We start from the raw sequence: 63,516 nt of genomic DNA, 5'->3' as shown, positions 1-63,516 counted from the left end.
ACCCGTGGATCACTCCCCTTACCACAACCATTTCACTTCCATTTTCATTTCTCCATAACTCCATCATTTCCCCACCAAATCCTTTGATTTTTGTGTTGAAATTCAATGGAAACCACCTTCTAAATTCATTGGTAGGGATTTGATGTTGTTGGCAAGGCTTAGATGATGAATCATGTATTAAATGGTATTTAGATGGGTTGTGTGGTGGTTGGAAGGTTGGAGAATCAATGAAAAATAATAAATGGTGTTGAGAGTCATAAAGGGTCCTAGAGTGAAATATTAAGCAAAACGACGTTTAAAAGACGTAAAATGAAAAACGGCACTTGATTTGCCTTTTGGCAACCTAAGGATGCTTAGGAAAATGGGAAAGAAAATTTAGAAAAATAAATCTCAAAATTACACTACTTTGGCCGAACCTACAAGGGTGTAGGGGAGGTTTTTGACGTTTTTCGCGTTTTGATAGAATTGTCGTGTACTGACGATCCGTACATGGTTATTATAGGTTGTCGTACGTCGATTTGAACCCCGAACCGTGAGTCGGTGGATTGCCCTTGGTCTTGGACCAAGTGGGATTGAGGTAAGTGATTGAATCATGCTTGTATAATTGTTAATTGGCATGTGTATGTATGAGTTTTGAGTATTTGGGAATGTCCTATGTATAGGCATTCTGTTGAGTAACGAGCTCGAAGAATATACTGCTGCGGAGCTAAGTGAAGAGGCTTATTGAGGTAACCTCTTGGTACTGGGGCTTGTTCCCCTTGTGTGTTCCACCATACCCGTTGAGGGTGATGGTAGGAAATGTATATGAGTAGTGTAGAATAACATGATCATGCATTTATTATGTATGTTAGTGGTACACTAGATGTACCGAGTCTCTGGCCAGTAGACAGTTTTTGCCTTCGGGCGTTTCAGACTTCCACTGGATAGGTCTCCGAGAGGGAGTTCCAGTTGACCCAAGGTCGTGGTGTGTGATCCGAATAGGAGCACACTAGGAAGTCTCGGGTGTATGCGGATAGGAGGGGTACCTTGGTTAGTTGTTCTTGGAACACGCCTTGAATGAGACCCGTAGGCTTATATGCCGAGCCATTAGGCAGGGCGTTGCGTGGTATTGGTAGCTACCATTCCAGCTTCGTCGTATTTTGTATCCTTATATTCCCTAGTTTCTCTAAATCCCTTGGTATATCCCGTTTTTAAAAGATGTTATTGTATATTATTTATATGTATCGAAGTGAGCCATTGGGCGGAGTTTTCTCCAGAACCTATGGGTTATTGAGATATATTCGTATATCTCACCCCGTCTTGGGGGCTGTATTTCAGGAGGTAACAGTGGCACAGGAGGGGCGGGCAAGAGGCCCGTAGGATGAGTGTTGGAGAGCATTTCTACTTTTTGCATTTTGATGGCCATGGGGCCTAGGATAGACTTAGGGCATGAACATCCCATATGTATGTAGGATGAGTTTCATGTCATATTTGTTCATGCTATTTTTGCCTAAGTCTACGTACATGTTGTATATGTCATTTTAAGCTTTATGTTTGAAGTTGTAATTTAAAGTTATGAATTTGTAAGTTGTAATATGTAATTGAGATGTTGTAATTGCACAATGAATACTTGATGCAATATGATGGAAGGGCTTTAGGCCTATTTTAGGATTATGATTTTGTGTATGTTTAGAAAATGCATGTAAATGGACATTGGTGATTGAAATAAGTCAAGGATTAATAAAGTGAGCAATATGGTATGAATTGTGTAATAACTATAAACTGAGTTGGGTTGTAAGTGCTCCAAGGCATTTTTGGTCCTTGTGTGTGCCACCCATTGGTTATTAGGTACATTTGAGGTATTAGAAAGCATTTGCAAACTTTGGGATTTTTGTAAAAACAAAGGAAACTCTGGCGAATTGGCAGCATTTAGCCGAATTTCGGGAGAACATATCTCCCTCCACAGAGGTCCGATAGGGACGTGTCATACGCCATTTTGAAAATTGAGATGTCATCTATCTTGTGGTAAAAATTGAGTGAATTCTGGGTTGAAAGCCGGCCTGGGGAAGGCAGAGAGTGCAGACTGCCCAATTGCTCACTGCACTTGTGGCAGTTCTGGTCCGATTTTGAGAAATTTATTCCCGCTTCGTTTCTTGGTCAAATTAGGTGTATGAGATATCAAATTGAAGATTGAGGTATCTAGTTTTTTGTATAAAAATTTGAGACAATTGGTTGAGTGGATTTCCTGCAGTAATTCGGGGAGTGAGGGATGTTTGGAGCTGTTTTGGGGTTGGCTGGCAGCTTTGCTTGTCCAACTTCAAACGGCGATATCCAGAGCAAACGAGATCAAAATAACTCGTGTGATAGCTTCCAAGAAAGTTAATTGAGTGGAGAATAACATATCAAAAGATGGGAGGCTTGTGGAATGAGATTTGTCAGCAGAAAAATAAAGACCGAACCATGTTCGGATAGGTAGAAAACGTAGAATTGAGAAAATAGCTAAGTGGATTTATGGGAACCCCTTAGTTGACTTGTAGTAACTAAAATAAGTATTCTGCAAAGAGTTTACAGTTACAGTCACAACTTTTAATTATTACGCTTTTTATTGTTTTAAATGCTCGCGTAATAAACAGAAAAAGTTTACTCACATTTTTATAAATGAATTGCTGTGATTGTAACTGCGCTTAATATCGTAATTAATGTTAACAATACCGGTGTACAATGGGCTTTTACATTTTATGGTATCAGAGCAGTTTTGTAAGCGAACTCTGATAATGCATAACTATATTTTTTGTTGCATAACTATCTGTGAACTGTTTATGATTACTGCATATGTGATTCCTCAGTGTGGGTCTGATTAACTCATTCCTTTGTGGTACATGTACAGATATCATCAGTAGGGCACGAGGTCGCCGTGGAACTCGAGGTGCAGGTCGTCTAGTAGCACAAGATCCTATTACTGCAGTTCTTAATGCTCTGCAGGAAGAGACTGCTGCAAATAGAAACATGACCGAGACCCTGATGAAAAATAGTCAGGATATGATGCATGCCTTCATGAATGAGATGAGGGCGGATAGGGCTCGGAACAGGAGGGATGATTCTCCTCCACATACGGCTACAGAGACTCGTACCCGTACGCCATCTGTTACACCTCACTAGGAGGGGAATGGTGCTAGTCGTTAGTCTGGTGAGGCTAGTCACCACACTACTGATCCTACTTATATCCCAAAGCCTTTTGTCGATCCTTCTGTAGTTGCTTAGTCGTTTGGGGTTGCTGGGCAATTATTTGTTGGTACTGATGAGCAGAGGCTCATTTCTTTCAGAAAGCATAAACCACCAGCATTTCAGGGGTCAAGGGACCCGAAGGTTGTGACTACCTGGTTGATGGATATGGAGAAAATATTACAGGCTATGGGGTGTCAGGATCCCCAGAGATTATTGTATTCTGTCTATATGCTTGAGGGGGATGCCCACGAGTGGTGGTACAATGCATCTTGTCCTTTTAAATCCAATGGAAACCGCCTTCTAAATTCATTGGTAGCACTTTTGAGCCTTTAAAACGATTGGATTTTGAGAAAAACCCTCCCCTAGGCCGTGGCTCGAGTTTGTAGATTTGTGATCATGGTGTTTCTAGGTGCTCCAATGGTGGAGTATGTTTAGGAGGAGCCTTGTGCCTAGCTTTTGAGTATGTTTCTTCACCATTTTAAAGGTTTAATCTTTTGATTTAATTCATGAACCCTAAGGGGAAATTTGATGATTTGTGTTGTTAGAGAGCTCAATTGAAAAATGTGTATTAGATGATAATGTCTTAGAATGAGGTGTTAGAGCTATAAATGTAATGAAAATTATTGGTGAAAAGTATGCTTTTTTAACTTAGAAAAATTTGAGAAGTGTCATGACTTGAGTTTTGAAAATGTGTTAGGATTGGATTGGTGAGTTGTTGTATGATTATATGTTGATATAATGGGATTGTATGAGGTGTAGAGTGGTTAAAATTGAGTAAAGATCCTTTAGAATTGCTTACGCTACAATTCGGCCATTTAGGGAATTGTCAGGATTTGATGTTGTTGGCATGGCTTGGATGATGAATCATGTATTAAATGGTATTTAGATGGGTTGTGTGGTGGTTGGAAGGTTGGAGAATCAATGAAAAATAATAAATGGTGTTGAGAGTCATAAAGGGTCCTAGAGTGAAATATTAAGCAAAACGACGTTTAAAAGACGATAAAATGAAAAACGGCACTTGATATGGCCTTTTGGCAACCTAAGGATGCTTAGAAAAATGGGAAAGAGAATTTAGAAAAATAAATCTCAAAATTACACTACTTTGGCCGAACCTACAAGGGTGTAGAGGAGGTTTTTGACGTTTTTCGCATTTTGATAGAATTGCCGTGTACTGACGATTCGTACATGGTTATTGTAGGTTGTCGTACGTCCATTTGAACCCCGAGCCGTGAGTCGGTGGATTGCCCTTGGTCTTGGACCAAGTGGGATTGAGGTAAGTGATTGAATCATGCTTGTATAATTGTTAATTGGCATGTGTACGTATGAGTTTTGAGTATTTGGGAATGTCCTCTGTGTAGGCATTCTGTTGAGTAACGAGCTCGGAGAATATACTGCTGTGGAGCTAAGTGAAGAGGCTTATTGAGGTAACCTCTTGGTACTGGGGCTTGATCCCCTTGTGTGTTCCACCATACCCGTTGAGGGTGATGGTAGGAAATGTATATGAGTAGTGTAGAATAATATGATCATGCATTTATTATGTATGTTAGTGGTACACTAGATGTACCGAGTCTCTGGCCAGTAGACAGTTTTTGCCTTCGGGCATTTCAGACTTCCACTGGATAGGTCTCCGAGAGGGCGTTCCAGTTGACCCAGGGTCGTGGCGTGTGATCCGGATAGGAGCACACTAGGAAGTCTCGGGTGTATGCGGATGGGAGGGGTACCTTGGTTTGTTGTTCTTGGAACACGCCTTGAATGAGACCCGTAGGCTTATATGTCGAGCCATTAGGCAGGGCGTTGCGTGGTATTGGTAGCTACCATTCCAGCTTCGTCGTATTTTGTATCCTTATATTCCCCAGTTTCTCTAAATCCCTTGGTATATCCCGTTTTTAAAAGATGTTATTGTATATTATTTATATGCATCGAAGTAAGCTATTGAGCGGAGTTTTCTCCAGAACCTCTGGGTTACTGAGATATATTCGTATATCTCACCTCGTCTTGGGGGCTTTATTTCAGGAGGTAGCAGTGGTACAGGAGCGGTGGGCAAGAGGCCCGTAGGATGAGTGTTGGAGAACATTTCTACTTTTTTCATTTTGATGGCCATAGGGCCTAGGATAGACTTAGGGCATGAACATCCCATATGTATGTAGGATGAGTTTCATGTCATATTTGTTCATGCTATTTTTGCCTAAGTCTACGTACATGTTGTATATGTCATTTTAAGCTTTATGTTTCAAGTTGAAATTTAAAGTTATGAATTTGTAAGTTGTAATATGTAATTGAGATGTTCTATTTACACAATGAATACTTGATGTAATATGATGGAAGAGCTTTAGGCCTATTTTAGGATTATGATGATGTGTATGTTTAGAAAATGCATATAAATGGACCTTGGTGATTGAAATAAGTCAAGGATTAATAAAGTGAGCAATATGGTATGAATTGTGTAATAACTATAAACTGAGTTGGGTTGTAAGTGCCCCAAGGCGTTGTTGGTCCTTGTGTGTGCCACCCATTGGTTATTAGGTACATTTGAGGTATTAGAAAGCATTTGCGAACTTTGGGATTTTTGTAAAAACAAAGGAAGCTCTGGCAAATTTTCTGTAGAATTGGCAGAATTTAGGCGAACTTCGGGAGAGCATATCTCCCTCCATAGAGGTCTGATAGGGACTTTTCATACTCCATTTTGAAGATTGAGATGTTATCTATCTTGTGGTAAAATTTGAGAGAATTATGGGTTGAAAGCCGGCCTGGGGAGGGAAGAGAGTGCAGACTCCCCAATTGCTCACTGCACTTGTGTTCTGGACCGGTTTTGGGAAATTTATTCCCGCTTCGTTTCTTGGTCAAATCAGGTGTATGAGATATCAAATTGAATATTGAGGTATCTAGTTTGTTGTATAAAAATTTGAGAGCAATTGGTTGAGTGGATTTCCTGCAGTAATTCGGGGAGTGAGGGATGTTTGGAGCTGTTTTGGGTTTGGCTGGCAGCTTTGCTTGTCCAACTTCAAACGGCGATATCCGGAGAAAACGTGATCGAAATAACTCGTGTGATAGCTTCCTAGAAAGGTAATTGAGTGAAGAATAACATATCAAATGATGGGAGGCTTGTGGAATGCGGTTTGTCCGCAGAAAAATAAAGACCGAACCATGTTCGGATAGGTAGGAAACGTATAATTGAGAAATTAACTAAGTGGATTTATGGGAACCCCTTAGTGACTTGTAGTAACTAAAATAAGTATTGCGCAAAGAGTTTACAGTTACGGTCACAACTTTTAATTATTACGCTTTTTATTGTTTTAAATGCTCGCGTAATAAACGGAAAAAGCTTACTCACATTTTTATAAGTGAATTGCTGTGATTGTAACTGCGCTTAATATCATAATTAATGTTAACAATACCGGTGTACAATGGGCTGTTACATTTTATGGTATCAGAGCAGTTTTGTAAGCGAACTCTGATAATGCATAACTATATTTTATGTTGCATAACTATCTGTGTACTGTTTATGATTATTGCATATGTGATTCCTCAGTGTGGGTCTGATCAACTCATTCCTTTGTGTTACTTGTACAGATATCATGAGTAGGGCACATGGTCGCCGTGGAACTCGAGGTGCAGGTCGTCTAGTAGCACCAGATCCTATTACTGCAGTTCTTAATGCTCTGCAGGAAGAGACTGCTGCAAATAGAAACATGACTGAGACCCTGATGAAAAATAGTCAGGATATGATGCATGCCTTCATGAATGAGATGAGGGCGGATAGGGCTCAGAACAGGAGGGATGATTCTCCTCCAGATACGGTTACAAAGACTCATACCGTACGCCATCTGTTACACCTCACCAGGAGAGGAGTGGTGCTAGTCGTCAGTCTGGTGAGGCTAGTCACCACACTACTGATCCTACTTGTAGATTTGTGATCATGGTGTTTCTAGGTGCTCCAATGGTGGAGTATGTTTAGGAGGAGCCTTATGCCTAGCTTTTGAGTAAGTTTCTTCACCATTTTAAAGGTTTAATCTTTTGATTTAATTCATGAACCCTAAGGGGAAATTTGATGATTTGTGTTGTTAGAGAGCTCAATTGAAAAATGTGTATTAGATGATAATGTCTTAGAATGAGGTGTTAGAGCTATAAATGTAATGAAAATTATTGGTGAAAAGTATGATTTTTTAACTTTAGAAAAATTTGAGAAGTGTCATGACTTGAGTTTTGAAAATGTGTTAGGATTGGATTGGTGATTTGTTGTATGATTATATGTTGATATTATGGGATTGTATGAGGTGTAGAGTGGTCAAAATTGAGTAAAGATCCTTTGGAATTGCATACGCTACAATTCGGCCATTTAGGGAATTGTCGGGATTTGATGTTGTTGGCATGGCTTGGATGATGAATCATGTATTAAATGGTATTTAGATGGGTTGTGTGGTGGTTGGAAGGTTGGAGAATCAATGAAAAATAATAAATGGTGTTGAGAGTCATAAAGGGTCCTAGAGTGAAATATTAAGCAAAACGACGTTTAAAAGACGATAAAATGAAAAACGGCACTTGATATGGCCCTTTGGCAACCTAAGGATGCTTAGGAAAATGGGAAAGAGAATTTAGAAATATAAATCTCAAAATTACACTACTTTGGCCGAACCTACAAAGGTGTAGAGGAGGTTTTTGACGTTTTTTGTGTTTTGATAGAATTGCCGTGTACTGACGATTCGTATATGGTTATTGTAGGTTGTCGTACGTCAATTTGAACCCCAAGCCGTGTGTCGGTGGATTTCCCTTGGTCCTGGACCAAGTGGGATTGAGGTAAGTGATTGAATCATGCTTGTATAATTGTTAATTGGCATGTGTACGTATGAGTTTTGAGTATTTGGGAATGTCCTCTGTGTAGGCATTCTGTTGAGTAACGAGCTCGGAGAATATACTGCTGTGGAGCTAAGTGAAGAGGCTTATTGAGGTAACCTCTTGGTACTGGGGCTTGATCCCCTTGTGTGTTCCACCATACCCGTTGAGGGTGTTGGTAGGAAATGTATATGAGTAGTGTAGAATAATATGATCATGCCTTTATTATGTATGTTAGTGGTACACTAGATGTACCGAGTCTCTGGCCAGTAGACAGTTTCTGCCTTCGGGCATTTCGGACTTCCACTGGATAGGTCTCCAAGAGGGAGTTCCAGTTGACCCAGGGTCGTGGCGTGTGATTCGGATAGGAGCACACTAGGAAGTCTCGGGTGTATGCGGATGGGAGGGGTACCTTGGTTAGTTGTTCTTGGAACACGCCTTGGATGAGACCCGTAGCCTTATTTGCCGAGCCATTAGGCAGGGCGTTGCGTGGTATTGGTAGCTACCATTCCAGCTTCGTCGTATTTTGTATCCTTATATTCCCAAGTTTCTCTAAATCCCTTGGTATATCCCGTTTTTAAAAGATGTTATTGTATATTATTTATATGCATCGAAGTGAGCCATTGGGCGGAGTTTTCTCCAGAACCTCTGGGTTACTGAGATATATTCGTATATCTTACCTCGTCTTGGGGGCTTTATTTCAGGAGGTAGCAGTGGCACAGGAGCGGTGGGCAAGAGGCCCGTAGGATGAGTGTTGGAGAACATTTCTACTTTTTGCATTTTGATGGCCATGGGGCCTAGGATAGACTTAGGGCATGAACATCCCATATGTATGTAGGATGAGTTTCATGTCATATTTGTTCATGCTATTTTTGCCTAAGTCTACGTACATGTTGTATATGTCATTTTAAGCTTTATGTTTCAAGTTGTAATTTAAAGTTATGAATTTGTAAGTTGTAATATGTAATTGAGATGTTGTAATTGCACAATGAATACTTGATGCAATATGATGGAAGGGCTTTAGGCCTATTTTAGGATTATGATTTTGTGTATGTTTAGAAAATGCATGTAAATGGACATTGGTGATTGAAATAAGTCAAGGATTAATAAAGTGAGCAATATGGTATGAATTGTGTAATAACTATAAACTGAGTTGGGTTGTAAGTGCCCCAATGCATTGTTGGTCCTTGTGTGTGCCACCCATTGGTTATTAGGTACATTTGAGGTATTAGAAAGCATTTGCAAACTTTGGGATTTTTGTAAAAACAAAGGAAACTCTGGCAAATTTTCTGTAGAATTGGCAGAATTTAGGCGAACTTCGGGAGAATATATCTCCCTCCACGGAGGTCTGATAGGGACGTTTCATGTGCCATTTTGAAGATTGAGATGTTATCTATCTTGTGGTAAAATTTGAGAGAATTCTGGGTTGAAAGCCGGCCTGGGGAGGGAAGAGGGTGCAGACTTCCCAATTGCCCACTGCACTTGTGGTAGTTCTGGATCGGTTTTGGGAAATTTATTCTCGCTTCGTTTCTTGTTCAAATTAGGTGTATGAGATATCAAATTGAATATTGAGGTATCTAGTTTGTTGTATAAAAATTTGAGAGCAATTGGTTGAGTGTATTTCCTGCAGTAATTCGGGGAGTGAGGGATGTTTGGAGTTGTTTTGGGGTTGGCTGGCAGCTTTGCTTGTCCAACTTCAAACGGCGATATTCGGAGCAAACAAGATCGAAATAACTCGTGTGATAAGGTAATTGAGTTGAGAATAACATATCAAACGATGGGAGGGTTGTGGAATGCGGTTTGTCCTCAGAAAAATAAAGACCGAACCATGTTCGGATAGGTAGGAAACGTAGAATTGAGAAATTAGCTAAGTGAATTTATGGGAACCCCTTAGTGACTTGTAGTAACTAAAATAAGTATTCCGCAAAGAGTTTACAGTTACGGTCACAGCTTTTAATTATTACGCTTTTTATTGTTTTAAATGCTCGTGTAATAAACGGAAAAAGTTTACTCATATTTTTATAAATGAATTGCTGTGATTGTAACTGCGCTTAATATCATAATTAATGTTAACAATACCGGTGTACAATGGGCTATTACAATTACACCACCCCCGCCACTACCATCATAACGCCATCGCCACCGCCACTGCCACCACCACCACCCTAATGTCTCCACAAACACCACCACCACCATGCCACTGCTACCATTGTTTCCGCCACCAACCACCATACCCACAACCATTGTTGCAGTCACTGCCGCCATCTCCACCACCACCATCCCCACCACTACTACTACTGCCGCCACCATTACCACCGCCATCGTCGCAGCCACTGCCAAAAAATGCCTCCCAAAAAATGATATCCGTAGAACTACCATTATCAATAAGAATTCTTTTTACCTAGAGGTTTGCCATGCAAGCAGAAATCACCAAAGGATCATCGTGACTTGGAATGATGCCTCCATAGTCATCGTCGTCAAAACTAATTGACTCATGACCTTTGAGATGTGTTAAGTCTTGCACATGGTTGCTTACAGTCATGACGACTTTTAAGTGTCGTTTCCTCTACGAGCTTGTTTTACTACCTCCTGCTGCCTCTTGACAATAGTGGCCAAAACTCCTGCATTATTTTTGGGCAATTGTAGCTGATTATGGTCCCTTGCTTGTTAATCTTGCTGTCTTTCGCGAGGAAATCCCCTTTTCTGCCTATCATCATGTTGTAAGGCGTGTTCGCATCCCTGCAGGATCTGGTCCAACTGTAATCTCTCCTTTCCTGTAACCTTCTTCTCTCAGGATTTCTATCAGTATCAGGGCTTCTATCGCGCCTCTTCTGCGCCTTATAATCCCTGCATGTAGCTATAAATTCCATGAGTTTACCTGCTCCGATTAGTGCCTCTATAGTATTTTTAAGGTCTTCAGTTGTATGGCCAACATCATCGTGGAATTTGCAAAATTTAGTTTCATCTTCCATTTTTCTTTAGTGGTGGAGGTTTTGCGACATTAACAAAACTAGCTTGAAAGACTTCCTTCAAGACGCGCCTACGAGAAGCATTCAAAGGAGTAGTATAATTATCAAACTTCTCCCATTTTCTCTTCTCCTTAAAGCGCCTTTGAAAATCTCTCTGGAAATCCTTTTCAAAGTTGTTAAGATCTACCTTCACCCCGGAATCATCACGAGAGTGCTTATAATCCTCCAGATTAATGAACTTTTCAGGTCGCGCTCTAAGGTCTTCTTCTTTTACCAATAAAATGGGGTGAAATGGATTGAGGAGAAAGAGAGAGTTATTACAAGTAGTATAAAAAATAAAAAAAATATACTAGGCCAGTCTGAGAGGCTCTAAGGCCGAGCTTTTGAATTAGAGCCTGTGGCCTTTTTATTAAACGAGCTTATATGTCTAAAATTGGTTGTAGGTGCTACATGCAGATTTGTGATCATGGTGTTTCTAGGTGCTCCAATGGTGGAGTATGTTTAGGAGGAGCCTTATGCCTAGCTTTTGAGTAAGTTTCTTCACCATTTTAAAGGTTTAATCTTTTGATTTAATTCATGAACCCTAAGGGGAAATTTGATGATTTGTGTTGTTAGAGAGCTCAATTGAAAAATGTGTATTAGATGATAATGTCTTAGAATGAGGTGTTAGAGCTATAAATGTAATGAAAATTATTGGTGAAAAGTATGATTTTTTAACTTTAGAAAAATTTGAGAAGTGTCATGACTTGAGTTTTGAAAATGTGTTAGGATTGGATTGGTGATTTGTTGTATGATTATATGTTGATATAATGGGATTGTATGAGGTGTAGAGTGGTCAAAATTGAGTAAAGATCCTTTGGAATTGCATACGCTACAATTCGGCCATTTAGGGAATTGTCGGGATTTGATGTTGTTGGCATGGCTTGGATGATGAATCATGTATTAAATGGTATTTAGATGGGTTGTGTGGTGGTTGGAAGGTTGGAGAATCAATGAAAAATAATAAATGGTGTTGAGAGTCATAAAGGGTCCTAGAGTGAAATATTAAGCAAAACGACGTTTAAAAGACGATAAAATGAAAAACGGCACTTGATATGGCCCTTTGGCAACCTAAGGATGCTTAGGAAAATGGGAAAGAGAATTTAGAAATATAAATCTCAAAATTACACTACTTTGGCCGAACCTACAAAGGTGTAGAGGAGGTTTTTGACGTTTTTTGTGTTTTGATAGAATTGCCGTGTACTGACGATTCGTATATGGTTATTGTAGGTTGTCGTACGTCAATTTGAACCCCAAGCCGTGTGTCGGTGGATTTCCCTTGGTCCTGGACCAAGTGGGATTGAGGTAAGTGATTGAATCATGCTTGTATAATTGTTAATTAGCATGTGTACGTATGAGTTTTGAGTATTTGGGAATGTCCTCTGTGTAGGCATTCTGTTGAGTAACGAGCTCGGAGAATATACTGCTGTGGAGCTAAGTGAAGAGGCTTATTGAGGTAACCTCTTGGTACTGGGGCTTGATCCCCTTGTGTGTTCCACCATACCCGTTGAGGGTGTTGGTAGGAAATGTATATGAGTAGTGTAGAATAATATGATCATGCATTTATTATGTATGTTAGTGGTACACTAGATGTACCGAGTCTCTGGCCAGTAGACAGTTTCTGCCTTCGGGCATTTCGGACTTCCACTGGATAGGTCTCCAAGAGGGAGTTCCAGTTGACCCAGGGTCGTGGCGTGTGATTCGGATAGGAGCACACTAGGAAGTCTCGGGTGTATGCGGATGGGAGGGGTACCTTGGTTAGTTGTTCTTGGAACACGCCTTGGATGAGACCCGTAGCCTTATTTGCCGAGCCATTAGGCAGGGCGTTGCGTGGTATTGGTAGCTACCATTCCAGCTTCGTCGTATTTTGTATCCTTATATTCCCAAGTTTCTCTAAATCCCTTGGTATATCCCGTTTTTAAAAGATGTTATTGTATATTATTTATATGCATCGAAGTGAGCCATTGGGCGGAGTTTTCTCCAGAACCTCTGGGTTACTGAGATATATTCGTATATCTTACCTCGTCTTGGGGGCTTTATTTCAGGAGGTAGCAGTGGCACAGGAGCGGTGGGCAAGAGGCCCGTAGGATGAGTGTTGGAGAACATTTCTACTTTTTGCATTTTGATGGCCATGGGGCCTAGGATAGACTTAGGGCATGAACATCCCATATGTATGTAGGATGAGTTTCATGTCATATTTGTTCATGCTATTTTTGCCTAAGTCTACGTACATGTTGTATATGTCATTTTAAGCTTTATGTTTCAAGTTGTAATTTAAAGTTATGAATTTGTAAGTTGTAATATGTAATTGAGATGTTGTAATTGCACAATGAATACTTGATGCAATATGATGGAAGGGCTTTAGGCCTATTTTAGGATTATGATTTTGTGTATGTTTAGAAAATGCATGTAAATGGACATTGGTGATTGAAATAAGTCAAGGATTAATAAAGTGAGCAATATGGTATGAATTGTGTAATAACTATAAACTGAGTTGGGTTGTAAGTGCCCCAATGCATTGTTGGTCCTTGTGTGTGCCACCCATTGGTTATTAGGTACATTTGAGGTATTAGAAAGCATTTGCAAACTTTGGGATTTTTGTAAAAACAAAGGAAACTCTGGCAAATTTTCTGTAGAATTGGCAGAATTTAGGCGAACTTCGGGAGAATATATCTCCCTCCACGGACGTCTGATAGGGACGTTTCATGTGCCATTTTGAAGATTGAGTTGTTATCTATCTTGTGGTAAAATTTGAGAGAATTCTGGGTTGAAAGCCGGCCTGGGGAGGGAAGAGGGTGCAGACTTCCCAATTGCTCACTGCACTTGTGGTAGTTCTGGATCGGTTTTGGGAAATTTATTCTCGCTTCGTTTCTTGTTCAAATTAGGTGTATGAGATATCAAATTGAATATTGAGGTATCTAGTTTGTTGTATAAAAATTTGAGAGCAATTGGTTGAGTGTATTTCCTGCAGTAATTCGGGGAGTGAGGGATGTTTGGAGTTGTTTTGGGGTTGGCTGGCAGCTTTGCTTGTCCAACTTCAAACGGCGATATTCGGAGCAAACAAGATCGAAATAACTCGTGTGATAAGGTAATTGAGTGGAGAATAACATATCAAACGATGGGAGGGTTGTGGAATGCGGTTTGTCCTCAGAAAAATAAAGACCGAACCATGTTCGGATAGGTAGGAAACGTAGAATTGAGAAATTAGCTAAGTGAATTTATGGGAACCCCTTAGTGACTTGTAGTAACTAAAATAAGTATTCCGCAAAGAGTTTACAGTTACGGTCACAGCTTTTAATTATTACGCTTTTTATTGTTTTAAATGCTCGTGTAATAAACGGAAAAAGTTTACTCATATTTTTATAAATGAATTGCTGTGATTGTAACTGCGCTTAATATCATAATTAATGTTAACAATACCGGTGTACAATGGGCTGTTACAATTACACCACCCCCGCCACTACCATCATAACGCCATCGCCACCGCCACTGCCACCACCACCACCCTAATGTCTCCACAAACACCACCACCACCATGCCACTGCTACCATTGTTTCCGCCACCAACCACCATACCCACAACCATTGTTGCAGTCACTGCCGCCATCTCCACCACCACCATCCCCACCACTACTACTACTGCCGCCACCATTACCACCGCCATCGTCGCAGCCACTGCCAAAAAATGCCTCCCAAAAAATGATATCCGTAGAACTACCATTATCAATAAGAATTCTTTTTACCTAGAGGTTTGCCATGCAAGCAGAAATCACCAAAGGATCATCGTGACTTGGAATGATGCCTCCATAGTCATCGTCGTCAAAACTAATTGACTCATGACCTTTGAGATGTGTTAAGTCTTGCACATGGTTGCTTACAGTCATGACGACTTTTAAGTGTCGTTTCCTCTACGAGCTTGTTTTACTACCTCCTGCTGCCTCTTGACAATAGTGGCCAAAACTCCTGCATTATTTTTGGGCAATTGTAGCTGATTATGGTCCCTTGCTTGTTAATCTTGCTGTCTTTCGCGAGGAAATCCCCTTTTCTGCCTATCATCATGTTGTAAGGCGTGTTCGCATCCCTGCAGGATCTGGTCCAACTGTAATCTCTCCTTTCCTGTAACCTTCTTCTCTCAGGATTTCTATCAGTATCAGGGCTTCTATCGCGCCTCTTCTGCCTTATAATCCCTGCATGTAGCTATAAATTCCATGAGTTTACCTGCTCCGATTAGTGCCTCTATAGTATTTTTAAGGTCTTCAGTTGTATGGCCAACATCATCGTGGAATTTGCAAAATTTAGTTTCATCTTCCATTTTTCTTTAGTGGTGGAGGTTTTGCGACATTAACAAAACTAGCTTGAAAGACTTCCTTCAAGACGCGCCTACGAGAAGCATTCAAAGGAGTAGTATAATTATCAAACTTCTCCCATTTTCTCTTCTCCTTAAAGCGCCTTTGAAAATCTCTCTGGAAATCCTTTTCAAAGTTGTTAAGATCTACCTTCACCCCGGAATCATCACGAGAGTGCTTATAATCCTCCAGATTAATGAACTTTTCAGGTCGCGCTCTAAGGTCTTCTTCTTTTACCAATAAAATGGGGTGAAATGGATTGAGGAGAAAGAGAGAGTTATTACAAGTAGTATAAAAAATAAAAAAAATATACTAGGCCAGTCTGAGAGGCTCTAAGGCCGAGCTTTTGAATTAGAGCCTGTGGCCTTTTTATTAAACGAGCTTTTATACAAGTTCAAGCTTGGTGACAACAACCAATTTTAGACATATAAGCTTGGGCCTTCACGAGTCGAGTCAAAGGCCCTGGTTTGCTTAGCACCCCTACTTACGAGATCTTCCTAATTATGAATTGAATTTGATGGTAAAGCAGAATACCATCCTAAGGGCTATTTCCTTCAACGTTGTTAGAAACAATCAACAAGCAACTGGATCTAACACATCTTGAGCCATCATATTGGTTTGAAATTGCTCCAGATGTTCCTGAGGGTCTCCTTTCCAGTTATATTTTTCTGTAGTGCTCTTAACGTCTCTCGGAATTGGTAAATTCATGATATGAGAAGTGAAAGGATGCGCAACTTGAGAAACTGTTTCTGAATTTTCCTAAGAGTTTTCGTGTACTTCTCGCTCCTCGACTTTCTTTTTATCTTTATTTGAAGGACCAGGATCCCTTTTTAAATACTCAGGTCCTGGTTCACTTTCATCAGATTTTTCAATTTCCAATTCATTGCATTTCTCTTTCTCTTTTTCTTTTTCTTTCTTTTTTCTTTCTCACTCTTTAATTTTTTTAACTGAGCCAATTCCCGATTTTGTTGAACAATTTTCTTATTTTGCTAGGTGATGAGCTCTAATAGTTGTTGTGTAGTGGGTGGATTTTCATTACGTACTAAAATTGGAGCAACATATGACACAGATTTCTCGCGTGAAATCTGTGCTCCCTTTTTCTTCGCCCTGGAGCCGTTTTGAGATTTGCTTCTGGTATCAACCATGTTTTTGATTTGTAAAGGAGTGGGATTCAAAATTTATCGTTCCCTACAGGCGGTGCCAATGATTTGACTAGTTCAAGATTGGATGAGCCAAATCACACACGGTTGGAGGTTGAAGACTATGGGCCTTTGAACTGTAGCAAATCAGCTCGAATCTATGGTGAAGTGGGCTTCTCTTTGGATTGGCAATATTGTGACTCTGGCACAATGGAAGTGACTGGGGGGTACCTATAAAGAAACTCCGACGCTTAAGTCAATATCAATGCGAGGTATTAGTTGTAGTTAATTGGAATAATGATATCGTACATGGGTTTGTTCCCCCTATATTTATAGTAAGCTTTGAGCCGCCCTTTGTAGGCGGCATACCTTCTTATTGGTTGTTGTGAGTTGGTGCCTTTCTATTTATTTCCTTGGTGATCAAGTCTAGACAATAGCCTGTCTTCTTAGAGTAGTGGCAAGCTGGAGATGTCTTTCCTGTGTTGGCCCTTATACGCGGTGGACCTCAGCTAGTTACTACGACTTTCCTTAGTCTTTAAGTTATATAAGGCGATTTAACATGGTAGCCTGCACAATGCTTGGTGTGTGCATTTTGCGTAATGAGATCATTGCGCCTTCGTGGATCCTTTTTGGGCTTTTAACTTTATGGGCCTATATATTATCCATATCAAGGCTCAAATTTTAGGTACCTTTTTTTTTCTTTTCAAGCCACTTACGTGAGTAGCTTATCAATATGAATTTGTATAATTAGAGATGTTTGAACAATTTAACGTACCTGGAGTTGTTTTCACAGGTTTCAGGTTGAACTTTCCAACTCATCTTGCATGAGTAGATCTTGCATAAGTGAGTTGGAGAGCTAGTGAGTCAACTAATCTTAAATTGAAAAAATAAAAAACTTAAAAAACGACAGATATTTACCACAAGTTTGAAAAAGTAGGGTAAAATTCATTTAAAATGACCTTTATTTCTAAAGTGAAGATGTGTTATTATTCATTAATTAAGGGATTGACAATTGTCCCCATAGAATATTGCGATGCAAAAACAACTGAAATTTATTAAAAAAATAAATGAAGAAAATAGAGTCGCTATCAATTTTGCTTAATTTTTAAACAAATCGAGATGTTATTTTTATTTTATAAAATGATCTTTGAAAATTGGGATCAAACTTAGTAATGAAAAAATCATGTTAAGCAATGACTTCTGTAACTGAAAAAGGGAAAGTGAATTGAGTTTTCATAATCCTATAAAAAAATGGTTTTTTTTTGACGAGAATGATTTCTAACAATCTTTGCGATCGAGAAATGAATTAACAAGATAAAGAACCCATTCATAATAATGAAAACAACCAAAAGCAATAGATAAATGATCCAATATAAAACTTGAAATGATAAAATAAATTGTTGTATTGTAAAGAGAAAGGGTTAAAAGAGTGCAAACACTATTTAATTGGTTCAGCCACCAACAAATTGTGACCTACATCTAGTCATTGAGCAAGCCATCTAAGATTTGTTCCACTATGTATCAAGCTTCAATTGGTACTTGAAAAACTATTACAAATCATCAAGGTTTCAGGACTTTGGCAACCTTGCATCAACACCATCAAATATATAGGTATATATCCACCTGTTTCGGATGGCCCAACAACATAGCAGCCCAAAAATCCAAGCCCAAATCTCTTATCCATGTCAGCCCTACCAACTCTCAGCCCCCAACCCCGAACGCAGTGACACTCCCTAGGAGAGACACTAAAATGTCTCATCTTGGGATTCTAGCCCCTAAGGAGACCGCCCCAGGTACCATAAGAGGAAACCGCCCTTTGTCATATGCTGACATCACCAGGCAAAGGGATGCATCACTGATATCATAGCAGTGACTGCCACCCCCAGCAGCATCTGCCACCCCTAGCAGATCCCAAGGAGGGTTGACCTCCTCCTCACCAACCCATACGAGATCACCATCACCTTTTCCTATAAATAGCCCGCCAAGGGCACACAAAGAGGTATCTCATGTATCGTTATTATGCCCATTTGTATTAAGTCACACTCATACACACACTAAACCCTCCATTGTTATCTGCTTGCATCATACTTGGAATAGTGCTTGCTAGCTTGGTCTTTACCTTCGCTAGAAGTATCATCCATATAGTGACATCATCCCCAAAGGGAACATAGTGGGCTTATAGATCCCAACGGTACATTGGCACCGTCTGTGGGAAACTATAAACTTCTATTCTCATTCTCCTACCTAAGATCTACAGGAGGCATTTCACATTCTGACAGCTAAACATGGCTGTCACGACAAGAAGAGCAGAATAGACTAGAGTCATTACCCCTGAAGGTCATGCGTAAATAGTTCATTCCAACTCCCCACCATCCATGCATTAAGCCCAGCTGAACAAGCAGCCGACGAGGCTCTCCCCCCGGTGCTACAATCTGTTTTCCTACAGTTACCAGCAGCTAATGCTAGAGTAGCACAGTTGAATCGTCACGTAGTCCAAGGAGAGAACTTAATCCCAACTCAACCCCCACCGCCAGGAGTTCATTTCAGAATGTCACTCCCTGCCGCTGGCCCACAAACTATCCCACCAGCCAATCATCAACAATCGGCCCGAAGTCAACTGATGGCTATGTATAATGATCATCGAGTCCCTGTGGTCACCTCATATCCCCCTGGACCTTACACTCACAACGTCGCTGCCCCTTACCCCCCACCATTCCCTACTGGTTTTCCATTCCACGGTTACGCAATACCGCCTCATAATGCAGTCGTTCCACAACCTCAAGGATCATGTATGTTTCCAGGCCCACCACAATATGGCGCCCAACAAGCCCCAGCCTTCTCTTACTCTGCAGAAGCCTTTCAAGCACCTCACCCACCGCCAGACTTACACGGTCGTAACCCGAACTTACGAGTAACACCCGCTAATACCTCGAGACGCAACAAACCCTTGACTGATAGCCTGCGCCTAACGCTCACACCTCTCGGTTTCAAAGGACCGTCTAATATAACGATGTATGTGGGCGACACTAATCCCTTTGAATGGATCCAAAAGTTCGAAGCAGCAATGACCCTTCATGGCGAGATAGATCTCTTTACGTGCTGGACCTTCCCTACACTCCTCGGCGGGAGAGCATTGACGTGGTACACCACTCTGCCAACCGAGAGTATTGCGTCCTGGGATGATTTGGCGAGTAAGTTTCATACCCATTTCGCAACAAGCCACCCAATGCCCAAATCTGTCCATTCCCTTGAAAAAATTTGCCAGCAGTCAGGGGAACCCCTCAGATCCTTTTTGGACCGCTTCGACAAAGAGGCTCTTCAGGTACAAGGCTTAGACCCTAAAGTATAGGTGCATATACTCTTGTCAGGCTTGCAATAGAGGGCGTTCGCATATGAGCTCGCCCGCCACGAAATTACCGACCTTGAAGAGGACAAGAAAAAAGGTCAAGAATTCATGCGAATTGAAGAGTATAAGGGGAGTAGAGCAGATGACTCCCATAACCGAGAGAAGAAAGCTAATAAAAAAGATCACGTTGATGAAGAGAGGAAAAGCCACGAAACATCCAAATATTCCAGCCGCCCTTTAGGGCGTGATACCCCAAGACGCCAATCACACAACATCCTGCAAATTGAATACAAAGAGCGCAAGAGTAACCCACAACACCAACAGCCAGCCAGAGAAATCATTGTATACTGCAAATTCCACCGTAGCAACGACCATAACACCGAAGAATGTAGATCTCTCAAGGATGAGATTGATGCGCTTATCAAAAGAGGAGCCCAAAGGCAGACAAATAATTCTGGGCGTGAAATTAGTTCTGATAGGTGTCGCCGCGAACGCAGAAGGTCACCAGAAAGGAGAAGAACCAGCCAATTTGACTACAGGCCTCGCCGTGAACGTAACCGAAGAGAAAGCTCCCCAAGAGACCGCAGGGTCTAAACCGGCCCTAACAATAATGAAGGACGTGAAGAAGGTGACGAAGACTCGGCTGTCATCAAGCACGGAGTAATAAACATGATCGTAGGTGGATTGAGTGACGGTGGAGAAACAACGAACGCCAGAAAGAAACATTTGAAATAGTGTTTGGCGGTGTCTGGTAAAATCATCAACAAAGCAAAAGTCAGTGGGGACCCCACCAAGCCTAAAATCGTTTGGGACAGCAATGATTTGGGCGACGTCCTACCCGGACATGATGACCCACTAGTCATCCAAGCAATAATAGCTAATTTTGGCGTAAATCGAGTGTTTGTTGACCATGGCAGCTCTGCTCACATCTTATTTTTACCTTGTTTTAGGGCATTAGAGTTTACGATCAATGACTTAACCCCTGTTGTTGGTGAACTGTCAAGTTTCAAAGCAACAGTCACCAAGCCCCTCGGCATGATAAATCTGCGCTTATCAATGGGAACACCACCCACTTCAAGGTCAGCTGACATCCAGTTCTTAGTGCTTGACACTCAATCAGCATACAACGCTATTCTGGGCAGGAGGATGTTTGCCGCTTTTGAGGCGAGCGTATCTCACCCACATTTAGCGATGAAATTCGTAGCCAGGGACAATAAAGTCGCAACGGTAAAAGGAGACCAAACAGTAGCCAGGAGCTGCTACAACATATCTTTGAAACCAACGACTAGGGTTACCTTCAAAGACTTACCAGCGCCCCAACTGATAACAACCCAGGTAATTGAAGAAAGCCCTAGCAGGAATAGAAAGGAACTTGACCAGTGTTTTCTTGTAGAATTTGACGCAAGGGACGACCCTCGGGTGGAACATTCCAGGCCCACGCCAGACAGAGTGTTAGAATATGTCGTTTTGGGCGATGCAGACCACCAGACAACCACCATTGGGGCGATAATTAACTTATAACTCAAGAACACACCTTTAACAAAGACTCAAAGTTAGAACTCAAGAACACAACTCAAAGATGGGATTTTTCAAGAAAAAGCTTCAAGAAACTTACACTAAAACTTAAGGAAACAAGCACCAAAGGAGTGTTCTTCTAAGAGAACTCAAAACATCATCTCCAAGGCATGAACATGCTCCAAAATCGCTGTTGTTTGGGGAGGGATTCACCACAAAAATTTGGCTTCAAAGAACAAAAATATTATGTTCTTGAAGAGGAGGATGAGAGGAACAAGTTTTGTGAAGGAAGTTTGGTGATTTGATGAAGTTTTGGTGGTGGAATCTTAGAGAGAAGGTGGAGAAATTTTGAAAACTCAAACTTAGAGAGAGAGGGGGCTGCTAGGGTGCTGATCAGAAATGAGGGGAAGGGTCCCTTATGTTTTTAGGGTTTATGCCATGTCATTAAGTTACTTTCTGTCATTTAGTGACACCCAGTATAATTTTTCTTTGAACTGTTATCAAATTTTTACCCAAAAATCTCCAAGATCTCAACTTTAAGTAATTAATATTAAGTTTGTTTAATTAATATATTTCTAACTCAAAAATCTAATTAATAACTCACAGATACACTTACTGTTGTTTAACTACACTGTAGTCTTTACGAGTATCCTTAACTGTACTCGGACTTCATAACTTTCTTAATTTTTATATCATTGGTCTAATTATGACTTGTTTGGCATATATTGAACTTCCTTTGCATTTTCTCATCTTTTTCCCATTCCGGAATTCTACCGGCTGGTTCTGCAGCAGTACAAAATATCGGCAGAAGTGACTTTTTCAAAATACCCCAATATGGGTATCAAACTTCATCAAATCATATACTAACCTCATCTATGATAATCATAACATCAAAATAGCTCTCTAACTCAAATTTTCTCAAGTGGAGCTATTCTACTGATTGTTACTGCGTCAATAGTAAAAAATAACAGATGAAAATCCATCTGTGTAAAATACCCTCAATATGGATATCAAACTTCTGAGAATTTCATCCTCATTCCATTTATAATAATTATATCCTTAGAATAATCCTCTATCTCAGATTCCCTAATTAGTAGGGTTAGTCAAATACCTATTACTGCCACAACAGTATCAACTATTAGGTCAAAACTCACTTTCTCAGAATACCACCAATATGGGTGTCAATCTTTACAGGATTGAATTCTAAACTCATCTATGATATTGATATCATTATAATAACTCTCTAACTCAGACTCGCATAATTAGGGTGATTCTACTATCTATTGCTGCATCAGCAGTCAAAATTAACAGGCAGAAATCCACCTGTTTAAAATGAGGCCAACAAAATAGTATACTCCCCTTTGGACATAATGCACATACCAAGGTTTAAACTAAGGTTAAAGCCTCAGATGAATCAATCAATGAGCACAAACTAGCTTAAGAGATCACCGTAATAATTTTATTACAAACAAGCTTATAATTAAAACACACAATAACCCTCTTTGGGCATGCATGAAATAACAAGAAATAGTCCTCAAATTTACAAAAAATTTACATGACAAATAAATCTATCTCACTTTAGTGATAATACCTATAGTAATTCGTAGAAACTCTTCAAAATCTTACCCAAAATCATGATACATTCCACAAGAAGGTGAAACACCCTCACTGATCATGAATTTAAATACTTTAGCCAATAAAAATAAAAATAAAAAATTTGCACTTAAATAGTTCAAGCACAAGCATACAACTCAATGAATAAAAAAATATTCTATAAATTATACATTTTCATTTCTTATAATTTGACATAGTCAATAACTCAATAATGGCATGATTGTTTTTTATGGTAAAAATAATTGATTGATATACACAATGCAACAAAATTAAATTTGGGCAACAACAAAATAATTTATATATCATAAACCCCCCTTTGGGCAGGGAATATCATATACAAATATTTTACATCACATAAAGATTTAAATGACAAGGAGAATTACATACAATTATAAAAATTCATCCCCTTTGGGCGGAAATTTTTTTAAATTATATATATTTCTCCATAATACCATATGCAATTTAAAATAATTTATCCCCTTTGGGTAGATAAATACTTTTAAATTACGTAATCTTATCAATAATTTCTTCATGCAATTTCCCAAATTATTATATGTAACAACCCCCTTTGGCCAGATAATTAACTTATAATAATTCAATATAATAGATCGACGACAATGCCCAAAAACATGAAACACTTAACAACATAAAACACTTCACAACATGTGTTTCCAAAAATCATATTGCATTTGTCAATCCAGCAAATTTTGCCAAAAAAAAAAAGTTCAACATTTAATATTAAAGTAGTATAAGACAAAAAATACTAATTATGCTTAAGTAGGAGAAAATTATACATAATTGTCTAAAATTTATCCCCTTTGGGCAGATAAATTTTATAAATTATATATCTCTATAATTCCAACATAAAGGTATCACAAATAAGAATTATAACTAATGTCACACCCTTTATGTGATCCAAAATTTTCATTAGTTCAATATGCAAAATGTAACCTAACCATTTAGGTGATTATGGGTTCAATTACCATTTCATGCAATTTTTTTTGATTTCTTTAATTGCCAACAACATATTCCAAATGACACAAGGGTCCAATAATATGGAAGTCCAATTTATAGTCTAATAACAACATCAAATGTGAATCAAAATTCAATTTACACAATCCCAAATGAGAGATATTAAAGCACGAACTAGTAACATTCCACAAAAGTGAAATAATCCAAAAATCAAAAGTTGCATAGTTCCCATAAAAACCAAAATGATCAATTCACGTTAACTAATTAAATATTGGAACAACAACATACCAGTTTCAAAAATTTTAAAACTTAAACACTACATGAATAGTACTAAGATCCAAAAAAATTTAAAATGTAGAGGCTCAATCAAAAGTTTCATCTTACGTTGAAAAGAGAGATCCAATCGAATGGAAAATTATAATTCATTGATTTCACAACACCAAGTGTTTCACTAAAACCCAAATATGAAACTGCAACAGAAAGACTTAATAGATTTCAAGAATCACTAAATAGTAATACGCAAATCTGAATACTATAATTCATGCTAACGATTCAAAATATTTTGGAAATCGAAATCAGTCAAAACAAACTAATAAATACTGCCGGTAATGCCACTGATTTTCCGAAAACAATAACAACTAACTTCGTGCTAGTTGAAATAGTACACATAGAAGACATTAACTAAGAAAATAATTTACGTTAGCATTGAGTAAAATAATTCATCAGAATTCAAAAAATGCACCATTCTGAAAGTGTATTCCACAAAAGACGCACAGTCAAAAAATGTCCTCAAAAGTACAAAGTTTATGAATTGTGGGACCTACCCATGTAAAAATATTTCGTATAAGTGACGTAAATAATTCCAGACACATGTGCGATGAATATAAAATTCAAAAAATTATACTTAATGCCCCTTTACTAATAACTAATAAATGTTAAAACTAACTCATCTGTGGGGTTCAAAAATAAATATAAGTATTCATGCTAAGGTGAATAAAGCTATGAAACATTATTATTCACAATATCAGAAAAATTTCAAAACAGTAAATGAAACCAAAAGTGGGTCCAATTCACACTAAAAAAATACCAATATTAGAAAATGAGGACCAAAATATCGGAACACTAAGCCCATGTAAGTGTGAAAACAATGAAACTAACTCATTAATACAACAATGCAATACCGCAATAAGGCTTTCACATACAGTACCGTATAAACAATGCCAATTACAAAATCTAAATTAGTCAGCCAATTAATACCACAAAAATAACATTTAAGTTTATTCAAATACAAAATAACAAGGAAACCAAGGGTAAGACTTTAGTACTACAAACAAAGTATTTGCACATAGAAATTAATTGGTGAGCAGCATAACTGTGCAAAGACAATAATAGTATAATAGTAATACACTCATTAAAGTGAAATCATAAATTAATTCACTAATAAAGCCACAATTAGGCACAATTTTTGGCTCTCCAAATTCATGCAAACAAAACTTGAATAATTGTTTCATGAAAATCAAAACTTTCAAAATTGGAAATTTTCACAAAAAACAAAAGCAACCCACATCATAGTGTTAGCAAGTTCATTGAAACTAAAACATCATGTTCATGAAACAATTTTGTTGAAACCAAAATAATTCTCTAGACAAGAACAATGAATCAGAATTCAAACCTTGAACCTATGATGCACGGATACGGACACGGGACACGACACGACACGCTGACACGTTAATTCTAAAAAATGTCATATTTTGACACGTTGGGACACGTTTTGATATTAAATAAAATTTTTAATATATATAATATAATTTATATTTAATAGATATAAGAGTCCATAATAAGTCATATAACCAATCAAATATTTAAATTTCATAACATAAATATTAATATAAATAATTCTTCGTACTTTGTTAATTTTTCATGTCAAATTTCATAACAGAAAAAAATTAATTTATAAATTATTTCTTTTATATTTAGTTAACAAAATAAAATTGAGATTTAAAATGTTACCAATTTTTTTTTTTTGAGATTAAAAAAAAACGTGCCCGAGCGTTGACCGAATGTCGAAAAAAGTTGTCTGCGTGTCCGAAAAACATGTCAGAACGTGTCAGAGAGTTGACCGTGTGTCCCCAAATGTTGACCGCGTGTCGGACGCGTGTCCATGTCGGACACGTGTCCGACACGCAAATTTTTTAAAAGGTTGCGTGTCGTGCTTTGCTGCCATGAACAGTGTCACGACACTAAACAAAATTGAAATACACACCCTCCATTATTATAAATAAAACAAAATAATTCCATAAAAAATATATAATGCAGCGAAAAAATTGCAAAAATATATCTACTGTTCACAAATATTCCAAGGATCAAACAATTAAATTTTTGTGAATTTTGGCTTAAAATTAACATGTAATAAAATCTGAATAGCACATATTCATGAAATAAAATAAAAATTTGCTTGAATTGTATATTGGACAAATACCACATACAGGGTATTCGACAGTTCAAATCGAAACATATATATATACACAGTGCAACAATTGAAATCTTATATATTTATATATGTGCCATAACCAATTCATGTAAAACAAGACGACAATTTGTAAGCATATATATATATATATATATAATATTTAAACAATTCGAATGCCAATAAATATATTCAGTGCAACAAATTGAATGCCAATCGAGACTACAATATGTAACAAACAGTGTAACAATGCAATTCACGAAAAAGGTTCTGGTTGAGACAATAAGAATTGGTTGCAATTGTATTCAAAGTGATTGCAATACGGATCCAGACGGAACAGAGACAATTTATTCAACAACCCAGATTTAAAAAATAAAAAAGCAATAAATTATGGGTCTTATAATCATACATGCCTTGCTCTGATACCAAATGTGAGAGATTTTCAAATAATAATTCAACACAAAGATCGAAACATGCATGATAGATAAAACACCATATATCAATTTTATTCTAAAAGGATTTTGTGTACTTGATTGGGGCATCTTATCTACTAAGGGAAAAAACCTTGTTACACGGCTAGAATCTTCCTATCTATGACATATTCCAAAATGGCAGCCTTCTGCAATGGGAGCATAACGATTCATAAGGCTTAATCCCAATATAAATACGCTAGAGAGGGGACATAGCAAAATCCTAATCAGCAGTGTGTCTGATGAGTCCACCCATCTCAGAAGCCCAATCAAACACTAATGCCTACATTGTGCTGCCCAACTAGGCCCTATATCAAAAGTCCAACTCCACATGATCACAATGGGCTTTTCACAATAAATTAAATTGGAATATTCTTTAACCAGATTATTTTGAAAAATACAAAAGCATTAATTAATATTGTTCACATATAAAATTTCTAACATGATAAAGATTGTTGTAACACCCCGTGTATACTCGGAATATTAACATTACATCGTATTAAGCGGTGCTTAATTAAAAATGCGGAATATTCTTTTTCTTTTCAATTATGACGTCATTATCAATTACCAACTTAATTACTTAATCAATTTCTTAAAATAACGCCTGTATATAAATTGCAATAAGACATCTACTGAAACACCTCAATATATAAATAAAGTATGTATCTAAATCACGATATTACATCACGTAATCCGGACCATATCCTGATACATTATTACAACTCCAAAAGACTCAAGACATAAACAAGACATAACAATACTATGTGTCATGGACAATCCCCATGCTCACCAAATAAACATAGTCAACAACCAGCCTCAACACAAAACTCCATAAACATAACTGAAGCTATAAGCATATAAACAACATGGAAATCCAGCATCCAATCATGGCAGCATAATATAACAGCAATCTAACTCAGCTCCGACCTCCTGCCGCCTGAGGTCTCAACATTACCTGACCCTGAAATAAGCATTCCCCAAACGTGGGGTGAGATCTCTAAAACAAGAAATCTCAGTAAGACAAGGGGTCCTCAAGGATCTTCCACCCCAAGCTCACTTACATGTGCAATATAAGTTCTAAAAGCATTTATATCATTATCAGTTCTAAAACTATGTAGTGCAACAGATATATATGACATGTGTGTAATCATTATCTACTGGCCAGAGAAATGTAGGAATACGTCTATTCCCTACATGTAGTACAAGGAACACCGCTTGCACCTCACCTACAACCTCACCCTCTTGTATGTTCTACATACTCAGGCTTACCGTATAGGTGGAACACCTCTATGCATATCAACAAGGCACTAACATACAATAGCTCAACAACATTTCCAAAACATCAAAAGCATGTAACACAGCATGCATATACCATATCCCCAAGGGACATGGTGGAACCACAACATGGCTAAACTGAGGACACGAAAGCTTACCTCTAAGCTAGCTATCCAATGCCACAAGCTCAAAGTCCAATCACAACAGATCACAATCTGATATGGACCAAATATAAATCAATAACATGTACCACATGCATACAAATTAAAGACAACGCCTTTTCATTACGTTTTCAAGTCTTAAAGCTTCTAACAAAGCCACAAGCCCTTAATCCCGTGATTCTGGCTTAATCCAATACATACAGAAGTTCATCTTCATCAAACTAGGGTCCACAAACCCCCAATAGCCTACTGTACACACAGCACAACTACTGTTCTGCGAAATCCCAGAATATCCGGATATTCCACGGGACCATATCCGGATATGCAATATCCGGATATCTCACTGTACATATCCGGATATGCAATATCCGGATATCCAGAATCCCATATCCGGATATCTAATATCCGAATGTCCAAATCCCATATCCGGATATCACATATCCGGATATTGTTCGGGCACATATCAGGATATTTCACGACAGAATGCAGAAACTGCATTTTGTGAAGATATCCTTCCAAGGTTGGGTTTTTACCGATTTTAAACACCTAAACATGCATTTCTAGGTGTGTTTGACCAACCCCAACATTAAGTTATCATCTTTTAACCTTTACATGCATCAAGGTTCCATTTTTAAGCTTAAAGACTCAAGATCAAAGGTGATAAAGCTTACCAAAGCTCAAACTCAGAAAAAGGTTGCTCTTGGAGCTCACACAACAGCTCCAAGGTTCTGACTTCAAGGGTGCACGAAAATGCCTTCACAAATGTTGGTTCTTTCTCACCAAAGGTCACCACTTGGACATCAAAATGCCATGACTATGGCTTTCAACACCCAAACCACCCAAAACCAGCACCCTCACCCACACACAGAGGATGGAAACTCAGAATACACCCTCACACTTCCTCACCATGCATGTTCTTAAGTGTATACAAGCTCAAAGAGGGAAGAAATCAAGTAAAGGTGACAACTTGAGTTCAAAAATGGTGAAAGGAGGCAATGGAACAGTAAACCACCCTCAGCCCACCAAGTGCTTCACGTAGGAATTCTGGTATGCCTAGGGTTATGTGCTAAAATGCATATGTATAGTCACTTAGCCAATTAACACACAGTATTAACTTTAATTCCTACGCTTAGAATTTTAATCCCAAACTTTGGATTATGAAACTACATAATTTTATAAGATTTATCATATTTTTCTTATAATTTTCTGAGCACCTTTCTGGTACGCGCTTTTCAAGGCCAGTACCGGTTTCTAGCACCAGTTCTCATTATTTGGACTTGAAACTCGTTTTACAAGTCCTACATATTATTCTAGTAATTAACATGCACTTACTTTAATTTTCCGGGATACTTTTTCGGCACGCATTTATACCGACTAGCAGAACCAGGATCTGCACTTTTCTTCCGAAAAGCGACTTTCAGCATTCTAACCCACTTATTATGATTATTAAGCCTCATAAATAATTATTAGGGTCAATTATGGAATCATTTCCTAATTTTTGCATAATTAATTAATTAAATACCTTAATTAACGGTGCAGGTTCTTACATTCACCCCACCTTTTTAGGATTTTGACCTCAAAATCAGAAACATACGTGGTCGAAACTCGGGGTACTGCCGGAGAAGCTCGTCCTCACGCTCCCAAGTACACTCCTCAGGAGTTCTTCCGGTCTACTGCACCTTGACCATTGGAATGATCTTGCTCCTCAGCTACTTCTCGCCACGATCGAGAATTTTGAGTGGTCCGACGGGAGTCTTCAGGTTCTCCCGAACCTCCACATCATCCGGTTGCACCACGTGCGAAGGATCTGCTATGTACTTCTGAAGCTGAGACACGTGAAACACGTCGTGGATGTTAGCCAGGTTCGAAGGCAAGGCAAGGCAAGGCAAGGCAAGGCAAGGCAACAGGTCCTACTCTACCAAGGATCTGGTATGGCCCAATATATCGCGGGCTCAGCTTCCTTACTCTGAGTGCCCGACCAACACCGGTGACAGGTGACATCTCACAAACACGTGCTCACCCTCACTGAACTCCAGCGGACGATGCTTGACATCAAAGTAGCTCTTCTGGCGATTCTGCGCCTGCTTCAACTTTTCACGGATCATCTGGATCTGCAAGGTGGTATCTTAGACAAAGTCCAAGCCAAAAAGCTCATTGTCCCCAACCTCAGACCAACAAGTAGGAGTCCGACACCTCCTACCATACCGTGCTTCGTAGGGCGCCATGCTCAGGCTAGCATGAAAGCTGTTGTTGTAAGAAAACTCAACCAACGGAAGGTACCTATCCCATGCCGAGCCCTGCTCCAACGTGCAAGCTCGCAACATGTCCTCTAAGGTCTGGATGGTCCTCTCAGTCTGAGGGTGATAGCGGTACTCAATCTCAACTGCGTACCAAAAGCCTCCTACAGCGCCTCCCAGAACCGAGATGTGAACTTCGGGTCCCTATCACTAATGATACTCTCGGGCACCCCGTGAAGCCTCACAATCTCGCGGACATAAAGCTTGGCCAACTGCTCTGTAGTGAAGCTCACCTTCACTGGAAGAAAATGGGCAGACTTCGTCAGTCTGTCCACAATGACCCAAATAGAGTCACAACCCGCCTGAGTCTTCGGCAATCCCACCACGAAGTCCATGGAAATACCTTCCCACTTCCACTGTGGTACTTCAAGAGGTTGAAGTTCACCAGACGGTCTCTGATGCTCAATCTTCACCTTCTGGCAAACCAAACACTTGGACACAAAGATAGCAACATCTTTCTTCATGCCCGGCCACCAGAAGTTCTTCTTCAAGTCTTGATACATCTTAGTAGCACCAGGGTGGATAGAAACCTGACCCTTATGGCCTTTTGCCATAACCTCTTCTGTCAACGGGCCTCGAGGAACTACAATCCTCTGCTGAAACAAAAGCAATCCATCATCATTCCATGACACACCGTCTTGGTTCTTCACATAATCCAGACACTCTCTCTGAACTTGTGCCTCTTTAATCTTTTCTAGCAGCTCGTTCACAACATCTGATGCTTCCAACCCGAGAAGTACACTCTCACACGGAGCGGTCACTGCCAAGTTTCAGAACTTCTCAACCACATCAAAGTTACCAAGTAACAAACTGGATGAGCTACTGGATTTCTGACTCAAAGCATCAGCTACCACATTGGCCTTGCCAGCATGATACCTTAGCTCGAAGTCGTAGTCCTTTATGAACTCCATCCATCTCCTCTGCCTCATGTTCAACTCCTTCTGGTCGAACAGGTACTTCAAACTCTTGTGGTCACTAAACACCACAAACCTCAAACCAAAAAGATAATGCCTCCAAATCTTGAAAGCAAACACAATAACAGCCAACTCCAAGTCATGAGTAGGATAGTTCTCCTCATGAGGTTTCAACTGCCTCGAAGCATAGGCAATCACTTTGCCCAACTGCATCAACACACAACCTAGCCCCTTCCCGGAGGCGTCGGTGTAAAGCTCAATCTCAAGCGCAGAATCAGGAAGGACCAACACAGGAGCAGTAGTCAGTCTCTCCTTCAACTCCTGAAAACAGACCTCACACTCGTGAGTCCACACAAATGGAGTCTCCTTCCGAGTAAGGCGAGTCAATGGCAAAACCATGGTGGAGAATCCCTTGATGAACCTCCGATAGTAACCTGCCAAACCCAGAAAGCTCCTCACTTCCGTAACTGTCTTGGGTCTCTCCCAATCCAGCACAACCTCAATCTTGTTTGGATCCACTGCAACTCCCTCAGCAGAAATAACATGCCCAAGAAACTTCACAGACTTGAGCCAGAACTCACATTTGGAAGGCTTTGCATACAACTTCTTCTCCTTTAGCACTTGCAGAACAGTTCTTAAATGTTCCACATGCTCTTCCTCCATCTTGGAGTAAATCAAAATATCGTCAATGAAGACGATCACAAACTGATCCAGGTACGGCTGGAAAATCCGGTTCATGTAATCTATGAACACAGCAGGTGCATTGGTGAGACCGAACGGAATCACCAAGTACTCAAAATGACCATATCTCGAGCGAAATGCGGTCTTCGGGACATCCTCCGGCTTCACCCGAATCTGATGGTATCCGGACCGGAGATCAATCTTGGAATACACACAAGCACCCCTGAGCTGATCCAACAGATTATCAATCCGAGGAAGGGGATACTTGTTCTTGATTGTCACCTTGTTCAGCTGCCTGTAGTCGGTGCACAATCGCATTGTCCCATCCTTCTTCTTCACAAAGATAACCGGTGCTCCCCAAGGAGACACACTCGGTCTAATAAAATCTTTCGCTGAAAGATCCTCAATATGCTTCTTCAGCTCTGCCAACTCCGGTGGCGACATCCGGTATGGAGCTAAAGAAATCGGCCCCACACCAGGCAACAGGTCTATGGAAAACTCTATCTCCCTCTGTGGCGGAAACTCAGGAATCTCCTCAGGAAACACCTCGAGGAACTCCCTCACCACAGGAATGCCAGTGATGTCCTCCTGTGTCCCACTCACCAAACCACCCAACATGACATATCCAAATGCCCCTGCTCTCAAGGCTCTCCTAGCCTGCAGCAACGAAATGTACGGCGAGAAACTGGCTGTGGAATCACACGGAGACAACACCACACGCTTGGCACAACAGTCAATCATCACACAATTTCTGGACAGCCAATCCATGCCCAGAATAACCTCCAAGTTGGCCATCGGCAATCCTATCAGATCTACCGAGAACTCACGGCCATCCCACTGAAACGCTACATCGCGATGAACAGTGGTCGCATCACACTTTTCTCCGGTGGTGGTGGTAACCTGAATCGGTGGAGAAAGCACATCAATAGACAACTCAAGCCCCACATCAATCGGGGTTGCAACAAAAGAATGCGTAGCCCCAGAGTCAAACAAGACATCAACATGTGAACCACCAATCGTAACAGTACCTCTGACAAGGTTCAGAGCTCGATCCGACTGCTGACGATCCAGAGTACAAAATCTCCCAGAAGATGGTGGCACTGCTGGTGCCGAAGCAGGTGGAAGGGGAACCATCTGAAGTGGCACTGCCTGCATTGCAGTAGCCCTCGCCGTCGCCGACGGACAGTCTCTGGAGAAGTGGCCCTCCTTGCCACACTGAAAGCAAAACAACTGGCCGGTAGAGCACGGCCCAAAATGAGTCTTCCCGCATCCCGAACACCTGGGAGCAGGAGGTCTCGCTGCACTCCCCTGAACAGAAGTCCTCTTGAACTGACTCGGCGCCTGCCGAGTTGCCAACTGTTTACTCTTGCCCTTGTTCCCAAACTTCCTGTCTCGCCAAGAAGTGAGACTACCAGCTACAACCTTCGTCGCCTCAGCAACCTTGGCCTTACTCGAGCTGTAGTAATCTTCAATATCACGACACTGCTGAACCAGTGTCCCAAAATCTCTAAAAGCAGAACCAGCTAGGTAACCAGCAATATCCTCACTAAGTCCTCTGCGAAACTTTGCAGCCAGAAATGTAGGAGTAGGCCTCGCCATCCTGAAGTGTGCAAACTTCACCAACTGGTTGAACTTGGCCAGGTACTCGTCCACAGACAACGAGCCCTGGACCAATCTGTCAAACTCTCCCTGCTGCCTCTCCTGAGCGTCATAAGGAAAGTACTGACCCAAGAAGAAATCCTCGAACATAGGCCAAGTCATCACATGACCCTGCATCTCGTAGACATGAGAAAGGTTTGTCCACCACTCATGGGCATCGCCCTCCAGCATGTAAGTAGCGAACATCAACTTCTGCGGATCTGTGCACTGCATGACCCGAAAAATCTTGTCCAACGCCTGAAGCCAACGTGCCGCAACAACAGGATCAAAGGATCCATCAAAGGCAAGTGGCTTATGCTTACGGAAAGCATTCAGCCGGCGATCGATCTCATCACGATCCTCAACAAAAACAGGGACGGTCTGCATGGCCCCCGTAAGATGACTGCCATCTCCCATCTGACTCTGAGAGTCATCCTGCAGACTGGGTGGAGGTGGTGGTGGCGGCGGCGGTGGAGCATGACCAACATCAGGGCCATTCCTCATCTCCTCCAACATGAGTCTAAACATCGTCATGTTCACCAGACGGTTGGCCTCCAACACGTCCTCAGTGGCCTTCCTGTTCGCCTCTCTGACGGCATCCAGCATGGCCTGGTTTGCCATTCTCATGGCCTCCTGGTCGGCTAGTCGGGCCGCCTGCATCTCAGCTAATGCAGCCAGGACAGGATCGGGCCGATCCTCCGAAGTCTCGCGGTTTCTCCCGGGTCTTACCATGATTATGCACAGGTTACACAAATTATGAGTTGATCAGGCTCACGCAATGTGGTCACATATGCATTATCATAATAATACTCGACGGAGCAAACACGCAAAACAGACACAACCAAACATCCTAATCATTGCAATACATACAGGCTTTTCCCTAGAACCATTGCTCTGATACCATAAAATGTAACACCCCGTGTATACTCGGAATATTAACATTACATCGTATTAAGTGGTGCTTAATTAAAAATGCGGAATATTCTTTTTCTTTTCAATTATGATGTCATTATCAATTACCAACTTGATTACTTAATCAATTTCATAAAATAACGCCTGTATATAAATTGCAATAAGACATCTACTGAAATACCTCAATATATAAATAAAGTGTTTATCTCAATCACGACATTACATCACGTAATCCGGACCATATCCTGATACATTATTACAACTCCAAAAGACTCAAGACATAAACAAGACATAACAATACTATGTGTCATGGACAATCCCCATGCTCACCAAATAAACATAGTCAACAACCAGTCTCAACATAAAACTCCATAAACATAACTGAAGCTATAAGCATATAAACAGCATGCAAATCCAGCATCCAGTCATGGCAGCATAATATAACAGCAATCTAACTCAGCTCCGGCCTCCTGCCGCCTGAGGTCTCAACATTACTTGACCCTGAAATAAGCATTTCCCAAACGTGGGGTGAGATCTCTAAACAAGAAATCTCAGTAAGACAAGGGGTCCTCAAGGATCTTCCACCCCAAGCTCACTTACATGTGCAATATAAGTTCTAAAAGCATTTATATCATTATCAGTTCTAAAACTATGTAGTGCAACAAATATCTATGGCATGTGTGTAATCACTATCTACTGGCCAGAGAAATGTAGGAATACGTATATTCCCTACATGTAGTACAAGGAACACCGCTTGCACCTCACCCTCTTGTATTTTCTACATACTCAGGCTTACCGTATAGGTGGAACACCTCCATGCATATCAACAAGGCACTAACATACAATAGCTCAACAGCATTTCCAAAACATCAAAAGCATGTTACACAGCATGCATATACCATATCCCCAAGGGACATGGTGGAACCACAACATGGCTAAACCGAGGACACGAAAGCTTACCTCTAAGCTAGCTATCCAATGCCACAAGCTCAAAGTCCAATCACAGCAGATCACAATCTGATATGGACCAAATATAAATCAATAACATGTACCACATGCATACAAATTAAAGACAACGCCTTTTCATTACGTTTTCAAGTTTTAAAGCTTCTAACAAAGCCACAAGCCCTTAATCCCATGATTCTGGCTTAATCCAATACATACAGAAGTTCAACTTCATCAAACTAGGGTCCACAAACCCCCAATAGCCTAATGTACACACATCACAACTACTGTTCTGCAAAATTCCAGAATATCCGAATATTCCACGGGACCATATCCGGATATGCAATATCCAGATATCTCACTGTACATATCCGGATATGCAATATCCGGATATCCAGAATCCCATATCCGAATATCTAATATCTGGATGTCCAAATCCCATATCCGGATATTGTTCGGGCACATATCCAGATATTTCACGACAGAATGCAGAAACTGCATTTCGTGAAGATATCCTTCCAAGGTTGGGTTTTTACCGATTTTAAACACCTAAACATGCATTTCTAGGTGTGTTTGACCAACCCCAACATTAAGTTATCATCTTTTAACCTTTACATGCATCAAGGTTCCATTTTTAAGCTTAAAGACTCATGATAAAAGGTGATAAAGCTTACCAAAGCTCAAACTCAGAAAAATGTTGCTCTTGGAGCTCACACGACAGCTCCAAGGTTCTGACTTCAAGGGTGCACGAAAATGCCTTCACAAAGATTGGTTCTTTCTCACCAAAGGTCACCACTTGGACCTCAAAATGCCATGACTATGGCTTTCAACACCCAAACCACCCAAAACCAGCACCCTCACCCACACACAGAGGATGGAAACTCAGAATACACCCTCACACTTCCTCACCATGCATGTTCTTAAGTGTATACAAGCTCAAAGAGGGAAGAAATCAAGTAAAGGTGACAACTTGAGTTCAAAAATGGTGAAAGGAGGCAATGGAACAGTAAACCACCCTCAGCCCACCAAGTGCTTCACGTAGGAATTCTGGTATGCCTAGGGTTGTGTGCTAAAATGCATATGTATAGTCACTTAGCCAATTAACACACAGTATTAACTTTAATTGCTACGCTTAGCATTTTAATCCCAAACTTTGGATTATGAAACTACATAATTTTATAAGATTTATCATATTTTTCTTATAATTTTCTGAGCACCTTTCCGGTACGCGCTTTTCAAAGCCAGTACCGGTTTCTAGCACCAGTTCTCATTATTTGGACTTGAAACTCGTTTTACAAGTCCTACATATTATTATAATAATTAACATGCACTTACTTTAATTTTCTGTGATACTTTTTCGGCACGCATTTATACCGACTAGCAGAACCGGTATCTGCACTTTTCTTCCGAAAAGTGACATTCAGCATTCTAACCCACTTATTATGATTATTAAGCCTCATAAATAATTATAAGGGTCAATTATGGAATCATTTCCTAATTTTTGCATAATTAATTAATTAAATACCTTAATTAACGGTGCGAGTTCTTACAATTGTGATGATCCTACCAATGATAGTTGATAGACGATTTTTTTCTTTTAATACACTTTGTGTAAGTGATTTTTTTTCTTGTTTTAAAATTTTTTTATTTCCTTTCTTACATTTTCATTAGATATGATTATGATTTGATATTTGTTTTCAATCAATCTTTGTTGCTTCAAATTTTTAATTATATGAATTTGGTGTAGGAATTTATATTGGATGATAATTGTTCAAATTTGAATTTAAAAATTAATTTTTTAATAAATACTATTAAAAAATTTACATATTAGGGACAGAACTTTGGAAGGACTTATTCAGTCCCTAATTTGCAATGGACATATTCTATCTCTAATTTGAGAGGGACTTTTTCTATTCCTAATTTAATATTATGGATATTGTAAAGAACTAATTCAACCCAAAAGTTATTGGGTGAGACTACATTAATGGTTTTATATATCTTTAACACGCCCCTACACAAAAGAGCTCATTGGGCTTAAAGGTGGATGATGCATCAGGTTCAGTCTACCTGTGTTAAGAAATTCCACAAAGGAAATGGGGGACAACGATGATCGAACCTGAGACACCAAGGCTCTGATATCATGTAAAGAATCAATTCAACCTAAAAATTTAAGCTGTTAGGTGAGGCTACATTAATGGTTTTATATATCTCTAACAAACATATTTCATCCCTAATTTACAATAGAATATGCCTTTATAATATCCCAAATCCAAGTATTTAGGAAATTTCATGTGATTAAATAATTAATCATGCATTATTGGGTTGAATTAGGTAAAATACCTAATTAAATGAATTAAGGTCACTTTTGAGGTAAAAAGTGCAGTCAGTGAAAATTAACGGGTAAAAATGTGTGTAAGCAAAATTACCCAAAATATAAAAGTAAAAGTAAAAATATCCCTAGAAAATTATTCCAGACCTTTGGGTAAAGTTTGGAAGTGAACAGAGTTAACTAGATAGATCAGCTCATACCCAGTTAAGATAACTTAACTATGTTAAGTGTAAAGAAATCACAACACACCTCCCATTTCTTCATCTTCTTCGACGAACAAGAGAGGAAGAGAGAAAAGCCAACGTGGGTGGGAGTGATGGTTCAGCATCTCGTCCCTTAAGCAAGTGGTTGGGGGTTCGAACCCCAACTCTTGTGAATGGAAAACATTCTGTGGCCAGCTCTTTACCGCTTTGTGCGCTGACCCAGGGCGAAGGATTAGTCTCATGGCTATCGGCTGTGGGGATACCCGGATGTAATCCAAAAAAGAAAAGAAAAGCCAAAACCTAACTCCCTTGATTCTCCACCAAATCCATCCGTTCCAAAGCCAAAAGTGTAGAGAATCCTTCCCTCATTGCAAATCCAAGCTTGATTTTAAGCGGGAAGCATTATCGAGTGAGATATCTCCCTCCCAAGAATTCGACCCACTTGGTGATTTTTGGAGTTTGGGGGCTTTTTCATCCATGGGAGCTTAGGAGACCTCTATTCCTTGGTTGTGTGACCTGTTGTGGTAAGTTTCCACTTCTTCAACCTTCTTTTCATGGAGTTGTCTAGAGGTTGAAGACAATGAATAGTGATTTTGTGAGTTTGATGAGCTTGAGTTAGATTGATGCTAAATTCTTTTGTAAAAGTTGTTAGGAATGATAATTAAACGGTGGAAATGAACTTAGATAGTCATTTGGTTATTGTTCAATATTTTGGAAAAATTCATGCTTGAAATGTTAAGTTTCTTGCATTGTGGAGTCGTGGCTTGGATTGGTTGTGTTAATGGAGTCCATTGTGTTGGTAGGATTGAAGCAAGTGGACCCACATTGAATGATCAAGAAATGGTGGAATCCAAGGAGCTTGATTAGGCTAGTTGTTTGGTAAGTTCTTAGTCTTGTTAATTGTCAATGAATTTTCTATGTTGTTGATGAATATAGAGGTATTCATTGATGTATGTTGATTGATTTCACACTCTTGAATAGGGTGTATTAATCGGAAGGAATTGCCAAGTGGACATACCAAGAAAGGTTGGTGTGGATAAGTGAGCTAGAAGAAAGCTTACAAAGGATGGGAAACATCAGGAGGTAAATCTTTGGATCTTGGAGGTTAATTCCTCTTGTTGTTCCACCATTGCTTTTATCAAAGTAATGGTTAATGAATGGATGATTGAGTGGTAATGGATGATTGAGTGGTAATGTTAGTATTATGGTATGTTTGCATTCATATAGTATTGTTGTGTCATTGGAGAATGGGCCAATGGACAAGCACTAGGGGCTAGGTTGTATGCTTAGTGGAAATGACTAAGATGCAACTGAAGCGTGTGTGATGATTTGATTGTTTAATTCTTTGGCCATTTGAATGCAAGAGTATGCTGTGGTTAAATCATTACTGTTATTGCCTCTGGATATATGATGTAGTTCATGCCATGTGTATACTAACCCTTCATGCATGAAGTGAACTCTGGGGTTGGAGCAATTCTCCAAGAACCCTGGGTTTATTGAGTTTTATCTCACCCCGTTTGGGGAATGCTATTTCAGGTACTTGTGTAACACCCTGTATATATCCGGTAATGTTATCATATCATCGTATTAAGCTGCGCTTAATTAAAAATGCGGAATATCTTTTTCTTTTCAATTATGACGTCATTATCATTACCGACTTGCTTAATTAATCGTTTAAATAATCCATGCCTGTATGTAAATTGCAAAAGACAACTAACTAAAATACCTCATTAATTAAAATAACAGATATATGTCTCTAGTCACGGAACTACAACACGTAGACCAGACCAACTAGCAGTTTATACAACTCAAGCTAAAAGTACTAACAATATAGTGGCATGGACAACTCCCATGCTCACCCAAATAAGGCAACAAAGCCCAATATAAGTCTCAACTCAATAATCATAAATGACAGAAAACATAAACAACATCCAATCCAGTTATGTCAGCATAAATACAACAGCAATAATCATCAACTAAGCTCTGGCCTCCTGCCGCCAGAGGCATCAGTCCCCATACTACCTGAACCTGAAATAAGCATTCCCCAAACATGGGGTTAGATCTCTAAACAAGAAATCTCAGAAAGACAAGGGGTCCTCAAGGATCTTCCACCCCAAGCTCACTTACATGTGCAATATAAGTTCTAAAAACAGTAATTCAATATCAGTTCCAAAATCAGTGCAATGCAACAGATATTCATGTCATGTGTGTTATAATAATTCTACTGATCAGAGAAATACAGAAATATGTCTATTACCCACATAAATGCCAGCCCATGTTGTACCAGCCCATGCTGTACCTGCCCAGAGGAATACCCCATGGCAACCTGTTTACACCACATACATATCATATAGCATTTTCACTTAACAGTTCAATGGCATTTCAGCAAAACAATACATGAAAACACATCATGCACATAAACCATCCCCCCATGGAGTATGGTGGAACAGACAATGGCTAAACCGAGGACACAAAAGCTTACCTTGCAAGCTAACAATCCAAACCAAGAGTCTAACCAATGCTCAAGGCCCAAACACAGCAGAATCACAATCTGTTTCAGATCAACAATATATCAATAATCATGCTTAATAAGCATAAGACACAAAGACAACACCTTTCCTTTGCATTTCAAGTCCTTAGGCTTCTCACAAAGCCTCAAGCCCTTAATCACATGATTCTGACTTAGTTCAATTATTACAGAAGTTCAACTTCATCAATCTAGGGTCCACAAACCCCCAATAGCCTACTGCATTAACAGTGCAGCTACTGTTCTCCGAAATCCCAGAATATCCAGATATTTGTCGGGGACATATCCGGATATCCATATTCGGATATCAAAGGACCCCATATTCGGATATCAATATCTGGATACACATATCCGGATATTTCGCGACAGACAGCAACTTCTGCATTCGCGAAGATATCCATTCAAGGTACCATTTTTAACACTTTAAAACGTCAAAGCATGCATTTTTATTCTGTTTTAGGTTCATACACCAGTTGGTTACTTGTTTAACTCTTTAAACATACCAAGACATCATCTTTAACCCAACAAAACTCATGATCAAAGGTTCAACACTTACCCAAGGCTTCAAACTCAGCAAGGGAAGGCTCTTGGAGCTCACTTGAAGCTCCTAAAGATTCTGACTTGAAAAGAAAACGAAAATGTAAACAAAGGTGGGTTCTTTGCACTCAAAGATCACTCCTTGGAGAACCAAGTGCCATGACAATGGCTCCACCAACCCCAAACAACCAAGTCAGCACCTCAACACAACAAGAACAACACCCTAAACTCAGAACAAGGCCACCAACACACTCCCAATGCCCACTCTCACTCACCACAAGTGTTTAGGAGAAGTTTTCAAGAAGTAAATGAACTCAAACCTCAAGAAATGGAGAAGAGAAGCCAATAGAACAGTATTTCTGGTCAGCCACCCTCAACAAGTCACGTAGCATGAAGGAGTTGTCTAGGGTTTTGTGCAAATAAGAGTATATATAGTCACTTAACAATTAAACACACAATATTAACATTAATTGCTACGCTTAGCATTTTAATTCCAAACTCAGGATTTTTAACCTACTCAATTTTCTAATATTTATCATATTTTTATAATATTTTTCGGAGCACCTTTCCGGTACGCGCTTTTCATAGCCAGTATCAGTTTCTGGCACCAGTTCTCATTATTTTAACTTGAAACTCGTTTTACAAGTCCTATATATTATTCTAGGAATTATCATGAACTTATTATAATTTTTTGGGATACTTTTTCGGTACACATTTATACCGAGTAGCAGAATCGGTATCTGCGCTTTTCGTCCGAAAGCGACTTTCAGCATTATTAACCATTTTCTATATTTATTTAAGCCTCATGATAATTATTAGGGTCAATTATGGAATTATTTCCTAATTTCACATAATTAATTAATTAACTTCCTTAATTAACGGTGCAGGTTCTTACAACTTGCATGGATGATGCAGGATGAGGCAAGAGGCCTGAGTAGATGGGACATAATAGATTGACATTTTGGGATTATATATCATCTAGGATTTTTAGATGTATGTATCATTTACATCATCATATGTTTGTGTATTTTGAGGCCATATGATGAAATATGATATTATGTAGCTGTAATTATAGATTGGTGCAAGGATTATTTAAGAGATTAAAGATAAATGATGGGATGTAAGAGCCACAACATGCTTTGGATATTGTTGGCCATTCCTAGTCAATTAGGTGTTAAGAGGATAGTGAAAAAGGGAGGAATATCCTCATGAAATTATGTGAAAACAGGGGAGGGCATGTGTTGTCCAGTTGGAGAGCGTTTTAGCGCTGATAAGGGCGCTAAAACGTGCTGTGTTCGTGAAATGGTGGAAAAATCTCTGCCCTTGGGTGTTTTAACGCCCAAGTGGACGCTAAAACGCGCAAGTTGAGCGCTAAAGCGCGCTGAAGACCTGGAGAAGGCCAAACTCTCTGCCTTTGGGCGTTTTAACGCCTAGTTGAGCGTTATAATGTGCTACCCGAAATCAGCAAAAACGCAGTTTAGTAAAACTTGCATAACTCGAGCTACGGAGCTCCGATTTGAGTGCGATTTGAACCCACTAGAAGCTAACAAAGAGGTCCATAATATAGTAGGAGATGAGAACTATAGAGAAAGTATGAAATTCATATAATAATAAAAGAGATGAAGACATTTAACAACGTGTGGTCTAATAAAATAAGAATATGATGTTAAGCTTAGTTTCATTTATTCCGCAATGTCACATGATTATGGTCACACAATTGGTTATTTTAAATTCGGATTCTTTAAAAAAAAAAATTTATCTGGATTTCTAATCGAACCAATGTGATTGTAACTGCGCTTAATACCATAATGCAATGTTAACAAATCGGTTCTAGAATGGGGTGTTACACCTTTCTTCAAATTATTTTAATTTCACATGTTAGAGCAGAAAAATGCAATTTAAAGTGAACATTTTCATGTCTCAAATAAAGACAAAATATATTTTCCGTCACAAACTTATTAGAGACATGTTATTTATAGACTTTTTTTTTCTGTTTCAAAATTCGTATCTAATATATTTAGAAATGAAAAAGTGGACTTTAGAGAAAGAATTTGTCCATCTCTAATCGTTTTTTTAGTAATAAGATTACTTTCAATTTTACATTCTTATTTTATCTGCTTTCTTTATTTAATTTGCAACTGATCCCCTTCATCTCAAGTTTTTAGGTTTATCAAATAGAATAAATCTAATGAATTAGTGTTTGGTGATAGCAATCTTGTGAGAAGAATATTCTACTTATCTTTGTTATTTTAATGATCGGTAAACTTGCCAAATTCATAGATCTAATAGAGTTTTCATTTCCTCATGTGAGATTTCCCATCTCATAACTATATTTATATTTTTACTAAAACTAATGCCAATTTTAATATAAAACTTCATTTAAAATAAGATGTTAAACCAGAATTTCGATAAGAGGATTAGGATTAGACAACATATTAGTGCTAGTAATAGATATCATATCTGTTACAATGGAAAAGTGGTGGTGGAAAAGGATGACACATGGTAATGTAATACGTGTTTGAATAATATCAATTTCTTTTCCTTGAAATGTCAGAGTACATGGGGACGTTGCATGAGTTGGAAGCACAAGAAGGAGGAGGCCACAAATAGATGTGAGCTGTTCCTTCCTTCTTCATCGCCTCAACAACACCCCCTTCCTCCGTATTATAGAACAATCTTTCCTCCTTCTACTCAAATTCTTTTTCTTTATTTTTCCATTATATCCGAGTCTTCCATTACCATTATCTCTTTCTGGGTTCTTCATTTCTAATCCAGGTTCGATGCACTTTTATTTTGTTTCTTGTGCTTCATATGATACGTTTCTGGATGCTTTTTGTCCACATGTTAATAGTTTCATTTCATTTTCTCCCTTCATGGTATATCTATTTGAGTGTAACATAAGTCCTTTTGAGTTTTAATATTGTTTTTCATCGTTTTCGTTTATGATTAAATTCTGAAAATTTCTTTCAATGAATTTGGAACATTTTAATTTTTCTGTTTTTGAGGTGACAATAATTTAATCAATCTTTTTCTCTTTAGTAACTTGATGCACAATCAAATTAAATTTTCTGCTCTTTATTTTAGGGGAGGTAAGGCATGATGCTAATCAAATCAATGATGAAAAAGGGATAGAGAAAGCGACATTTCAATTTACATACAATAAAATCTTGGTAATATTAGGGAAAAAGATCAAAGAGGCAATGAAAACTTGAAAATTTTGTATTGATTGTTTTCGAAGTGCATTAGAGACGCTCAAAAAATTTTGTTCTTATATTATATCAGGTTTATGTAGAGAAGACAAACATTATTTAAGGTTGTGTTTTGAAATTTTCTAAATTTCTATTTGGATTTTCTTCATTTTATTGATATGATGCATGATTTCATGCTGTTTGGATGATATATTCATTATTTAATTTATCATTTGGGTAACGCACATAGAAAAGTTAATACATCATTATTAACAAGTCGCATTAAATAAAAAAGAATTACTTTGTACCCAAAAAAAAAAACAGAATTACAAGCAAGGCCTACTTACAATGCCATCAGCTAATAGCTAACAGATTCGAAGATATTTTGCTACCAAAATCTATCTTTACATGCAGGGTGTAAGCATATAACTCTATCTATTGTTGTGCTGAACAATAATCTATTTAACGGTATAAATCATCAACTCTCTTGGTATTTATTGTGGAAAATTAAAAAAGGATTAACTGGATAGGATGGATCATGGCTTTGCTTATTGAGACCAACGTGTGAGTGAAAAATCATTCATGGAGTGTGTTCATTATTTACTCATATATGCAAATTTCCTTCTCAAAACTAAATCTTTATAGATTTAGAAATGTTATGGCACTTCCCATATAAAAGTTTTCTTTTAAAATTGATATTAGATAAGAATTTGGTTAAAAGAAAAATTTCAAAGGGGGATTATAGGATGAAACAGCATATATATTAATACTAGTGACATTTCCATATTTGTCCTAAGAGGAAAAAATGTGGTGGAAAAGGAAGAGATATATGGTGATCCAACACGTGTTTGAACATCATTTTATTTTCCTTGAGGTATCGGTTTATGAGGATGTTGCATGAGTTGGAAGCATAAAGACGGAAGAGGCCGCAAACAGTTAATTGTGAACTGTTCCCTTCCTCCTCATCGTCTTAATGCTTCTTGTAGTCCTTCTTCTTTTTCCTTCGTTTTTTATTCTCTAAGTCTTTCCATCATCCTCTCTTTCAGAGTTCTTCAATTCTAATCCGGGTCTGAATCACTTTTTTTCTTCTTTTTGTTGGTTTCTTGTTATTGTTCTTCTTGTGCTTCGTATTATATATAGTCTTTGAATGCTTTTGACCACACGTCTATGGTTATATATAAAGTTCTCTCTTCACAGTATATTTGTTTGTGTGGAACAGTCCTTTTGGATTTTAATATTGTGTTTACATTGTGTTGGGTGGTCTTTGATAAAATTTTGAAAATTTATTCCAATAAATTGGGAGCATTGTTTTAATTAAAAAAAAAATCATTTATTCATATAAGTAAAAAATCGTATATGAAAACTTCCTTCTCATAACTATATTCATCTTTATTAATTAAGAAATGTTAAGGAAATTTCCATATAAAATTTTACTTAAAACTATTCATGGAGTGAGCCCATTTACTATATATGATAATTTCCTTCTCATACTATTTTTATCTTTATAAATTAAGAAATGTTATGGCAATCTCCATGTAAAATTTTTCCTTAAAATTATTCATGGAGCGTGCTCAATTACTATATATGAAAATTTTCACTATATTTTATCTTTATAAATTAAGAAATGTTTCGGCCATTTCCATAAATTTTCCTTTAAAATTAGATGTTAGGCAAGAATTTTGATTAAAATATATTTTTAAGAGGATTAGGATGATACAACGTATTAATGCTGGTTATAATTTCGATTTTCTTCATTTTGTTAATTTGACTTATGATTTCATTGCTGTTTATGCGATCTATTCATTATCTTGGTAAAGCACATAAAAAAGTTGAAAAAGAAAAAGAAAAAGAATAACAGCCAAGGCTTGCTTAAAATACCATCAGCTTAATTAAAGCTTACGAATATGAGAATATTCTGTCACCAAAAATCTGTCTTCACTTGCTCAGTAGAGCTTAAAATACCATCAGCTTAATTAAAGCTTAAAATACCATCAGCTTAATTAAAGCTTGTATGCCTCTTTATATTGTGCTGAACAATAATCTATTTTTTCTTTTCTTTTATTATCTTCCATTCCTCCTCCTACTATAACCTTTAAATGCTTTAATACAAATACAGAATTTATATTTTATAATACATTTTATTCAGTAGAAACTATGTTCAATATTTAGCTCATCGGATTGCCTAATAGAGCTAGTGAACGAAAGAGAAAGATAATTTTAGTAACATATCTACATGCAGAAAGCAGTCCTAACTTTGACTTGTCCTTTATGCTTTGGAGCTTTGGAAGCAGTGAGGCAGAAAAATGACTTTGGATTTGGAGTTAATTACAATTTTCAAACTTTATTAAACCATGAATTGAGTAGTATTGGGTTGTGAGAATTTTGATCACATATTTTTGCTTTTTAGTTTTCTAATCAGTTGAATTTCAGACATTTTGGTGGCACTCCCAATTGCTGTTTGGGAACAGATCCTGTGAGCAATACTGAAGAGGTGCCACTTTCAAAATCCTCTATGGAACCACTTTCAGAATCCCCTAAGGTAATTGCTCAACTAGATCTGATATTACTGACAAGAACCAATCACAAGATGGTACTAATACTGATAAGCCCTCAATCAGGTTGGTGATGAAACTTCACCAGGAAATGTTGGTTCTCCTAAAGCTTCTAAGCGAGTCATTGATACAGCAGCACCTTTTGAATCTGTCAAAGATGCTGTGTCCAAGTTTGGAGGAAGAATTGATTGGAAATCCCGTCGAACCCAGAGTCTTGAGGTATATTGTTTGAATTAATTGTATTTTTATGTTCATATTTTCTTCATGGTTTTGGGTTAGGATGTAGTACTACCATCTGCATTAGAGACATGTAAATGACTGTTTATGGAATTAAATGGGTGTAATTGAAAAGTGGATTCTCTACCTCATTTGTTTCCCACTGCTTTGGGGCACGCATATATTTATTTATTTAAGTTTGAATGCCCTAAAAACAACTATTTTTATATTTTGTTTTTGTGGCACAACAGAGAAGCAAGCTTGAAGGACAAGACTTTGGAAAAACAGAAACTGCTGAGGAATTGGAAAGCACTAAGAAACTTATTGAAGAACTCAAGCTTAACTTAGAAAGGGTAGAAAGAGATGAGCTTCGGGCCAAAGAAGAGGCCGAACTTGTGATTCTCAAAATTGAAGAGATGGAGCAGGATATTGTAAATGAAGCTAGTTTTGAAGCCAAGGCACAACTTGAGGTTGAAAAAGCCATGCATACTGCTGCGCTTTCAGATTTGGAATTTATGAAAAAGGAACTGGACTTGCTACATAAGGAGTATGTTTCTATGTTGAGTGGAAAGGATATAGCTGTCAGCACTGCAGAAGAGGCTGTTGCTGCAGCCATGGAGATTGAAAAGGCAGTGGAAGATTTGACTTGTGAGTTAAATGCAACAAAGGAGTCGTTGAACTCCACTCGAACCGCTCACTTGGAAGCAGAGGAACAAAGATCAGGAGCAGTGGATCAAGAATCTCACAACTGGAAGCTGGAACTTGTGGAAGCAGAAGAGGGGCTCCAAAGACTAAACCAGCAAGTTTTGTCAGCCAGGGTTCTCAAATCTAAATTGGATGCATCTTCCTCTTTACTGTCTGATTTGAAAGCAGAATTAGCAGCATATATGGAATCAAAACAAGAAGATGAAAGCTATAAAGCACAAGAAAAGGAACTTGAGGAAGTAAAGCTGAAAATAGAGAAAGCAACTGCTGAGGTTAACAGCTTGAGGGGGGCTTCCATGTTACTAAAATCTAAACTAGAAGAAGAGAAGTTGGTTCTCAGCACCCTTAAGGAAAGTGAGGAAAAGGCTTCTGCTGCAGTTATAACTCTCCAAGCTGAAATGGAGAAGACAAGGTCTGCAATAGCTTTTCTTCAAATGGAAGAGAAAGAAGCAAGAGAAATGATGAATGAGTTGCCCAAGAAACTGCAGGAAGCAGCACAAGAGGCTGATCAGGCTAAATCACTTGTTGAGGCTGCTCAGGTAGAGCTGCTTGAAGCACAAGAAGAGGCTGAACAAGCTAAGGCCAATGCAAATACATTGGAAAGTAGATTACTGGCAGCACAGAAGGTGATAGAAGCTTCCAAGGTTGCTGAAAAGTTGGCTAAAGATTCAATTAAAGCATTGGAAAAGAGTGAATCAGCTAGAAGCAACAATAGCATGGATTCTTCTTCACTTGTGACACTCACAGTAGATGAATATCATGAGCTCAGTAAGCGAGCCCATAAGGCAGAAGAGCAAGCCAATGTGAGGGTTGCAGCAGCTAATTCTGAGATTGAAACGGCTAAGGAGTCTGAGTTAAGAAGCTTGGAGAAGTTGGAAGAACTGAATGAAGAGTTGTCTGTGAGAAGGGAATCTCTGAAGATTGCAACTGAGAATGCTAAGAAGGCCACAGAAAGAAAGTTAGCTATAGAAGAGGAGTTAAGAACATGGAGGGCTGAACAAGAGGAACAAAGAAAGGCTGGTGAATTGAATGACCTGAATACAGCTGCAACTGTGTCTGATAATGATTTATCAAGCTCAAAGGGTAAAGTTCCTTCAAATGACACGGATACTGGATCAGCCTCTGATACAAAGAGCAAAAAGAAGAAGAAGAAGTCAATATTTCCTTCGAAGCTTGTAATGTTCTTTGCCAAGAGGAAAACGCACCCATCCAAGTGAATGTGTAATCCTTAACCAAGTCTTGTTTCTGAAAGAAAGGGTTGTGTATTGGCTCCCAATTGTGAGAATATGTATTAAGTTCTTTGTTCCCAAGAAGAAAATAAGATCATTTATTGTATATTAGGTATAGCTGCTCTATTATTCAATATTTGAATCTCCACTACAAAATTACCTTTTTACAAGGAAAAGGTACAAGAGTCTACTCCCACCACGACACATTCTGCTATAGTTTTTTTTTTTTTTTTTTTTTTCTATATATATATATATATAAGGTATATAAGTTTGACACCTCATATGGAGTTGTTGATCTTTTTTGATCTAACGGCTCTATATATATATATATATATATATATATATATATATATATATATATATATATATATATATATAAATCAGAGTTGTTGATCTTTTTTGATCTAACGGCTCTATATATATATATATGTATAAACTTTATATATATATATATATATATATATATATATATATATATATATATATATATATATATATATATATATATATATATATATATATATATATATATATATATATATATATATATATATGTATATATAAATTTGAAGTTTGACACCTCTATATATATATATATATATATATATATATATATATATATATATATATATTATATACATATATCATATGAGAGCTGTTAGATCAAAAAAGATATATATATATATATATATTTTTCAATTTCAATTTCTTATCCACTTATTTTATATGACTTATTACTACCCTTTTCTTTGGTATTTCGGGGCATGGATCGATGTTTTCTCTTACTCGCATGCTAGATACAACATCTATATATATATATATATATATATATATATATATATATATATATATATAGGGTTTAGCGGATATAAAGTGACTGCACTTAAAGATTGGTGCAGTCATATAAAACTACGTCATTTTATAGTGTGAAAGCATTAAATATGGGAAATAATAACCATACAAAGGTCATAATAAATATAAAGCATTAAATATAAGGAATCATAACCATATAAATGTGAAAATAAATATAATATTTCCATTTTTTACAATTAATTCTAAACGCGAACTTTCTTTATTCCACCCAAAACGACGTAGTTTCTATGTGACTGCACCAATGTTTATATACAGTCACATTACAAATCATTTTGCCATATATATATATAGAGAGGTAGGATCCTTTGACACCAGTGTCAAATTTGAAATTTGAAACCTCATCTGAGAGTCGTTAGATTAGAAAAGATCAATGGTGTCACATGCTTACAAATCAGAGTCGTTGATCTTTTTTTATCCAACAGCTCTCAGATGAGGTGTCAAATTTCAAATTTGATACTGGTGTCAAAGGATCCTACCTCATATATATATATATATATATATATATATATATATATAAATAGATAGAAAACTAGACCAAAAAATTCACATCTGATATCTTTACCATAGATAGAGAATAAGGATTAATATATTTGCTTATGGTTTGAGTTTTCTAGAGATTTGCTTTACTCATTCTCAAATAGAATTATGTTTTGTACCATGTTTCATCAGTATTAGACTTCCCTTAAAATATTTTATAACTTCGTTCTCCTTTACTCTCTGTTGCATCCTCGACTGTTATTGGATCAACAATTTCATAAATTTTATTGTTTGAAACAATATGAAGGCACTGTACTATACAATTCATAAGTTTTAAAAACTTACAAATGAGATTAGAATAATCCAGAAGAAGTGCAGAACTCCTTTTTTTCTTTCTTTCATAATTAACATTACCATTCAAGGCACTATACAAGCAAACCTTACAAATAGCTAAGGTTCTAAATGGCTGTACAAGAACACATACTCTTATGTGGCGGAGCCAGAAAAAAAAATAGCCATTGCCAAAAGACCCAGCAAGGTAGAACTTAGCTAGTGCCAATATTATATTATTTTTAAAAACTCAACCAGTGTCAAGCCTGAACCATAATTATTAAAGAAAATTTATACTATTTTTTAAAATTAGCTGGTGCCTGGATACCAAGTGGCTCTGCCACTAATACTGTCACACATAATCCAAGCTAGTAAAGAAAACCTACACTCACTGTTGGGAAAACAATCAAATAGATGCAATTTTGATATAATTATGTCACCAAGAGCACATAAAATTTTCCATCAATTACCCAATTGTGGAAAAAACACGTACTTGAATAGTCAGAGGTAGGCACATCTCCTTCATGACAGTTGAATTGTTTGTGTTGTTTGTGTAAAGCCATTGATGTATCCCTCAAAGGGTGAAGTATGTCAATCTAGGGGTACTCTTAGTGGCAATGGTAAAGAGTAAAGACCAAGGCCTTGTTAGAGTTTCTCATGTGTTATTCCTCAAAGGGGAGAGTGTGTAAAATGGCTATGGTAGCTCTACATTCTTGCAGAGTAACAGCTCATAGAATGAATAGATTAGATGATAAGCCCCCTCAATAGGAGAATGGGGTATTTAGATAGGAGAGGTCACCATCTGACCTAATTTTATTAATCTGGAATTGATGAAAACAGACACAGAGATAAGCTCCTTACAAAGATTAAATGCATAAAAATACACCAAAAGACCTCAACTCAAACTCAAAGACAACAAACCTAGGCTTCAAGAGATCCCAAATCCCTAACATTCACTCAATTCATGCCTACCTCACGACACACAGTGCCCTTCCTTTTATCCTATTCTCTAAGAACCTTCTAGAATAATTCCTAACTAACTAATTAATTATTTTACTTTCAGGCCCATCAATACCTTTCAGCCCCATCACTCTCCAAGCGTGTGAGAGAGAAAGTGGAGTAGGAGACAAGAGTTGTGCCACCTAGCCAAACCAAGCATCTGCTGCCAAGCCTACTGCGCCGACTGTCCATATACAGTGGGCAACAGTGCATGATAAGGGGAATCCCATGTGATGTGCCTCTATGGTTGTTGCGACTCGGCAAGTGCACCGGTCGTAAAGTAATAAAGTGTACCGGAGTACGAGATCGTTCCCACGAGGATCAGAATTTTCAAGCACTAGTTCGCTAATCGCGTCTTAGTTGGACAATCAAGAATTTAGATGAAGAGAGTTGTGATTCAAAGAACTTAAAATTAAAAACAATTAAAATCATGCAATTAAGGAAATTCAGAATTAAAAGAATGAATGAAGATGATGTTTGATTAAGAATTTAAAACAAGCATAGTTAAGGTTTCGACTTCCCCCAATATCCTCAATATGTTATGAATTAAATAGCCAAGAATCTGTTTCTTAATATATTGCCAATCAATTCTATCTGAGTTAATTACGGCTCAATTCCTTGTTACTATAAATCTATGTAATCTTGAAAGAACTTCAGTTCCCCGATTATTGCTTAAGAAAACATGCATTAAGATCAAGAATTACAAGATTACATAATTACCCTATGCCTATTCCTAGATCACAAGGATTATGATAAATTATCGAGTCAGGGTTCATGCACCAACATCCCTATTGTCATACAATTTCCCAAAATCATTCTATAAGGAACAAACTCATAGAAAGCATTAAAGACAGATAATTTATTCAATTATAAAAAGAACAAGATTCAGAGACAATTTAATTCATAAACATAACGATTCAATTGGGTTCCATCTACCCTTAACTACATACAAGACTACTCTAGCATACTGAATTGAAAAGAAATAATAAAGAAAAGAGAACCCCAAGCCTCCATTGGTGTGATGTTGACTTGGTTCCTCAGTGTTCCAGCGCTCCGCAACAGGATTCCTCCTTGGAGTATGAATGAGGATGAATGAATTTCTGAATGAGTGTTTTGGTTCTGACCCCAAGCTCCTTATTATAATATTCAAAGCCACAGCCTTCATCGTATCTTCCCATTAATCCATATCAGATTTGTAATTGATTCTCCAATTGTTTCCTTTTTGCAATTAATATCTCGTGGATTGGTTGAGAGATTTGAGCTTTTGAGTCTTCTTATAATCTTCCTTCAGTCTTCTCAGGAATCAGCTTTGATATGTTTTCGCTTTAGTTCCATCTCATAATAGGACAAATCCTTATTAAATCTCAGCAAATCTTAGTGAATCTTTGCTGTCTTTAACGTGCTTGGGCGCTCAAGCATGTTGTTGGCCACTTGAGCGTGCCAAGTTACTGCAATTTTGTTGTTGCTGTCTGCCTGAGCGCGCTCGAGCGTGCTACTGGGCGCTCGAGCGTGCTCCTCAAGTCTGGATTTGTGTATCCTTGGGCACTTGAGCTTGCTGTTGTGCGCTTGAGCGCCCTGATGTGCCCAGTTTAGCTGTTTTTCCTTCTTCCAAACACTCGAGCGTCCTCTTGTGCGTTTGAGCGTGCTTTTCTGGACCTTGAATTCTAATATTTTTGTTTCCTTGATCCATATTGAGCCGCTACTTCTTCGTCATGATTTCTTTAGCACTTTTAGCACCAATTCTTGTGGTTTTACCTTCAAAATGCAAATATTATCAAAACGTCAGCTCAATTTCCTATCTTATGACTTAAATGTATTAAAACCTTGAATTCCATGCATTTTACTACATAACTCTTGTATAATTTAGCCTAAAAAACATGGTAAACCAAAGGTTTATCAAACATTCCTAGATTTGAATATTGTTGTCCTCAGCAATCAACTAGAATAGAAAGCAGGAATCTCAGAAGCATGGAAATTGGAAGGAATTTATAGAGACAGAGCATTCAGATTATAAACATTGCTGTATCAATTATAAGATTCATAATTCATCAGAGAGAATTGCAACAAAATTCTTAAGATCAAGAATAAGAGAAAATTACTGAAACATTCCCTCACTAGGAATTTAATTCACTCAAGCTCATCATCTGGAGGGTTTGGTGTTTCACTTGTTTCCCACTGAATCAACACTACCATAGGCTTGCTTATATTCTCGCTTTCCAAAGTATTGTGACGTATCTCAAAGATCAAGAGGTCTTTCTTGGGTTATAACTTGGCTTGGCTAAAGGAAAGAAAATTTAGAGAAGGAGCTGCAAGATTAAAATTCAGATTTTCTCGAAGAGGAACTTATGCATTTGTTTACTTTTGTAAACACTTTCTTTCTTCTTTTCCTTTTCGAACTTTCTCTTGTTTGTCATTCTCTTCCTCAGAATCAATTTTTCTTTCTTTCTTTCTTTTCACTTTGCTTCTTGAGGATTTTTCCTTTTCTTTATTTCTTTCTTTCTCATTCCACTCAACCTTACTTCCTTGGCTTTTGCCTTTTTTCCTGTACTTCCACAATTTATATCATTAACAACTAGCACCTTTTTCTCAATTTAATCTGAAATTTCAATCTCAATTAAGGCGAGGAGAGTATGTGGAAAGTGGCTTAATCATCTTCATGGGTTTTCAAAGAATAAACAGGCCTAGGCTCAAAGGGGTTAAACTAAGGAATATCAGCAAGGGTTGGCTATTTGGCCATCTAGTTTAAAGGAAGAACATGCCTCAATCATATCTATAAAATATATCACATACTAATTCAAGCAAGAAACAAAGCAAGTTCTAGAGTCTTTCATACAGTGGGATGCACACTCAATAAAATTTCTCTGTATAGGCTCAAAACCTCACGGCTATGAATGCGCAGTAATTTCTCTATTCCAAAGCTTAACAATCTTATCTTAAATGAAAGTATTCAATAAATCATGAAAATCATACATTGATGCTTATTATGAAAAACTTGAAGCCGTCATCATGCTCTAAATCAATTAAAAACAGAGAAAACATAAAAAAATTTCAAAATTTTTCTCAAAACAGTGACTTGGGGTTTTTATTCTAAAAAATATCAACAATTCAAATTGCAAGGAAAAAAGTTTGAGTTGAGATGGTTCCCTGTACTAGCCGGATATTCTGTGTATACTCATGAAGTTCTTCCGGTCAATAAGCATTCCAGCTAATGACCTACGCGCGTTTCCATTCCCAGATTTAAATGTTACTGTCCTCAGCAACCAATTTAAATCTATAAAAATAATCGCGTGGATAGTTTTTAAAAACTAGTCGATTCTTCGTGAAACAGCATCGTAAAAACTATCGGTTAACAGCGCTGAAATATCATACTGCAACACAGAGTTATCTCATACCAAAATAAATAAAACATCATAATCCATGCAAAATAAAACTAAAATAAAGCATGTAAAATAAATGGCCAAGGTGATCAGTCATCCATCTCCTCATCCTCTGCATCACGCACTATGGTTGGTGGCATGACTTTATCCTCGCCATCCTTGTCCTGGCCATCAGTAGCCGGACCTATGTTGGCCTCTCTCTGTGCAGCATCGTATGCACCCTCTTCCTCGGATCCATCATATGGCTCGGGCTGGAAGTCTGGAAGTCCAACGGGATGGGAAATGCTGAGGTGCTGCAGAATGCGTGTCTGGTACGCCAGCTGCTGCCTATGCATATGGCGATTCCTGCGCCGGATGAACCCCACCTGCATCTCAAGAGCAGTCAGTCGACTCACTACTGATCCTGCCGCAGCTGAACCGGAAGCCCCATCTGTCTGGGCTAGTGTACGTCTGACTCTCCTCCTCTTGCCCGCTTGAGCAAGGTCTTCTATGGAACCATCTCCCTTCTCAATTGGCTCCTTTAGTTTGTCCGAAATCCACTGTTTATCAATCTCTAGTAGCAATTTTACTTCTCTTCCACCAGTTGTGGGAATCTCTACCCCAGCTGCCTGACACATGACTGTATCAATGAGCTATGGCCAATGGATGCTTTCTTGCTGGTGTTGTGGGCCATATCATACAAACTAGAAGAAAGGATCCTGGGCAGGTCAATGGGCCTCTCATTCATAATGGCCCATAAAATACCGCCTGTCTCACTACCACCTCAGTATGGTTGGAAGAGGGTATGATGTTGCATACCATGAAATGGAACCATACCTTGGCTAGGTTGTTCAAATTCATCAGCCACACTCTCTTAGGACGCCCGTCCTTTGTCTTATCCCACTTCTCCTCTGGGTTAGTGATGCACTCCAGTATAGGCTTTGCAGCCTCCAATTCATCATCAGCATATTCTATGTTGTTGCATGTGTTCCGATAAGCACAAGTGGTGACAGATGTCCTGACATGATGAGCAGTCTTCAGCAAATTTTGAATGGAGTGGGAGTCATACTTAATCTCTTTCCCCCTCACGAAGCTCACATACTACTTCTCCACTCCTTCTTCCTCTTCAACATAAGCATTTGCAAAGAATTCCCTGCAAATGTCTTCACTTGTCACCACTGGGAGAGTGCAGAAGTTCCTCCAACCCCGCCTGGTAATATTGTTGTAGAAGTCAGGGTGCTGGCCCATATTGAGTTGGAGAACTCTCTCCTTGCAGATGGCCTTCCCCAATATGTGGGTCTAGTACCTTTGCTCATGAGCCGGAGACTTGAACCTTTGTAGAGAGCTTGAACCGGCACCAGTATTGCCTTTGTTTCTTTTACTTCTTCCTGAAAACCAGAAAAGTATTTCAATTCAAGATAACTATGCTTTTTGGAATTCCCAGATTTATTATACAGCATGCTTCTCATGTAAATAATTCAATCATAATCACCAAAATCTGCAAGGCATTTTCATTCCTAGATTGAGTATGTGAATAAAATTTTGAAAGCAAGCATGACATGTATTTTACTAGACTCCAATATGAACCTTAACATTTCCAAGTAATGATGCAACATGATGCCAACAATATTCATGAATACTACGTAATTCCCAAAAAAAATTTAAAGCATGGATCCATCATGGAGATTTTAATTAATCCACCATCCCTTGCAGTATGTTATTTGGGAAAAGTTGATTCAAGAATGAACCATTTTAAGTGTATAAGGAAAATAAAGAGATGAGGTTACAATAAGATCCTTGATATACTCTATAATTGTGATGACCAAAAAAACTTATGCAAGTGTCTCATGTCTATGCCACAATGATCCTATTGAGGATTTTCTATCAATCATTTCATCAAACAATTGTGGTGCACACGCTTACTGCTTCATGACAACCTAATATCATGGGTTCATTGTGCTCTTTCTATGTAGCATTTTAACAAATAGTTTGTGTGTGTGAAGAGATGTTTCATCAATCAATTCATGCACAATTTGTTTCATCATGACCCACAACCTTGGTCTTTGATTCTTTTGTACCCATTAACAAATTAACCATTTTTTGAGTGCACTAATCATCATGGTTGTTCATTCCCAAATCAAGAAACCAAAATTAAGGACCCTCAAGTTCATGAACCCCAGAATCCCAAATGCTTCCCTTAGAACCCTAGGTTTTACATACATTAATCAAGTTCTTATTTGAATGAAGATGATTTAACTAATGCAACTCAACATTTTAATGATTGAATATAGTGGAAGACAAAACATACCTGGATATCCTTGTGTCAAGGATGCTCTTGAGGGAGAGAATGAGTGTTAAGTGTGATGAGAATGAGAGTGAAGGTGAGAGTGAGAATGGGGAATGGGGAAAGATTTTATAAAAAAATTAAGTGCATCATGTCCGTGCCAGCGCGCTCGAGTGGCCAACAGGGCGCTCGAGCGTGCTCTTCGTGTTGTAATTTTTCCTTTGAAGCGCGCCTGAGTGCTTGGAGGCAGGGCCAAACCCCTATGATCTTGATCAAGCGCGCTTGAGCGGCCATAGGGGCGCTCAAGCGTGCTGAATTGCAAAAAAAAATTTCTTTTTCCTGGAGTTGTGCGCTCGAGCGTGCACACGGGCGCTCGAGCGTGATACTCGTCACTCAAAATTTCTCAGTTGGCCTTAACTATCTAATTTGTTTTTGTATTTTCTTAAAAAATTGAAGTAAATAAATAGGAAAACAATAAATCCTAGGGTTGCCTCCTTAGTAGCGCTTGTTTTACGTCATGAGCCTGACGTACCTGGTTCAAGTTACCTCTACAAGGGCAACGATGGTTGTTCCCCTGTCAATTTCTCCTCCCATGTATAGTTTCAGCCGTTGACCATTCACTGTGAAGCTTCTATCGGAATCTAGTGGACTGATCTCCACTGCTCCATATGATTTCATGTTCCTTACGATGAACGGTCCCGACCATCGTGACTTAAGTTTACCAGGGAAGAGATGAAGACGAGAGTTAAAGAGTAATACCTGATTTCCCACTTTGAAGTCTCAAAGTAGGATCTTCTTGTCGTGCCACTTCTTCGTCTTTTCTTTGTACAGGGTTGCACTCTCCTACGCAGAGAGCGTGAACTTGTCTAGTTCATCCAATTGCAGAAGCCTTTTCTCAGATGCGGTTTTGGAATCAAATTTGAGGTATTTTATTGCCCATAAAGCTTTATGTTCCAATTCCACTGGTAAGTGACAGGCCTTCCCAAACATTAACTGGAAATGAGACATTCCAATTGGCATTTTGAATGCAGTCCGGTATGGCCATAGTGCATCATCAAGCTTCTTGGACCAGTCTTTTCTTGAACTTCCAACCGTCTTCTCCAATATACGCTTCAGCTCTCGGTTGGATATCTCCACTTGACCACTTGTTTGCGGATGGTATGGTGTGGCAATCTTGTGTTTCACTCCACATTTAGCCAACACATATTCCACTTGTCTGTTGTCAAAGTGGGTTCCTCCGTCACTTATGATTGCTCGCGGTACGCCATATCGGACAAATATGTTTCTTTTGAGGAATGCAATGACCACTCGAGCATCATCAGTAGGAAGGGCAACATCCTCAACCCACTTGGAGACGTAATCGATCGCAATCAGGATGTATTTGTTGCCATAGGAAGGAGGGAAGGATCCCATGAAGTCTATTCCCCACACATCGAAGATCTCAACCTCCAATATGTTGTTGAGGGGCATTTCATGTCTTCTGGAGATGTTCCCCGTTCGTTGACATATATCACAGGATTCAACAAATTTCCTTGTATCTTTGTAAAGTGTTGGCCAATAAAAGCCACTCATTAGTACCTTTGCAGCTGTTCTTTCTCCTGCGAAGTGTCCACCGTAGCTGGAACCATGACAGTGCCAAATGATGTCTTTCATCTCTTCTTCTAGGATGCAACGCCTTATTACTCTATCAGAACATCTGTAGAAAAGGAAAGGCTCATCCCATAAGTATTTCTTGACATCATGTAGAAACTTCTTTCTTTGTTGCCATGTGAAGTCTACTGGAATTTCTCCTGTTGCTTTGAAGTTTGTGAAATCTGCGAACCAAGGAGGTGTACTCGTGTTCTTTACTTCCTTCGGTTGCGGATCCGAGATAACATTGATAGCCATAATTTGCTCATCGGGAAACTCCTCTCTGATCTTCAGCTCAGGTCCATCTTGAAGATCTTTTTCTTGAATTCGGGAGAGGTGATCAGCCACCAAGTTTTCTACACATTTCTTGTCTCTGATCTCCATTTCAAATTCTTGTAGGAGCAGCATCCACCTAAGTAATTGTGGCTTTGCATCCTGTTTATTCAATAAATACTTTAAAGCAGTATGATTAGTGTAAACAATTACTTTAGACCCCAGCAAATACAGTCTAAATTTATCAAATGCATAGACAACTGCTAGTAATTCTTTTTCAGTGGTTGCATAATTCATTTGTGTATCATTCAGAATTTTACTAGCATAATAAATCACATGCAATAATTTATTCTTTCTTTGTCCTAAGATAGCTCCTATGGCATAATCACTAGCATCACACATTAATTCAAAAGGTAGTGTGAAATCAGGTGCAGTGATTGTAGGTGCAGTGGTCAATTGATCACTTAAAATATTAAATGCAACCAGACATTCGTCTGTGAAGTTGAATTCCTCATCTTTGACCAACAACTTGCATAGTGGCTTTGCTATCTTGGAAAAGTCCTTGATAAAGCGTCTGTAGAAACCTGCATGACCAAGAAAACTTCGAATGCCTTTAACGTTAGAGGGAGAGGGATGTTTCTCAATAACAGATATCTTAGCTCTATCCACTTCTATACCATCCTGGGACACTTTATGTCCTAGAACTATGCCATCTTTTACCATAAAGTGGCATTTTCCCCAGTTTAAAACAAGATTGCTCTCTTGACATCTTTGTAAAACACAAGATAAATTTTCTAAACAAATGTCAAAAGAGGGACCAAAAACAGAAAAATCATCCATAAAGATCTCAATAGATTTCTCAATCATATCAGAAAAGATAGAAATCATACACCTTTAGAAAGTTGCAGGAGCGTTGCACAAACCGAAGGGCATCCTCCGGTAAGCGAAGACTCCGTAAGGACATGTGAATGCTGTCTTTTCTTGATCTTCTGGAGCTACTGCTATTTGGCTGTAGCCTAAGTACCCATCCAGGAAGAAGTAGAAGGCATGGTCAGCTAGTCTCTCCAACATCTGGTCCAAGAAAGGGATGGGGAAATGGTCCTTCCGAGTGGCTGTATTTAGTCTTCTATAGTCGACGAACATCCTCCACCCAGTGACTGTCCTTGTCGGAATCAACTCGTTGTTCTCATTTCTTACCACGGTGACTCCTCCTTTCTTGGGTACCGTTTGTACAAGACTTACCCATGCTCTATCAGATATCGGGTAGATCATACCTGCATCCAATAGTTTAACTACTTCTTTCCTAACCACCTCTTTCATAGTTGGATTGAGTCTCCTTTGTGGCTGCCTCATAGGTTTAATATCATCTTCCATTAGAATTTTATGAGTACAAAAGGAAGGATTTATACCTTTTAGGTTGGAGAAGGACCATCCTATGGCAGCTTTATGTTTCTTCAGCACTTTGAGAAGCTTTTCTTCTTCTGCGGTTGATAGCTCAACATTGATGATGACCGAATATATGTTGTTGTCACCAAGGAAGGCATACTTCAAATTTGGTGCTCCAAGAGGGATGTCATCTTTCTTTCTTTCAAGTTCTTCCACCACTAGTTCTTTATCAGCTATTTCAACTTCTTCGTTGATTTGTTCTCACTCGAGTGGGGAGCTTTCCTCTTTCATGGCATCATCAATTTCTTCTTGTATTATGTCTATCATGAAACAGTATCCTCCGTCTGTTGGATGTTTCATTGATTCGAAGACGTCAATGGTGACTGTTTCTTCGTTCACCCTTAGCATCAGTATTCCTTGCTCCACATCGATCATTGCCCTTGCGGTGGCTAAGAATGGCCTTCCAAGTAATAGGGAAATCTCGGTGTCTTCTTCCATATTCAGAACTACAAAATCTGCAGGGAAAATGAATTTGTCAATTTTAACTAAAACATCCTCAATTACCCCATCTGGTCGTCTGATCGATCTGTCAGCTAACTGGAGAGAAACTGTAGTTGGCTTAAGCTCCTTTATTCCTAAAGCTCTGCACATAGACAGTGGCATTAGGTTTATACTTGCTCCCAAATTGCATAGTGCTTTCCCTACTTCAATATTTCCTATGGCTATAGGAATACTGAAGCTGCCTGGATCTTTCAGCTTGGGAGGAAGTTTCTTCTGGATGATTGCACTTCACTCCTCTGTCAAGGCCACTGTTTCGCATTCCTTCAACTTGCGTTTCTTTGATAGAAGGTCCTTCATGAATTTCGTATACTTCGGCATGCTTTCCAGGGTTTCTACGAAAAGAATGTTGACTTGCAGTTTCTTGAAGATGTCCAGAAATTTTGTGTATTGTTGTTTCTGGACCTCTTGTTTCACCCGCTGAGGGTATGGAACTTTTGCATAAGGAGATGGGTCTGCTGCTTTTGGTTGCCTGTCTAGAGCTTTCTTTTTCTCCCATTTGAACAACTTCTTCTCTAGACTGCTCTTTTCCGCTTCTACTGCATCTTCTTCTTTCTTTTTCTCAACTTCAGGTTTGACTTCTTTCTTCTTTTCAACTGGTGGCTTTTCCACAGGTTGAATCACGATCCCACTTCTTGTGACAATTGAATTACATTGTGCCTTTGGGTTCGTATCGGTGTTCCTTGGAAAGGTGCCCTGAGTTCTTTCAGTGAACTGTCTTGATAGCTGACCAATTTGAGTCTCCAAGTTCCGGATCAAAGCTTCTTGATTCTGGAATGAAGCTCTTGTTTCATCTCTAAAGGCATCTGTATTTTGAATGTAGTCGGATGTTGTCTTGGACAGCTGTGCAAAAGCCTTCTCCCATTCTGAAGTGGTTGTTGTTGCAATGGTACGAGAGGATTCAACTGGTAGTTTGATTTGTAACTCAACCCAGGGTGTTGATTAGAATTTTTCCACCCTTGATTACCATATTGATTCCTTCCTGGATTGTTCTGGTTCTTTTGATCATACCAGAGTCCATTTTCCTCTGCTGGTGGCTTCTTCGCTGCTCTTATGTATTCGCAATCCTCAGTCGCATGAGCCTCTTCACAAATACCACATTTAATATTAGAATTATTAACAGAAGAAACTTGAGAAAGATTAAATTTTTTATTAAGAGAATCTAATTGTTCTTGTTGTTTCTTGTGCATTTGTAACATTTGTTCATTCTGGGCTAAGAGTGCATCATAGCAATCAAGCTTCATTATCCCTGATCATCTTGGTGCAACTGGGACAGAGGCATTGTCAAATTCTTAAGAAGCTAGAGATTCCAACAATTCTAGCGCTTCCTCTGGAGTTTTTGTTTTCAAGGAGCCCCCTGCAACAGCGTTTACCAGTGTTCTTGTGTTGGACGTTGGTGGATTTGCACTTCTCTTGGTGGAGTAACTTGCTTACAGTACACAGGGCGTCGTCAGTCGTGAATCCTATGTATGCCTATATAATTATATGGATAGGGATTGTCAAGTGGAAAAAGACCATTTGATTCCCCTCTCCCGTTGGTCGAGTTACTTCATACCTTGACCGGATCACATAGCGTTAGCGAAGTGGTAAACTTCGCAGCAGGACCAGCAAGCTTTTGGACATTGAATGTACACTCGAGGAGGACTTAACAGATGTAGAGGATCCTGACAAACTTGGGGAAAGCACACCTTTTTCTTGCTTTCTCCCATGATTCAATTCTATGTTGAGGACACTTCTTGAGTGATCCTTTGAATCGTTCCCAAGCCTCATACAAAGATTCGCTTTCTTTTCGTTCAAAAGCAGTGATCTCCTCCTTGAGCCTTGCGATCTTTGAAGCTGAGAAAAATCTGGCCAAGAATTTTCTTGCTAAGTCATCCCAATTGGTTATGCTTCCTTCAGGTAGAGACTGCAGCCAATCCCTTGCTTCATCCTTCAGTGAGCATGGAAATAGCCTGAGCAAGATAGCATCACGAGGAACTCCATTCACTTTTAATGTATCACAGTAAAGTAAAAAGTTATCAAGATGACTATAGGGGTTCTCTGTGCTTCCTCCATCGAACTGTTCTTTTTGAATCAGTTGCAGCAGTGCCGGGTTCAGTTCAAAGTTGTTAGCCTCTATATTTGGTCTAACA

General features: G+C 38.6%; 2 protein-coding genes and 1 non-coding gene across 3 annotated transcripts; 2 read left to right on the top strand and 1 right to left on the bottom strand.

The window, feature by feature from the left end:
- Positions 1-10,995: 10,995 nt before the first annotated feature.
- Positions 10,996-14,925, bottom strand: LOC133309340 (uncharacterized). The gene is made up of 3 exons (XM_061510102.1): positions 14,815-14,925; positions 14,610-14,730; positions 10,996-11,270 (listed from the first exon to the last, which is right to left on the bottom strand). Exons 1-3 carry the CDS (start codon positions 14,923-14,925, stop codon positions 10,996-10,998), a joined length of 507 nt encoding a protein of 168 aa, XP_061366086.1.
- Positions 14,926-19,146: 4,221 nt separating this feature from the next.
- On the top strand, positions 19,147-49,207 carry LOC133309339 (protein WEAK CHLOROPLAST MOVEMENT UNDER BLUE LIGHT 1-like). Its single transcript, XM_061510100.1, has 6 exons — positions 19,147-19,848; positions 19,906-20,372; positions 20,823-21,042; positions 46,925-47,056; positions 47,136-47,288; positions 47,537-49,207. Exons 1-6 carry the CDS (start codon positions 19,147-19,149, stop codon positions 49,205-49,207), a joined length of 3,345 nt encoding a protein of 1,114 aa, XP_061366084.1.
- A 13,892-nt stretch (positions 49,208-63,099) lies between these two features.
- LOC133309341 (small nucleolar RNA R71) lies at positions 63,100-63,206 on the top strand. Its single transcript, XR_009751305.1, has one exon. It is a non-coding gene; the product is annotated as a small nucleolar RNA R71 (small nucleolar RNA).
- The last annotated feature ends 310 nt before the right edge of the window (positions 63,207-63,516 follow it).

The sequence above is a fragment of the Gastrolobium bilobum genome, unplaced genomic scaffold (genome assembly GCF_033153095.1).
Source record: "Gastrolobium bilobum isolate Gb01-03AN ecotype WA unplaced genomic scaffold, APGP_CSIRO_Gbil_v1 utg37294, whole genome shotgun sequence".
NCBI lineage: Eukaryota > Viridiplantae > Streptophyta > Magnoliopsida > Fabales > Fabaceae > Gastrolobium > Gastrolobium bilobum.
Note: the sequence above shows the minus strand (reverse complement) of the source record. Positions and strands in the feature narration are given on the sequence as shown.

Coding starts and splice junctions, on each gene's coding strand:
- LOC133309340 (XM_061510102.1), bottom strand. CDS start 14,925: ATGACTGTAAGCAACCATGTGCAAGACTTAACACATCTCAAAGGTCAT. Junction 14,731..14,814: donor CAAGTCACGATGATCCTTTG/GTGATTTCTGCT, acceptor ATTTTTTGGGAG/GCATTTTTTGGCAGTGGCTG. Junction 11,271..14,609: donor CAATGGTTGTGGGTATGGTG/GTTGGTGGCGGA, acceptor TATTGGTAAAAG/AAGAAGACCTTAGAGCGCGA.
- LOC133309339 (XM_061510100.1), top strand. CDS start 19,147: ATGGCTATGTATAATGATCATCGAGTCCCTGTGGTCACCTCATATCCC. Junction 19,849..19,905: donor TCGACAAAGAGGCTCTTCAG/GTACAAGGCTTA, acceptor GGCTTGCAATAG/AGGGCGTTCGCATATGAGCT. Junction 21,043..46,924: donor TTGCCGCTTTTGAGGCGAGC/GTATCTCACCCA, acceptor TTTGCTTTTTAG/TTTTCTAATCAGTTGAATTT.